The sequence below is a fragment of the Rhinoderma darwinii genome, chromosome 10, assembly GCF_050947455.1.
Source record: "Rhinoderma darwinii isolate aRhiDar2 chromosome 10, aRhiDar2.hap1, whole genome shotgun sequence".
NCBI classification, from domain to species: domain Eukaryota; kingdom Metazoa; phylum Chordata; class Amphibia; order Anura; family Rhinodermatidae; genus Rhinoderma; species Rhinoderma darwinii.
The window spans coordinates 51,319,603-51,391,691 of NC_134696.1; the positions used below are offsets into that span (position 1 = coordinate 51,319,603).

Below are 72,089 nucleotides of genomic sequence, written 5' to 3' on the forward strand. Positions count from 1 at the left end.
TTTTGCCCCGAATTACGCCCGAAAATAGCGCCTCAATAGCGCTGACAAACATCTGCCCATTGAAAGCAATGGGCAGACGTTTGTCTGTTCACACGAGGCGTATATTTACGCGCCGCTGTCAAATGACGGCGCGTAAATAGACGCCCGCGTCAAAGAAGTGACCTGTCACTTCTTTGGCCGTAATTGGAGCCGTTATTCATTGACTCCAATGAATAGCAGCGCCAATTACGGCCGTAATGGACGCGGCGTTCAAGCGCCTGCACATGCCGTTACGGCTGAAATTACGGGGATGTTTTCAGGCTGAAACATCCCCGTAATTTCAGCCGTAACGGACGCCCTCCTGTGAACATACCCTTATTGGCGCTACATGACAGAAAGGCCAATAAACAGAATCTTAGGCTCTCCTCAAATCTGCGTCATGGTTTCTGTTATAAACGGAAATCACAACGCACGGCCAGATCTATTGCGCAACAGACAAAGCTGAACCCGACGGTCCCCATTGACTAATAATGGGGTCTGTCAGGTTGCATCGTGGTGTCCGTTATTAGGGACTCCTAGCGTTGTACATAACGATGATGCTAGGAGCCCGGCTCCCTGCAGTGTGTTCGGTCCGGGACTTGCGGCCGAAATACGTTCCGTCCATTACGGACGTAATGTGCTCGTGTGAATCCAGCCTAAGACAAGATGTGACCTCCTAGACAGGATGGTCACTGATTATCACAATTATTTCTTCCAAAGCAGATCAGGTATAGGCTGGGATTCATTCCAGAAATGGTTCTACCTTTCATTCAAGAGCAATTTTGCTTTACAGTATAGAGGATATAAGAGGGCGCGAACATTGGTCACACAAAATGGGTACAAGACAGGGGTGGAGATCATGCTTGTATAGCAGGTGAAACTGCACAGAGGCCCTAAGGCCGGAATCCCACAGTGCAGATTTGCTGCATATTTTTCCTGCATTTTTTTTAGCCAAAACCAGAATTGAATCCAGGAGAGGAGCAAAATCTGCACTGTGGGAACCCAACCTTAGGGTATGTATACACTATGTATACATGGCGGCTGTCAGTCATGTATACTTCAATGGGACAATGCTGCAATACTGTGAATCACCACTACATCTGTGTCGACAATTCACAGTGAGCAAGTAGAATTGAAGGGGAAACAGCGCTCATACGAGCGCTGCACCACCTTCAAAACAGCTGATCGGCGGGGGTCCCAGGAACCGGACTCCGACCCATCAATATTTAGGGACTGGAAAACCCATTAAAGTTTACTGTGAATTAAGCCCGTCAGCATATATAAGTCCCTCAATGCCATGTATAGCAACCTGTAGTCTGCCGTTTTTGCAGAGCAATTGCATGGATTATAAATTCTTTATTGCCCTTCACCTGTGTTATCAGATCACTCCTGTTTATTAAGGGAATTTTTCCCGATATTAAGAATATACTGGGATTATACAACAGGGTTAAAAAGTAAAACTATAATTAGCTAACTTTATACATAACAGAACCAATATTACGCCCCATAAAAATAATAAAAATGTAGGGGTTCTAACAAGTAAATACCTAAATTGTCCAGCATGTTATAGTGTCACCATAAAATTCAACTCGCACTTCAGCTGCAAAAATATTGCTAAAAACCTCAGCATTTGACTAAATCCCAAAAGAACTCTAGATCGTGATTTTTGGTTGTAACAGGATGGAAGTAAACAGAGAAAGTAATAAAACGTGATTTATTCCACCTATGATCAATAAGACCAATCAGCATTTCTGTCTATTGGGGCATCTCTGGGCAGGAGCGAACCAGGCAGCATACAGTTTATTATCCCTCAGCCAGATGTGCGGAAGTAGTAAACAGGGTTTAGCTCAATTCTATTCACACTATGAGCCCAGAACTGTGTGGTTTTAAAAGGGCTATAGGATATTTGATAAAAGGATTTTTTATTTATTTCTTGAAACAGTGCCACTCTTGTTTATGGGCTGTGTCTGGTACTGCAGCTTAGCCCCATTTAATCCGGGTGAACTGCATGATTAAACACAGCCTATGGACAAGAGTGGCGCTGTTTCTGCAAAATTAGCCGACCCTTAGGCCGGATTCACACGAGCGTTGCGCATCTCGGATGTGAAAAACGGCAGTCCAACGTCCAAGGTGCATCAGTGCTCTGCGCTGCGGGATGCGATATCACGCATCCCCCATAGACTCTATGGAGGGATTAAAACCACAGAAAAAGGCCATACTCACAGATTAGGTGGTGGGTAAAATACCCGTTCCAAACAGGACGCAACCAGGTCAGAGAATGCTGTTGATGGGAAGTGCCCAGGTGTGTTTAAATAATGATAGCCACTCCCACTGACCTGGTTGCGTCCTGTTTGGAACGGGTATTTTACCCACCACCTAATCTGTGAGTATGGCCTTTTTCTGTGGTTTTAATTATATTCTATGTCCCATTTTTTTGTATATCTTAGATTTTGGAACGAAAAGTTCCAGGTAGGGACTCGCAAGTGTGGGGATCCGTGACGTGGATTGCGAGCTTGCGTTTTTTTGGCCAAAACAACAACTAATACCCCATGTTTTCTCATGGTTACTTACATTGTATATACTTTTTTTCAGGACGCGCCCAGGTCAGGGGCGTAACTAGGAAAGACTGGGCCCCATAGCAAACTTTTGACTGGGGCCCCCCCCTCTGCTGGGTATCACACAACCCCCCCCCCTTGTAGATAGTGCCTCCCTATAGATTCCACCACACAGCGCCCCCCTATAGATAGCACCATACACAGCCCCTGCAGATAACGCCATACAGCCCCCCTGTAGATAACGCCATACAGACTCCCTCTGTAGATAACGCCATACAGCCCCCCTGTAGATAACGCCATACAGCCCCCCTGTAGATAACGCCATACAGCCCCCCCTGTAGATAACGCTATATAGCCCCCCCCCCCCCAAAAAAAAACGTCCTATAGTTTGTCCTACAAAAGACATGCATCCCCTATCCACAGGATAGGGGATACATGTGTGATCACTGGCAGCGATAAGGAGAACGGGGGACCGAAAGTCCCCCGAAGTTCTCCATGACTAACCTCGGACTTCCGGCGTCTGCGCAGTTCAATAAAAATGAAAGGAGCGCTGGTCACGCATGCGCACAAGCGCGACCGGCGCTCCATTCATTTCTACGGAGCTGCCGACACAGACCCCGGAAGTCCGAGGTTTGTCATGGAGAACTTAGGGGGGACTTTCGGTCCCCCGTTCTCCTCATCGCTGCCAGCGATCACACATGTATCCCCTATCCTGTGGATAGGGGATACATGTCTTATGTAGGAACAACCCCTTCAGTGGCGTCGCGCTGTAGCAGCCATAGCGGCTGCTAGCGGAGCCTGCGGCCATGGGAGGGGGCCGTGCCGGCGGGTGGCACGGGCCCCCTCATGCTGCAGGCCCTGTAGAAGTCGCTACGGCTGCTATAGCGGTAGTTACGCCACTGCGTATAAGTTTGTACGGCGTAAAACTACAGCTCCCAGCATGGCCGGAACAATGGTAAGGATATGCTGGGAGATGCGGTTTCACAAAAAAAATCCTATCACCATCATCTCGCTGCAGATCATACAGTGACTACAATACTGATTAGAGGCAGAATAAACATTTACATTAAGTGACTCACCGGTGACGTCTCAGATTCTAGTTCTTTTCTTCTCCCTCCGGTTCAGACATCTATGATGGATTTCTCCCGGCCATGACCCATTTCTGCAGTTTTCCGTTTAGATGTCTTCAGCTTCTCACTTTTAAAACATTTCTGCACCTATAAAACGAAGTTAAAATTCTCAACACATCTAAATATAACTGTCACAAACACACAACATGTCCCCTGTAGATAGTGACCTACATAGAAGCCCCTGTAGATAGTGCCCACATATGGACTCCAGAGCTGCAAGGCAATAGTGCTAACCACTGAGCCACCGTGCTGCCCTACATATAGCTTCCCCTATAGTTAGTGCTCCACGTATAGCCCACCTCTGTATATAGTGTCTCACATATAGCTCCCCCTGTATATAGTGTCCCACATATAGCCCACCCCTGTAGACTGTGCACTACATATAGCCACCCTGTTGCTAGTGCCCCACAGGTAACCCACCCCTGTATATAGTGTCCCACATATAGACCCCCCTGTATATAGTGGCCCACATATAGACCCCCCTGTATATAGTGGCCCACATATGGACCCCCCCTGTATATAGTGGCCCACATATAGAGCCCCCTGTATATAATGGCCCACATATAGAGCCCCCTGTATATAGTGGCCCACACCCCCACATATAGACCCCCCTGTATATAATGGCCCACATATAGAGCCCCCTGTATATAATGGCCCACACCCCCACATATAGACCCCCCCTGTAGCTACTGCCCCACATATAGACCCCCTATATATAATAGCCCACATAAAGATGACCCCCCCCCCCCCCATAGATAATGCCATTCACATTTTTATGAGGGGAAAAAAACCAAAAACTTGACATACTCACATTCTCCGGTTCCCACGCTGTTCACTGGCGATGCAGACATGCTCTCTTCTGAGCATGTCTGCAGGAGTTGAACGAGCGTCCTCCAATGACGCTGATTGGCGGGGCAGAATGACTTGCCCCGCCAATCAGCACCTTCCAAGCATGGAAGCGGCGCGATGATGTCATCGCGCCGCTAGCCAATCAGTGTCATTGTAAGGCACTGGATGGTCAGGCACGGAACATGCCTGGCCATTCATGTATTTGGCTGCCGCTAGCGGCGTCGCGGGCCCCACAGTAGCGACGCTACCGCTGTAGTAGCCATAACGGCTGCTAGCGGCGCCACCGGGCCCCCTCAAGCCCCGGGCCCCGTAGCAGCCGCTACTGCTGCTACCGCGGTAGTTACGCCACTGGCCCAGGTCTTATGATGCTGGGATAGCCTGGTGTGCGGATGTTTGGCACTGCATGCAGGGCAGCCCGCTCTCTTACAATATGGGCGTTATAAATAGGCTGCTATTCGGCGATATATGCTGTGCCTCACTATCCAAACACTATGCCTCCATGTTTACACACTACACTCACGTTTTTGTTTCACTCACAGCCCTGATCTCTACACACTACACTTAGTCATGTCCCCTATACCTCACATGTGCACTATACACAGTACTTTATTATTTATTATTACTACACATTTACTTCCATGCCCAACACACCACTCCCCTCAAGGTTAGTGGGAGTGGCTATCATTATTTAAACACACCTGGGCACTTCCCATCAACAGCATTCTCTGACCTGGTTGCGTCCTGTTTGGAACGGGTATTTTACCCACCACCTAATCTGTGAGTATGGCCTTTTTCTGTGGTTTTAATTATATTCTATGTCCCATTTTTTTGTATATCTTAGATTTTGGAACGAAAAGTTCCAGGTAGGGACTCGCAAGTGTGGGGATCCGTGACGTGGATTGCGAGCTTGCGTTTTTTTGGCCAAAACAACAACTAATACCCCATGTTTTCTCATGGTTACTTACATTGTATATACTTTTTTTCAGGACGCGCCCAGGTCTTATGATGCTGGGATAGCCTGGTGTGCGGATGTTTGGCACTGCATGCAGGGCAGCCCGCTCTCTTACAATATGGGCGTTATAAATAGGCTGCTATTCGGCGATATATGCTGTGCCTCACTATCCAAACACTATGCCTCCATGTTTACACACTACACTCACGTTTTTGTTTCACTCACAGCCCTGATCTCTACACACTACACTTAGTCATGTCCCCTATACCTCACATGTGCACTATACACAGTACTTTATTATTTATTATTACTACACATTTACTTCCATGCCCAACACACCACTCCCCTCAAGGTTAGTGGGAGTGGCTATCATTATTTAAACACACCTGGGCACTTCCCATCAACAGCATTCTCTGACCTGGTTGCGTCCTGTTTGGAATGGGTATTTTACCCACCACCTAATCTGTGAGTATGGCCTTTTTCTGTGGTTTTAATTATATTCTATGTCCCATTTTTTTGTATATCTTAGATTTTGGAACGAAAAGTTCCAGGTAGGGACTCGCAAGTGTGGGGATCCGTGACGTGGATTGCGAGCTTGCGTTTTTTTGGCAAAAACAACAACTAATACCCCATGTTTTCTCATGGTTACTTACATTGTATATACTTTTTTTCAGGACGCGCCCAGGTCTTATGATTCTGGGATAGCCTGGTGTGCGGATGTTTGGCACTGCATGCAGGGCAGCCCGCTCTCTTACAATATGGGCGTTATAAATAGGCTGCTATTCGGCGATATATGCTGTGCCTCACTATCCAAACACTATGCCTCCATGTTTACACACTACACTCACGTTTTTGTTTCACTCACAGCCCTGATCTCTACACACTACACTTAGTCATGTCCCCTATACCTCACATGTGCACTATACACAGTACTTTATTATTTATTATTACTACACATTTACTTCCATGCCCAACACACCACTCCCCTCAAGGTTAGTGGGAGTGGCTATCATTATTTAAACACCTGGGCACTTCCCATCAACAGCATTCTCTGACCTGGTTGCGTCCTGTTTGGAACGGGTATTTTACCCACCACCTAATCTGTGAGTATGGCCTTTTTCTGTGGTTTTAATTATATTCTATGTCCCATTTTTTTGTATATCTATGGAGGGATGTATGAGGTGCGAAAAAATAGGACATGTCCTATTTTCTCTCGGACCTTTCACGCGGTCCATTGAAACAACGGCCGTGTGAACGGCCACAATGAATTATATAGGTCCGTATGACGGCCGTTGTTTTGTGTGAATAAGGCCTTAATCTGAAAAACCCCTTAAAATTTACAAATTTTCATCCTCTGGAATTAGACAATGAAGGTTCTCATTCAATACCCTAAAGCAGAGATCTTAAAAACTATATAACATATATAAAAAAATGGCACAACTATATACAATAAATACGTTTTAATAAAAACAGAGAAAAAACCCTTAGGTAAGGACTACACAATGACTTATGGTCATCTGAAAGTCGCGGTAACATCCGGCTGGGTCAGACTTCTTGCAATAATTGGTAGGTCGCACCACGTTGAGGTTGCATTGCAGTCCCAGTAATGCCGTGATTTTAAATGCTGTTGTGTCGCCCTAGTCATAATCTGGTAACTGCACCTCCCAGTAAAAAATGCAATTGGCGACGGAAGACGCAGCGCTAGACAGGGTGATCCAGTTGCTGATATGTTTGGATTTGCAGTTTTTTTTACTCTTGTGAAAAAAAAATGAAATATAAATATAACTCCCCCCCCCCCCCCTCCTCAAGAACAGCAGATCTGAATGAACCTGGAACTGATGACTGATGATCCACCTAAATGGACAGCGTCTGTTGACAGATCCCTTCTTTTACGTTGCTCAGTGCTACAGTATATTGTGCATGTATTGTGAATACTCGAAGTGCTCCACATGTCCTAACAAATAACATAATGCAACTGTTTTCTACTGTGTACAAAATGATTACTCGTCTAGTCACTAGGTGGCATCCTTATACAAACTATGCTCAGTACTAGTCTCTGTTAGTATTTTGCCCCTCGTTTTCCCATTTGTCAAGGCAGGCAAAGATCTCCGCTACATAATGAATGATCAGATATTTTTTTTCAATATCAGATCACTCAACTAATTCCAACAACCATTCAAAGATAAATGTGTTATATTGACAAAAATCCTAAAAATGTTCATTGTTTTAACTCCACGTGGGACATTCTCGTTTGATTTACTATAAACATGATCATTGCATTATTATACGTCTTAAGAATAATTTTTTGGCCCAGTTCTCACACAATTTTTTGGCGCAGATTTTGACGTGGAAACCCCAGCGGAATCAGCATCAAAAACGGCTTTTAGCTGCTCACAGGGAAAAAAAAGCGGTACGTTATTTCTTGCCGCGGTTGCGCCTCTGACCTCCAATGGGGGGGCAGAAAAAGTTTTTTTCCGCCGCGGGCAAAAAGATGATGCAAGAAAAGCTGCGGCAAAAACGTGCAGGAAGGTCAAAATCAGCCTTAGGCTATGTTCACACGGAGTATTTTGGGGAGGAATATCTGCCTCAAAATTCCGTTTGGAACTTTGAGGCAGATTTTCCTCTCCCTGCACGCCGATTTTCGCGCCGTTTTTCGCCCGCGGCCATTGAGCGCCACGGGCATAAAACAGCGCGAAATACGCTTTCTCTGCCTCCCATTGAAATCAATGGGAGGTCAGAGGCGGAAGCTTCCAAAGATAGGGCATGTCGCTTCTTTTTCCCGCAAGGCAGTTTTACTGGGAGGCGTTCTCGGGCCGTTTTTGCCGAGTTTTGCGACACGGTTTCCGGCAAAATACTCCGTGTGAACATAGCCTTAAAATTCCTGAATGAATTTTGAGGCAGATTTTTTCTGCCTGCAAAATACTCTGTGTGAACTAGGCCTTAACCTCTACCAAAACTTTGCTCTACAATTGCAATGATAGTGCTGGGCGCATCACAGTGCCGCGGGCCCGTAGAGGTTGCTACGGTGCCCACGTAATGCGGGCGCCCCCTAGCCCAGTACATAACGTTTATGTGCCGGATGGCCCGGTGGCGTCGATAGCGCGGGGTGGGGCCCAGTGCGAGCGACTGCCACATTCACTTGTATCTGCATCCTCAGGACGCAGATACAATTGAATAGTATAGGGTACAGGCCACGTTAGGCCTGCAGCCTATAAGGCATTGGGACAGTCCCTGCGCAGGCCAGCGTGATGACATCATTGCATCACGTTGGTCTGCGCATGTGTCCTGACTGGAGGCCGTCGAGCGCTCCGTCCGTCGCGGGAACAGGGCTGGGAAAGTAGAATCTTTTTTTTAGGGGGTGGGCTGTGAATCTAAAACAGGGGAGATTGCTGTGTGGCACTATCTACAAGGGAAGGCTGTGTATCTAAAACAGGGGTGGGGGGAATTGTTGTGGCACTATCTACAAGGGGGGCTGTGTATCTAAAACAGGAGTGGGGGAATTGTTGTGTGGCACTATCTACAAGGGGGCTGTGTATCTAAAACAGGGGTGGGGGGAATTGCTGTGTGGCACTATCTACAAGGGGGGTTGTGTATCTAAAATGGGGGGATTGTTGTGTGGCACTATCTACAAGGGGGGGCTGTGTATCTAAAATGGGGGGATTGTTGTGTGCCACTATCTACAAGGGGGGGGCTGTGTGGCACTATCTACAAGAGGGCTGTGTGACATTATCTACAAGGGAGTGTGTGGCACTATCTACTAGGGGAGGGCTGTGTGGCACTATCTACTAGGGGAGGGCTGTGTGGCACTATCTACTTGGGGAGGGCTGTGTGGCACTATACAGGGGGAGGGCTGTGTGGCACTATACAGGGGGAGGGCTGTGTGGCACTATCTAGGGGGGCTGTATGGCTCTATCTACAAGGAGGGGGGTGTGGCACTATCTACAAGAGGGGGGCTGTGTGTGTGGCGCTATCTACAGGGGACGCAGTGGCACTATCGACAGGGCACAAAGGAGGCATTATTACTGTGTGGGAGCACAAAGGGGGTCACGGCTACTGAGGGGGCACTTTTATTGTGATCACTGAGGAATCATTATTACTGTCTGTGGCACTGTGGATTACGAGTTTGTTTAGATGATGGTATAGGTGTGGAGGATGCTGGAAAAGCGAGAAACCAAAATGTCCGTTTGTCAAATTCGAGTTGTGGCTGAAAGAAGTCGTCGGATGGAGAAAAAGGGAAAGTGAACGACTCTAATCAGAGAAAACATCACCTGTGAGTCACTAGATATTAATGTGTTGTAATCACTTATATCATCTGCAGAGCTCCTGTGTATAACTGCCATCTACCACTATATGGTCACTATATGGTGGTGACATTATGTGGTCTGCAGAGCTCATTTGTATAACTGACATCTACCACTATATGGTGGTAATATTGGTCTTTTGTTTAGTGTTTTTTATTCAGTAACAGTATGGTGGTAGTATTCAGTCACTATGGGGTTATCGTGTGGTGGTGGTATTATTCAGTCACTATGTGGTTATGGTGTGGCGGTATTATTCAGCAACAGTATGGGGGTATTATTCAGTCACTATGTGGTTATGGTGTGGCAGTATTATTCAGTAACAGTATGGGGTTATTATTCAGTCACTATGTGGTTATGGTGTGGTGGTATTATTCAGTATCAGTATGGGGGCATTATTTAGTTACGATGTGGTCATGGTGTGGTGGTATTTTTCAGTAAAAGTATGGTGGTATTATTCAGTCACTATGTGGTTATGGTGTGGCAGTTTTATTCAGTAATAGTATGGGGATATTATTCCTTCACTGTGGTTATGGTGTGGTGGTATTATTCAGTCACTGTGTGTTTATGGTGTGGCGGTTTTATTCAGTAACAGTATGGGGGTATTATTCCTTCACTGTGGTTATGGTGTGCAGGTATTATTCAGTAATAGTATGGGGGTATTATTCCTTCACTGTGGTTATGGTGTGCAGGTATTATTCAGTAACAGTATGGGGGTATTATTCAGTCACTATGGGGCTATGGCGTGGCAGTATTATTCAGTAACAGTATGGGGGTATTATTCAGTCACTATGTGGTTATGGTGTGGTGGTATTATTCAATAACAGTATGTGGGACTTTATTCAGTCACTATGTGGTTATGATGTGGTGGTATTATTCAGTAACAGTATAAATATTTTTTTGTGTGAGAGGGAGACATATGCTTTGGGGATTGCAACACTCCTAGATGAGCTATAAATCAGTGATGCAGTTCTCTGCACACCGCCTTCTGAATTGATTGCATTATTGATACAATAATTCAGCATTTGGGGCCCCATTTTTAACTTTGCACAAGGCCACACTTTGTCTAAAACCGGCCCTGGCTCCCAGCGACTCTACGGATTCCCTCCGCCTAGGGCGGTTCTTCTCTGCTATAGTGCTAGCGCTGCACTGAAACAGACAAGTGACGTGTCATGTGACATTACAAAGCAATGTATGCCAGACTCGGAAGCGGAAGCAGAGAAGGAGAGCCCAGTGGTGAGTGAAAACCAACCAACATTCACATCCCGAACCTCCAAGGCATTATTCATACTTTGTGGGGACACTTGAGGGACATTATACTATGTTGGGGGCATTAAAGGGGCATAATACGGTGTGTGGGACAATATACTGTGTGGGGGCATTATACTCTTTTATGGGGCTTTTTTTTTTATGATGGGGGGGGGGCGCCAAAAGAAAATTTCGCACAGGTCACCATCTATCCTAAGGCCGGCCCTTGTAGAGAAATACACCCAAGTAAGGCTATGTTCACCTCTGCGTCAGGCCTCCATTCTGACATTCCGTCTTAGCTTTTCGTCAGAACGGAGCCCTGACTGACACAAATGGAAACCATAGGTTTCCGTTTTCATCACCATTGATTTCAATGGTGACGGATCCGGTGCGAATGGTTTCCGCTTGTCTCCGTTGTGCAAGGGTTCCGTCGTTTTGACAGAATCAATAGCGTAGTCGACTTTAAATTAAGTTGTCGTTTTTACCGCACGGTGAAAGCCGTAAAAATTAAACCCAAAAAACAATGGAGGAATTGCAGTTTTTTCCAATTCCATCCCACAAAATAAAGAAAACGAAAAATGGCTTGGTCTTTAAAGAGTTAATGTATAGCAGGTCAAAATGATCAGAGCCATCAAATCCAAACATAATTTGTTCTGCTATGACACACGTACAGTATGGGCCCGTAGTAGACTATGGGCACTATAAAATGGTAATGTTTTCAATAATCATGTTTTCAGTACGGATAGTACTCCCGCGGGGAGGCAGGGAGTCCTAGCATCATAGATAACAAGGAATCTATGAGCCCGGCGTCTGACACACGGTCCGTATATCAAAGACCGAACACGACTGTCTGAATGCGGCCTAAGTAATCTTATGCTGGATTCACATGGGACAGAACTGTTACAGATTTTCCATGCAGAATTTCCATGCAGAAAATCTGCAGCGAATTACCGTACCAGCCATGTGGATGAGATTTTAATTGACTGTGGAAAAGTATACACTCGTAGCCATAAGTGTGCAGTTATATAGCCATATTGGTCACCTGAATATTGTTGGTCAAAAACAGGAAAATCCCTTCGCTTTGTAAAAGGTTTTCCTGCGTCCGTCTCTCTGCTGGAATCACTCTTTATTTTAAGCTAGAAATAGGTGGATGGAACATTGACTAAAAACACGACTGGCGCCAACTGAAGCAAGAAATGCAGTTCACTATAGACATTTGTCTAGGTGATGACAAGAATTAGGGTATGTTCACACGGCCTATTTACGGACGTAAATCGGGCGTTTTTGCCCCGAATTACGCCCGAAAATAGCGCCTCAATAGCGCTGACAAACATCTGCCCATTGAAAGCAATGGGCAGACGTTTGTCTGTTCACACGAGGCGTATATTTACGTGCCGCTGTCAAATGACGGCGCGTAAATAGACGCCCGCGTAGAAGAAGTGACCTGTCACTTCTTTGGCCGTAATTGGAGCCGCTATTCATTGACTCCAATGAATAGCAGCGCTAATTACGGCCGTAATGGACGCGGCGTTCAAGCGCCTGCACATGCCGGTACGGCTGAAATTACGGGGATGTTTTCAGGCTGAAACATCCCCGTAATTTCAGCCGTTACGGACCCCCGCCGTGTGAACATACCCTAAGTTCCACATGATACAAACAAAACGATAATCATTGCATTTGCAAACCAGCCATGTATGGACAATTACAACTACATGGAAATTTATCAGAGAACTTTGAGGCATTTACTAGTCATAGATTTTAGGATGTGATCAAACGTACAAGAAAACGCAGCAAAAATCATTAAGTCTATGGCCAAAAAAGGAAGAATTTCACACTTGCTGCCTCTATTCTCTTAAATGCCCAATGTTTCACTTCATAGACACTGGTAGCTCATGACAAGTGTAACATACCTCTACGGAGCGGAGGTCCGGGATGATGTTCTTAGCCACTCGCAGCCTTTTCAGGAAAGAAGCAGACCAGACTGTATATGTGAGAGTTATAAGTGGCGGAGGACTAACCTACTCCCATGTAAGGTATAGCACAGGGGCCGGGACTCAACACTCGTCACCTCTATCTTGTAGGTCCCCTTATCACAATTCATCATACCAGACATTCCTCTTCTAAATACTGTGTACAGAACGCATCGCATTTGGTGGCATTTAAAATAATTATGCTGCTTTACCGAATAGATTCCTACAGTGAAATACAGAAGTCTAAAATGTAACATTTCATGTAGGTGATGTGAATATTTAAAGAAAAACTTTGGTAAGCAGCAAAAGTTCCTATTAAACTCCAGCAAAATAACCAGTTATTTAACCCTTGTGTACTTTCTACTAAAGACCATATTTGAACATTATTAAAAACTTTGATCACTTCAAGTGCTCATTGTATTAACACTTTTTTTGTTAATAGGGAAATGTCCCTTTAAGAAGAATTGTTACCTGCAAAGGACTGGGGTGAATGAAATCTTATATCTACTACACATACTGGGCTCTGTGCGATCGAGACGACGGATACATCCAAGTTAAGAATAGTAATAAGAAAGTGTCACTTACTCTACATGCAGTCATGGATAAATTCTATGGGGGAGATTTATTAGAATTGGTGTAAAGGAAATTGGAGTTTTTGCATGTAGCAACCAATCAGATTTCTTCTTTCATTTTCAAAAGAGCCTCTGAAGTGCCTGTACGTGATTGGTTGCTATGAGCAACCACGCCACTTTTCATTTGCACCAGTTTTGATAAATTTCCCAGTATGTTTTTTTTATTAATCAGGTCCTAAATAACAATTGTGTGGTCCTCAACAATGTCTATAAACAAACAAAAAACACAACCGATTTTAATATGTAGTAATTTTTCCCCCCAAAATAAAACATTCAGGGGAAAAAAAATAGTAATCTCCCTTTGAGGGTAGGAACACACACACAGCGTATTCAGGGCGGATACAGCTGCACACCGCAGGGAATGCTGTCCGAGATCCCGCACCAAGCTGTGGTGCGTTTTTTCAGGCGTAAATTTCACTGCGAAAATTATTGCACTTGCAGGCCATGTGACGCTGCAGCCTGTGATTGGCTGCAGCGGTCTTATGGCCTGCAACGTCATCCAGGGAGGCCGGACTAGAGAAGAAGCAGGGAAATCTGGGTAAGTATAACTTTTTTTTTTTTTTTTTCTTACTTGCGATTTCTGTGGGTTTAAGCACCCTATTGAATTCAATGGGAATACCCACAACGGAAGAGCTGCGAATACGCAGCATTAATGGACATGCTGCGGTTGAAGAAACCGCACCGCAAGTCAATTTATGATCAGTATTTTCGGCGGCAGTTTTCCGCAGTGTGGGGACAAGATTGGTTGAAATCTCACCCGCACTGCTGCTACTGTAAAACGCTGCAGATTTTCCGCAATTAATCCGTTGCGGAAAATCTGCAGTGGTTACGCTGTGTCTGTTCGTACCCGGATTGTGAAAGTAGCAACTAGCAGCCCAGTATACTGATAATATGGATAATATTAGCTAATCATCAAGAAGTGAGACCACCTCTTTAACCCCTTAGGCTGGATTCACACGAGCATGTTCGGTCTGTAAAGGACGGAACGTATTTCGGCCGCAAGTCTCGGACCGAACACACTGCAGGGAGCCGGGCTCCTAGCATCATAGTTATGTACGACGCTGGGAGTCCCTGCCTCTCCGTGGAACTACTGTCCCGTACTGAAAACATGATTACAGTACATGACAGTTGTCCTGCAGAGGCAGGGACTCCTAGCATCGTACATAACTATGATGCTAGGAGCCCGGCTCCCTGCAGTGTGTTCAGTCCGGGACTTGCGGCCGAAATACGTTCCGTCCATTACGGACGTAACATGCTCGTGTGAACCCAGCCTTAAGGAATGAGACATTTTTGATTTTTCACTCCCCACCTTCCAAGAGCCAAAAACTATGTTTTTCTATCAATAGAACGGTGTGAGGGCTTATTTTTTGCCCGAGGAGTTGTAGTTTGTAATGGCACAATTTAAAATACTTTATAATGTACTGGGAAACTGAAGAAAAATTATTTGCGGTCTAAAATTGGAAAAAAATGCGATTTCTACATTGTTTTTTGGTTTTAATTTTTATGACTTTCACCGTCTGATAAAAATGACAACTTTATTCTGCGGCTCAATACAATTATGGTGATACTAAATTTATATAGTTTTTTTTGTATATTTTACTATAAAAAAAAACAAAAACTTTTTTTTATACAACAAAAATTGTTTTGCTTCACTACTTTGAGAGCCATAACTTTTTTCTTTTTCCGTGGATTGAGCGGTATGAGGTCTTATTTTTTGTGGGATGAGCTGTAGTTTTTATTACCATTTTTTGGTACATATGGCTTTTTGATCACTTTTTATTAAAAAAAAACTTTTTTTTAGCGCCAAGGTGACCAAAAAACAGCAATTTTGGCAGTTTCAATTTTTCTTTTTTTACGGCCTTAACCGTGTGAGTTAAATAATGGTATATTGTAATATTTCCGACTTTTACGGACGCAGTGATACCAATTTTATTTTTTACAGTACTTTAGAGAAAAAATGGGAGAAGTATATATATTTATGTATATTTTTTTTTTCACCACTAATAACTTTATTAAACTTTTTTTGACACATTTTATTAGCCCCCCCCCTAGGGGACTTGAACTAGCGACCATTAGATCGCTGGTAAAATACACTGCAATACTAATGTATTGCAGAATATTGTCATTTGTACATGCTTCTGTTATGCCGGGCCAGAGGCAGTCCTTTGAGCCTTCAGTAGACCCCTGGGCTGCCATGACAACCATCGTCACCCATTAAGACCGTTGTGGGGGCGCCGATACGTTGGAGGGGCCGTCCCCTCTTTTCAACGCCTCAGCTGCTGCAGTCACGATTGATCACAGAATTTGAGGGGTTAAACGAATGCTGTTCCAGCCCGTTAGCTGACACCCGCTGAGTATGGAGCGCACTCAGCCCGTTGGCATGCACCATACTTCCCTATGACGCTTATCACGTGCATGTACAGGGTTAAAGAAGCCTGTACACAATTGGCACGTATCCAGGAACCAAATCCATTGTGAGTAAATCGCATGCATCGTGTACGGACACTCTGAGGCCACATGCACATTACATGCAGATTAAAAATTCAGATTTTCCCGTCAACTCCGCAGCGTAATACAGTACCAGCAAAGTAAATAACAAATGTTAAGAAAAAAAACATGACAACAGCACTCTGCAAACGCTAGGACTACCTAATAAACTATATATAAATAAATAAGCATTACTGCTACGTCTACTTACAATAGTGAGGTACTTAGTGCGCGTTTTGATTAAATTGTGTGATCCCACCTGCCACGACAAGGCAACGTCTTCTTATGTAGGTAGACGTAGCAGTAATGCAAATTTATATATAGTCTATTAGGTAGTCCTAGCGTTTGCATGTGTTGTTTGCAGTCACCGCGTACGGGCACCTGCACATTTTTCATTTTGTTAGAATTTGCTGACCAACCTCTTTTGAGCAAAGCAAATAAGATTTCAAGTAATCTTATTTAAACGTTACAGAATTTTTCCACACATAAATTGACCTGCGGTGTGTATTTTAAAATCTACATTATGTCGATGTATCTGACAAGTTCATACAAAAAATCTTACCAAAATCTGCAGCATAATAACTGCACCTATTTCCGCATTAAAAACATATTAAAAAAACACAGTATGGCCATGTTCACAGGACAGATACGCTGCGTAAAAGTACACAGCATATCCATCCTGGAACCCGCAAAGAATTCTAGCTGATAAACCACACCAAATTGTGGTGCCATTTTTCACGTTGAATTTACACTGCGGGGAAAATAAAAAAGTTTATACAATGGTCTTCGTTGTGATAGCGAAGCTTTCTTGTGTTCTTGTCCTGGCCGGCCTCCTAGGATAACGCTACAGCCCATGTGACCGCTGCAGCAGCAGTTGCATGGGATGAAACGTCATACCAGGAGCCCGGCCTAGACAGGGAACAGAAACTTTCTATGCCAGTTATCTGGCTTAGGGAAGTCGCAAAAGCGACTTTTGGGCATTTTACTCCACCCTCACGATTTATGCAAAAAAGGAGCGTAACCTAACAAAAGGGGGCAGGGCCACCCACAGCCACACTGATTTACTATAAAAATAAATATATTAAAAAGTAGAATTACAGTGCCTGACTTAATAAATCACAACTATTTTTCCCTAGCATCATGTTTAGGCTGAGTTCACACGGGACGGATACGCGGTGTAAAAGCACGCAGCTTATCCTTCCTGTGCACCAGGAATGTCCACTGCAGAAAACCACAGCACGAGCCGGTCTGCTAGCAGGTCGGCCTTCTGGGATAACGTTTCAATCCCGGAGACCGCCGCAGACTGTGATTGGCTGCAGCGGTCACATGGGATGAAACATCAACCCAGGAGGCCACGATGGAAGAAGGAACCCAGACTTCATTACTTCAGCGCGTGAATAAGTATCTATTCCATTCATCAGTACAAGTGTACAAACGAGACATTAAGAATACGCTGAACAAATGTGATATATGTGTAAGATTGACAAGACATTTTCATCGCAGCATACGTGCGCAATATGAAGTTTGTTTAATAATGAGTCGGGAAAATAAATCCTTCTTGAAGAATAATTTAGACAGTAGATAATAGTCAGGAGGACAGAGAGAGTTCATCAGGTTCAAAGTCTGTTTCTCCAGAACTAATGAACCTTAGTGACTAATCAAAGTCCAACGCCAGCATTACCATTCATCAACCTAGTGGGAGGCAGAACGGAGTCTCTGATCGTACTGTAAACCTTTACAAAACGAGGCCCCATCCAACTGCTGCATCGAGAAGTCATGCAAATATCAATCATTAGAAAGTGATGGGTGCCACTTATTGACTTTATACAGATTTTCTCCTCTGGTGTCCCTTTAGGCTGGGTTCACACGACCTATTTTCAGGCGTAAACGAGGCGTATTATGCCTCGATTTACGCCTGAAAATACGGCTCCAATACGTCGGCAAACATCTGCCCATTCATTTCAATGGGTTTGCCGACGTACTGTGCCGACGACCTGTCATTTACGCGTCGTCGTTTGACAGCTGTCAAAAGACGACGCGTAAAATTACAGCCTCGTCAAAAGAAGTGCAGGACACTTCTTGGGACGTTTTTGGAGCAGTTTTCTCATAACTATTGAAAACCGCTCCAAAAACGGCCGCGAAAACGGCCCGAAAAACGTGAGTTGCTCAAAAAACGTCTGAAAATCAGGTGCGGTTTTCCCTTGAAAACAGCTCCGTATTTTCAGACGTTTTTGGCTCAGCGTGTGAACATACCCTTAACCGGTTCCCGACTGCTGGCTGAGTATTTACAGCCGGCGGTCAGGGTCCTTAAAACCCGCGCCATAGACCATTTACGGCGCAGGTTCACATTTTTTACGTGTGCAAAACTGACACGTTCGTGTGAATAAGGCCTAAGAGGGCTGATTTCCCCAATTACGGTGGAAAAACATGGTGTAAAACAAGTAATAAAAAATAAAGTCCCCAAAGGTCTTTTCTGACCTCTGAGGGACTGACCATAGTAATAAAAAAATAAAAGTAAAGTGCAATTTTTTTTTAATAATAAATACACATAAAATACCCACCCCAAAAAAAAATGTTCCCCCCGGCAATCATTGTCAGAACGCTAGCCCTGACCCAATTACTCTAAAATAGGCATATAAATATATTAAAATTTACGGTAGACAAGGACGATCACAAATTGAAGTTTGTTATGTTATTATTAGTAAAAAAGCTTATTTTTTTACTATTATTTTCAAACTTTAAGCCTAAAAATTCTAAAATAGCAAAAAGGATGTGTATAAAAATGGTAAAAAAATAAAAAAAAAATAAACCTGCATTGTCTACGAAAAAACATCGCAAAAATCACGTCGCTAGCCCAACAAATAAAAAAGTTACAGCCGTTTAACTAACGCGTGCTAAAAAGGTGTCTGGTCCTGAAGGCTCAAAATTAACCAGTCCTGAACCAGTTAATCTATCTAATTTAGGACTAAAAAGCAATTCCATTTAGACCTCAGAAAACAATCATATTCCCTGTTCACATCCAAGGTATTTGTCTATTGTCGCCAGGACAGCTACACCTGAGATGTGCACGTCCCTCACCTGTTGGGACAGGAAACAGAAGTTTAACCCCTTCCAGCTCTGCGCAGTACTATTACGTCGCATTGGGGGAAGAAAGTTGCAAATATCACTCTGCACCACCTGCTGCGCGTCTCCTTTAACACAATACCTGTGGTGTCAAAATGCTCACTACACCTCTAGATGAATGCCTTAACGGGTGTAGTTTTTAAAATGGGGTCACTTCTCTGGGGGGGGGGGGGGCGCAACTGTACCGATATGCGAAATTGCATCCGAAAACCAACCCAGCAAAATCTGGACATCGAAGAACAAATAGCACTCTTTCTCTGCTGAGACCAGACAGTAGTTTATTACCACAAATGGGGTATTGCCGACCGCAGGGTACGGCTGGGTTCACACACCCTATTTACGGACGTAATTCGGGCGTTTTAGCCTCGAATTACGTCCGAAAATAAGTCTCAAAAGCGTCGGCAAACATCTGCCCATTCATTTGAATGGGTTTTACGATGTTCTGTGCCGACGGTCATTTTTTTTTTTTACACGCCGCTGTCAAAAGACGGCGCGTAAAAAAGACGCCCGCGTCAAAGAAATGCATGTCTCTTCTTGAGACTTAATTGGAGCCGTTCTCCATTGACACCATAGAAAAACAGCTCCAATTACGTCCGTAATGGACGCAGCGAAAAGCGCCTGCAACATGCCATTACGTCTGAAATTCCGGAGCTGCTTTCTCCTGAAACCAGCACCGTAATTTCAGCCGTAACGGAGGCTGCCATGTGAACATACCCTAAATTGCACAACAAAATGGAGTATTTTACACCTTGTGGAAATAATAAATTTTGAGCAAAAACAACTTATTATTGGAGAAAAAAAATATATATTTTTTTTTTTAAATTTCACAGCCCAATTCAAATAAGTTCTGTGAAAGAACTGGGGTCACAACACCCCTAGATGGATTGAGGGTGTAGGTTCCAAAATGGGGTATTTTTGGGGTTTTCGTCTATGTTTTAGCACCTCAAGACCTTTTCAAACCTAACATGGTGCATAAAATATATTAGAATAATAAAAAAAAAAAAACAGGGCCCAAATTCTGCTCCTTTGCTTTCGAGGCTTGGGGTTCAGTACATTAGCACCACATGTGGGATATTTCCAAAAACTGCAAAGAAAAAATAAAATCTTGGCAATAAATATTGAGTTGTGTTTCTCTGGTAAAACCTTCTGTGTTATAGAAAAAAATAAAAATGGATTAAAATGGAGTTTCTTCAAGGAAAAACTTAAAATTTGTACATTTCACCTCCACTTTGCTTTAATTCAATACCTAAAGGGTTAAGAAACTTTCTAAATGCTGTTTTGAATACTTTGAGGGGTCCAGTTTTAAAAATGTAGTGTTTTATGTTTTGTTTTTTAATATATAGGCCACTGACCACCACTTCAGAATCAAACTGATCCCTAAAAAAAAAAAATTTACATTTTCTTGAAAACGTGAGAAACTGCTGCTACAGTTAAGCCTTGTAACATTCTAGAAAAATAAAAGAATGTTAAAAAAAAACCTGATGCTAACATAAAAGTAAACTTATGGGAAATGTGAACTATAAACTATTGTGTGTGGTATAAGGGTCTTACAAGCAGATACATTTAAATTCAGAAAATTGCACGAATAAACACTGACTGTATCGACCAAATTTTACCACTAACAAAGTAAAATGTGTCACGAGAAAAGCTCAGAATCGCTTGGATTAAACATCTCAGTTATTACCACATAAAGGGACACGTCAGATTTGAAAAATTATTAAAGCCCCTCCCCATTCTCAGCGTCTTTCTGGCCCTTTCAGGGATGAGATGCAGAGAAGCCTCAAATAAGTGAGACCCAGAAGAACTTTTGTATATCTACCTATTAAATCTTTAGAAACCTTTGACATGAAAAGATATACATGTTAACTGGTTCCCGACCGCTGGCTGTATATTTACGGCCTGCGGTCAGGGTCCTTAAAACCCGAGCCATAGACTTTTTACGGCTCGGGTTTTAACTTGCTGCCCGCGCGATCGGGCAGCTGAATGTCGGGTCTCCGGCTGTCAGTGACTGCCGGGGACGCTGAGGAGAGGATAAAAGCAGCTTTCGCTGCTTCTGTCTTCTCCGATGTCTTTTTACACAGCGCTCAATGAACGCTGTGTATAGGAATAGAGACAGCAGCGGCGCTGTCTCTATTCCTCCCGGTGATCATGTGACAGGTCACATGATCGCCGGGTGCCGTTAGTGGCAGACTGTTGCTGGGTCTTACAAGACCCAGCACAGCCCTATTAGTGACAATCGTCACTACAAGAGGGCTGATTTCCCCTGTAACTGGGGCTGCTGTGCAGCTCCAGTTACAGTGGAAAAACATGGTGTAAAACAAAGAAAAAATATATATAAAGTTCCCCAAAGGTCGTCTTTGACCTTTGGGGGACAGACCATAGTAATAAAAAAAATAATAAAGTAAAGTGCAAAAGTAAATTAAATAATAAATACACATAAAATACCCACCCCCAAAAAAAACGTTCCCCCCGCCAATCATTGTTGTAACGCTAGCGCTGACCCAATTACCCTAATATAGACATGTAATATATTAAAATTTACGGTAGACAATGACGATCACAAATAAAAGGTCTATTTTAGGGTAAAACTATGTTATTACCCAAAAGAAAATAGCTGAAACGTAAAAAAGCTTATTTTTATACTATTTTCAAACTTTATGAATAAAAATTCTAAAATAGCAAAAAAAGGTGTGTATAAAAACGATAAAAAATTAAACCTGCATTGTCTACGGAAAAAACGTCGCAAAAATCACGTTGTTAGGCCTCATGCACACGACCGTAAAAACACCCGTTATTGCGGGTCGTTATTACGACCCGCAATAACGGGCTCATAGGCTTCTGTTAGCCACGGGTACCTTCCCGTTTGCTCACGGGAAGGTACCCGTGCCGTTAAAAAAGATAGAACATGCCCTATTTCATGCCGTAATAACGGCACGGGCATCCCATAGAAGTCTATGGGGCTCCCGTAATCATGGGTGGCTGCGTGTGTTCACCCGTGATTACGGGAGCGTTGCGAGGTGAGGCGAGGTCAGGGGACTACCCGGTCTGCAGGCCACAGCCCAGTGGCGTAACTACCGCCGGGACTACAATGAAAACTATGGCAGAGCGGGGAGGTATCTCCCCGCTCTGCCATAAACAAAAGACATGTATCCCCTATCCTGTAAAAAATAAAAGACGTTCATACTTACCGACAACTTCCTGCTTCCTCCAGTCCGGTCTCCCGCCCGTTGCCTTGGTGACGCGTCCCTCTCGACATCCGGGCCGACGTCCTGGATGACGTTTCAGGCCATGTGACCGCTGCAGCCAATCACAGGTCAATCACAGGCTGCAGCGGTCACATGGACTGCCGCGTCATCCAGGGATGTCGGGCTGGATGTGAAGAGAGGGACGCGTCACCAAGACAACGGCCGGGTAAGTATGAATTTCTTTAACTTTTATTACAGAAAAGGCTGTCCCTTCTCTCTATCCTGCACTGATAGAGAGAAGGGGCTGCCGATTAGTGCAGTGCTATTTTGCTGCCAAAAACGTGCTCGTAAATACGGGTGGAATACGTGTGACACCGGACCCATATTTACGAGCACGGGTTCGTAAATACTGGTGCAAAACGGGTGGAATACGTGTGACACCGGACCCGTATTTACGCCAGTATTTACGGGTGTGAAAAAATACGGTCGTGTGCATGAGGCCTTAGCCCAACAAATAAAAACGTTATAGCCATTTAACTAACACGTGCTAAAAATGGCTAAACGGTGTCTGGTCCTGAAGGCGCAAAATAGCCCGGTCCTGAACTGGTTAAACCTGGAGTAAAAAAAAAAAAGTTGCATTAAATTTGTCTGCAATTCCTTCATTCATTTCCACGACAAGTCTCATACTTCTGCGTTTCTCGCGCATCACGCACCCATTGAAGTCAATGGGTGCGTGAAAATCACACGCACCACGCGGAAGCACTTCCGTGGGACGCCCCTGATTCGCGCAACAGCAGTCAAGAGTATTATTGAAAACAGAAGAGCACCACGTGCTTTTGTTTTCAATCATACAGAGTGGCATAATGATGGCGGTTGCGCGAAAATCACGCAGCCGCACATCATATGGTGATGACACAAAGAGCTGTTAAGTGCGTTTTGCGCGCGCAAAACGCACACGCTCGTGTAAATCTGCCCTCACAGTAATGATGGACGTGAGTTGTGTATCCAGCATGCAACAGCCTTCACTAGCTCTCTGCACAGCTTTTGCTCTACACTAAAAGACTCCATGATGCTCTCTGCTCTCCTCCCTATCTACACTTATCTACTCTCCCTGAACGGGGATGCTTTTCCCTCCAATTTCTGATCTGCCATGTACAACCTTCTCCCTGCTATCTCGAACACTGAAAGAAGGGAGGGGAGAGCAGATTACATCAGCCTGCCAGAAGTGGACTGATGGATTTGAGTTCGGGCATATTCACACGGCCTATTTTTGGACGTTTTTCAGGCTGTAAACGTCAGACAAATCAGAAAGCCTCCAAACATCTGCCCATTGATTTCAATGGGGAAAAAACGATTGGCAGTTTTTTTTACGTGGCTGTTTTGAAAAACTGCCGCGAAAAAGAAGTGCAGGTCACTTCTTAGGACGTTTTGGGAGCAGTTTTTCATAGACTATAGAAAACCGCTCCAAAAATGGCAGTGAGAAATCACGAGTGGCTTAAAAAACGTCTGAAAATACAGAGCTGTTTTCAAGGGAAAACAGCTCTTGATTTTCACACATTTTTGACTCAGCGTGTGAACATACCCTTAGAAGCATCAGCACAGCTAGCTATCTACAGGAGCTACAATGACTACAGCAGCAAAATAGTAGAAAGTAGTAGTAGTTGTCCAAGAATCGACATTTATTACCTATCCACAGATTAGGGGCCCCAACAACTGCAAAAACAGCTGTCCCGAGCAATGGTCTAAACAGCCACGCAATCAGTAGGAGTCCCAGTGGTGGGGCCCCCAGCAGTCAGACAATTATCGACTATCCTGTGTGTGTTTGGGGGGGGGGGGGGGAGAGAGAAGGAGAAAGAGAGCGAGAGAAAGAGAGCGAGCGAGACATAGATATAGACAGAGAAGATGGATATATATCCATTTATGGCACGGTGGGGAACCACTTTCTGCCTGTGCCAAAAACATATGACATGGTGTGACAAGAAACTAAGAGGGTACATATGGGTTTGTAGGATTTTTTTGCCATTCCCCCTTTGAAGTTTGCCTGCTTAATTTAGTCAATATATTGGAAGAGTCTACTACCCCTCCGAGTTTTTTAAATAATTCTCACTTTTTTTTTTGCCCTACCCAATTATCTGGTATTTCTCATGTGTTGCGGTCAAGGAGACGATCGGGGAAATGGATTTACTGGTAATTCTATTTCCTGGTCTCCATGACAGCACTGCTAATTCCCTCAGGTGGAAGAGATTCCTTGGAAGTAACTGAAGGTGGGAGGATGGAGAGGGGCTTAAATTTCTCTGTCCCAACAGATGACGGTATGCACATCTCAGGTGTTGCCGTCATGGTGTTGCCTCCAGGAAATAAAATTACCGGCAAGTTGAAATACCACGGACTCAATGCGGTACAAATCAATGTTAGTCAATAGAGCAGCAGTCAACTTGGGAAAGTTCTTGGGAGGGGGGGGGGGGCATGATTTAATGAGTGCCTTGGAAAGCATGTCTTATGGCTGGGGGGGCCCAAGTCCTCAATTCGGATGAGTAAAACGTAGTAGATAAGAACACATTAAATGAAGGGTTTGCATTAAATACCTTTTATTACATAAAACTTCAAGAAACCAATTCCACAAAATAATAAATAGCAAGATAAATAAGGTCACAGTTAGTACAAAGCTTAGTGAGAGTCCACTCCACTCCTGCTGTGGATTCTAGTGGCTGGTCATTTATACTAACATTACTATACAATGTAACATATTCAACAGACTCAAAACCTGACTATTCATGTGTCATTGCAGTCCCCTCTCCCTAATGTCACACCGTCCAGGAAGCTGAGATATGGGGGGTTGTTTGGTGGAATCCTCACACTGGAGCACATTCAGCTGTGGATACCCGTGACATTATGGTCACCACTGATTTTCTTTCCCAGACTAAAAAGAAAAATCTTTTTTACATTGTTATTAGTCAGAGTAAGAAAATCAGTGGTGACCGCAGTGTTTCTCCCATGTCACACGCAGGCATCTCCGCTTCCTGGGGCACGGGGGACAGTGGCACAGGAGGAGTTAGATATTGGGGCAATTCAGTCATACCTCGGTTTTTAGAAAGGCAATAACTGTACAATGAACTTTTAATTATGATTTTAGTCACTTTTTACTCTGGAGCATTTCCAGCGTTCAATACAAATAGGGCTGAATTTTAACAGACTAGTTTATAGCCTAAGTTTTGATATCTGGGACCACACTATGTACATATGAACATACACACATCCATAGGGTTATATATACAGATCCAGTCCAGATAGACAAACGTATTAAATTAAACAGTGACTCTCCCCCCATTCCGCAGACAAAACCCGATGATCAGAGATGAAGGGTGAATAACTATTTGCCTTGTAAGATTATGGATATTTATCTATTAGTATAAAACCCCCTTTATCTGGAGTTTATACACTGGCCCCCTCTACCACTCGGAAAACGATAACATTTTACACCAAAGCCCTTCCTTTGATGGAGTAAAACTTTGCCTTTTTGCAATATATTTTCATTACTGCCGTGGCAGTGATTTTTTTAAGTTAATTTTTAGTCTGTTCATATTGAAACAAGATATTGCTGCTAGTAGGAAACAATCAACAAGCTGCTGTTGGCGGAACTGCTTTCCCTATTATATATCCATTTGTTAAGTTTTTTTAGTTCATAATGGTGTCCCGCTGTGACTGGGCCATGGAACTAGTGGGCTCAAAGGATTTTACATTGATAGACTATCATTGATATGTGAACAGTGGGACCCCTAAATGGTCAACAGAACAATGGAGCAGAAGCATTCACCAGAGCGCAACAGCCCCTTCACTGCAGTACCTGACACAGCGTCACCCTAAAGGATAAACAGTTAATGGAAAATCCCTTTAAAAGCGTGGCACACTGTTAGAAAAACATGGCTCCTTCCAAAAACAGTGCCACACCTGTCAACAGGTTGTGTATGGTATTGCAGCTCAGCACTATCCCCTTCAACAGAGCTGTGCTGCAATACCAGACAAAACCCATGGACAGGCGTGGCACTTTCTTGAAGAAAGTTGTCAAGTTTTCCTAATCCTTTACAACCACTATTATATTATATACCCGATTTACTGTGACGGCCAATATGTATATCTATATGATTGAACAGATCATCTATCTTCTTTCAATTTTAGGTGGTCGTCTGAAAGAGATTTCACTGTAACCGCAAAAAAAAAAAAAAAAAAAGTTAAAGATATATTGCAGAAAGCTTATATTTTCTGTCTATAGAGTCAATGCTGATTGAAGGTGGAGCTCCACAATACAAAACACTTCATCTACAGACAATGTAGAACATTTCCCTTATTGTCTTTAGTAATATTGGTTAATACTACAAGTCATTTTTCTAGGTGTTGGGGGAAGAATGGAAAAATGTTTAGAGACTTTCTGGTACTTCTCAAAGAATCGAAAATGGTCTCTTATCTGAATATATAAATCACAAAGAAAGAACTCAAACCTGCAATCCATTATAAGTGAAAGCAATTTGTATGGTTTGCCAAACAAAAAAAAAAAAAAACGGGACCTTCTATGTAAGGACTTCTGTCCCCAGTGGCACCAAAATAATTAAGAGCATAACAGGTAAAAGGATTTTTTTTTTCTGCTTCATCTATCAGGTTGCAAACATTTAACTCACATTCCTTATTTGAATTGTAATCCTAGTTGGGCACGTTCTACACTCAGAACAGTACGATCCAGTAAGGTGGGCAGAAACCGCTGTGTAAAGTATGTTTTACTGTTTATTATTGCCCCTTTCTGCCAACATAGCCATAATTGGATCTTTAAAAAGGGGTTTTCCAAGAATCAAATAATTGTCCGATTGCTGGGGACCACCACCACTCGTGAGAACGGGGGTCCCACACCCTGGTTTCTCCTTACTGCTTTAGCACAGTGAGGAGAAGATTGAAGCATGCGCGCTGCCGCTCCATTCAAAGTGTAAGGGAAAACGCGGAAACAGCAGAGCAGTGCTCGGCTATTTCTAGCATTCTCAGACATTGAATTTAGCGGCGGGCGCATGCTTGATCTCCACTTTATTCAAGCTCTTCCTCACTGAGCGATACAGCGAGGAGGATCTGGGGGCTCAGGACCCCTATTCTTGCAATCGGTGGGGGTCCCAGCAAGCACTCAATCACCTAACCTGTAGATAATTTATGGGTTTAATGTGACAGGATTTCTTGAATCTCTAAGCTAGGAATCTTCTGAAAAATGGGTCTGTATTTAAAAGAACTAGATCATAGAAAACAGACAGTTAAGTTCTACTGCAAAAAGATGGCCAGCAAATATCTTTGGTTATTGCAATATAGCATTGTAGTCTGTTCTGCTAGTTTAGAAAATCGTGCAGGTGAGCTGGAATAGATGGATGGGAATTAATACGATTTCAGTTTAAATGTCAGTATGGAACTCTTCTACAATCCCTTCTGGTCTTCACTGTCGTCCAGACGTTCAAACGTGGCAATGTGATCTCTCTGCCAATCTAGGTTTTCAGTGGCCGCAAATCCGGCTTCCTTTGCAACTTTGGTCACTATGGTTACATAGCTTTTTACCTTGTCCACGTGGAGATCCACCATAAACCTAGAAACAAAATACAAGCTCAAAAACAAGTTCCACACTTAAAGGCCATGCAGTTCATTGCTTTTTATGGGGAATACACATGTTTTTGCCATCAACTGCTGTGAGGACCAAAAACGACTAGGAAGCTCATCATAAAAAATAAAAAAAAAACAGAAAGCGTGCAACAACTCAAAAAAGAAAGAAAACTCTGGCACCATTAATTATATTGGCAATTATAGTTATTGGTAGGTTTTGGAAGGTGGGAGGACAATACAAGCTCCAAGCGGATGTTGTGTTGCTTGGATTTGAGCTCAGGACCCCAGTGTTACTAGGAGAGTGCCGACCACCGAGCCACCATGTATTTCAACCATGCCCCCGCCAATACCATGAATGTGACCAATCACCACGATAAATACCAAGTAACTAGACAAGAGTCCCATGACAAGCAAAGGAAGCTTACTTTGTTAATTCTACAATAAGAGTTGCTTTCCTGGCCGTGATCAGCTTGTAGTCGGATGTTAAATGATGAACCATACTGAAACAAAAGAAATATATACATTTAATAAAGAGGAGCCCAACATTTGTAGCTACTTAAATCTGTACGCTAATAAAATAATGAGGGTAAAAAGGAAAGTTTTTAAAAAAAAAGCCCACAAGGGTAGCTCCACTTATACTGACATTGTATACAAAAACGATGAGAACGCAGGACTGGGCCCAATAATAGTTTTCTAAATAACCTGTATTAGCGATTCTGCTATTTGCAGCAGCACGGACTGTCTAGAATTTGTGGTGCCGGCGGCTCATAGCTCTGCAATAGGAGGGAGAGCGTCTGGCTCGTCTCCATGGCTCCCGCATCCAGAACAGCCGCCAGCGCTGTAGAATGTAATGTGACCCTACACTGCTGGCAGCCATTTTGCATACGGGAGCCATGGAGACTAGCATGACGCTCTATGAGCCGCAGGCAGCACGGGCTATAGACTATCCGTGTTGTATTTGAAAATAGAATCGCTAATACAAGTTATTTAGAAAAATTATTATATCTGGACTAGTTTTTTGTTATAGACGGTCAGTATAATTGGAGGTACTCTAACCATTTTAAACTAATATATCTTCCGCTTTAAAGAGGACCAGTCAGCTCTCTTGACATGTATAATTTAGTAAGTATTAGTATTCCCCATTAAATATTTCTGTAGAATAATTTTTTTTACATTGTGTCGTTCCTATTATTTCTCATGGAAATATAAGGCCAAATTTATAGGATTCCGCTCTACATAATTGACACTGGCCAATCCGTGCTGAGAGCGTCAGACTGTACAAACACACCCTATTGAAAAGAGAAATGTAACAGTTTTGAATTTATTCATACATTTTCAGCAGGAATAACAGAGGAACGGCACAATGCAAAGTTGTAACAAAAGCCATTTTACAATAAACACAAGAATTTACTAATACAGATACATGTCAGGAGAGTCAGCCGGTCCTTTATTAAATGTGTCTGACATTATAGATGCTCTGCAAACATAGCATCAATGATCATGAAATGTCAGCTCGGCTTATTACCTGCAGGAGAAATAGACAATGTTGAATAGATTAAGGAACTTGCTTCTGCGATGAAGATCATCCACCCAGCTAAGTGGTAGAAGATGTATTACCACGTTGTCGATCTTTAAATAACCTAGAAAATGAGAGAGAAAGGAGAGAGAGAGAGAATATGAGAGCGAGCGCGAGAATGAGCGAGCGAGAACGAGCGAGAGTGAGTGAGAAAGAGAGAGAGTGAGAAAGAGAGAGAGAGTGAGAAAGAGAGAGAGAGTGAGAAAGAGAGAGAGACTCAGTAACTATAGAGATGTGTTATGTTCTGATTCTTGAATAAACTTCTCTGAATTACTTGGAGCGTCACCACATTTATGATTGGCATCTCCATTAGTTTGTTCTTTGGATTCCTCCTCTTCTTGGGTAGTGGATAGGCCAGGAGAACTATTGGGTGGAAAGTTAGACGCTCTTCCCTCTTCACTCCCATTTGTATCTGGTGTAGGCAGAGTGTATTTCTGTCCCGTCACCAGCTCGTGAAGCATTGATGTGATGTTATATTGAGACAGATCTTGAGCAGTCTGGGGAAAAATATAATATATGGGCAAAATCAGTGCAGGGTTCAAAGAGTTTTTTTTTTTAGGAAGACCAATGAAATAACATACAGGTTCATTTAGTATAGGGTTGATAGTTTTTTAATATACTCAAAATGATCCTTTATATAGCAAAGTGGAGAGAATAGCCTTAAAAGGGGATAATCCACCTCTCAGAAAAATGTAAAACCCCGATTTTATAATATAACTTGTTCCTGAATGAGTAAAATTGACTCAGCGTTTTTTGTAAAAAAAAATAAAAAAATTACTTATTTCCTGCTGCTTCCAGCCACCGCTTCCTCGAATAAGACTGTCACTTATTGCAGTGCTTACAATACCCACGAGCCCCTGCTCTCTCCCTCCTTGACTCATCCACCTCCATACGAATCTTATTGCTTCCATTTACTCCCCCAGTGACGTTATGATCAGAGGGAGTTTGCTTAGAGCGAAGAAGTCACATTTTCTGTGACCTTTCATTATGTTGGAGCTTGAACCAGTGAACGAAAGGTCACATGATCTGACGTTTTGTTGTGTATGCTGCTTAAAAAGAACCAAAAGTCACATGTCATGTGACATTTCATGGGGGGGGGGGTGACGGCAAAATAAAGTAAAGACAATGTCACATGATCAGAGACCATTAGTTTCATAGACGCTTGAGAGATCACGCTGTGACGTCACTCACTTCCTGCCCCAGGTCCTGCATCGTGTTGGCCACATCGGCACCAGAGGCTACAGTCGATTCTGCAGCAGCATCAGCGTTTGCAGGTAAGTAGCTACATCGACTTACCTGCAAACGCCGATGCTGCTGCAGAATCAACTGTAGCCTCTGGTGCCGATGTGTCCTCGCTCGTCCGACACGATGCAGGACCTGTGAGTGACGACACAGCGTGATCTCTCGAGAACACGGCTGTGTCTGCACTGCCAGAAGCTGGGCGTTCTGAAGAGAAGTGGATGATACTTCTCGTCAGAACGCCCAGCTAGTAAAAGTAGTAAAAACGCCCCGATGTACGCACATAATACACGCCCACTTGGACTTTTGCAAGCCTCATTTGCATAAATAAAAAAAATGGTCGTAACTTGGCCGGAAATGCTCGTTTTTAAAAAATAAAAACGTTACTGTAATCTACATTGCAGCGCCGATCTGCTGCAATAGCAGATAGGGGTTGCAAAATCTGGTGACAGAGCCTCTTTAAGTGTGATAGATTTGGCCTAACTATAATAATTTCTTAAAACCGGATAACCCCTTTAACCGCCAAAAAAAATACACACAGCACTGGTAATACATTTAAGCCATGGCCTACCTTTGTATACACACCATTAGTAGTTTTCAACAAACTCTTTTCTTCGGTTTCAATTCCATACGCTATGTAAGGACTAGTGGTAATATCTCCCCAGTATCCTCGAGCCCGTACCTTCCCACATTTCTAGAAACCAAGAAAGAAAGAGCTCAGTCGATTACAAACCTATCGTGTAGAGGTAACTTCTACTGCTTGAAGGGAGACTGGATTAACACGCTACGATACCACATCTAGTGATAACCGATACATGTAAATGGACCATAAGCTCATCTTAAATTATATGGAGTTGACATGTTATATACAGTACAATTCCGACCAGATTATAGGACAGTCAGCCAGTGCTCCATGTGTAAAATCAGTATGGGAAAGACGGACTATTCTTCACAGAATTGTAGCATGTACACTACTGTTCAAAAGTTTAGGGTCACTTTGAAAAAAACTGCTTTTCTTTCAAAAATAAGGAAATTTCTATGAAGAGAACATTAAATTAAATCAGAAATATACTCTATACATAGTTAATGTGCTAAATGTCTATTCTAGCTGCAAACGTCTGGTTTTTAATGCAATATCTACATAGGTGTATAGAGGCCCATTTCCAGCAACCATCACTCCAGTGTTCTAATGGTACATTGTGTTTGCTAACTGTGTTAGAAGGCTAATGGATGATTAGAAAACACTTGAAAACCCTTGTGCAATTATGTTAGCACCGCTGTAAACAGTTTTGCTGTTTAGAGGAGCTATGACCTTCCTTTGAGCTAGTTGAGAATCTGGAGCATTACATTTGTGGGTTCGATTAAACTCTCAAAATGGCTAGAAAAAGAGAGCTTTCATGTGGAACTCGACAGTCTATTCTTGTTCTTAGAAATGAAGGCTATTCCATGCGAGAAATTGCAAAGAAACTGAAGATTTCCTACAACGGTGTGTACTACTCCCTTCAGAGGACAGCACAAACAGGCTCTAACCAGAGTAGAAAGAGAAGTGGGAGGCCCCGCTGCACAACTGAGCATCAAGACAAGTACATTAGAGTCTCTAGTTTGAGAAATAGACGCCTCACAGGTCCTGAACTGGCAGCTTCATTAAATAGTACCCGCAAATCGCCAGCGTCAACGTCTACAGTGAAGAGGCGACTCCATGAGGCTGGCCTTCAGGGCAGAGTGGCAAAGAAAAAGCCATATCAGACTGGCTAATAAAAGGAAAAGATTAATATGGGCAAAAGCACACAGACATTGGACAGAGGAAGATTGGAAAAAAGTGTTATGGACAGACGAATTGAAGTTTGAGGTGTTTGGATCACACAGAAGAACATTTGTGAGACGCAGAACAACTGAAAAGATGCTGGAAGAGTGCCTGACGCCATCTGTCAAGCATGGTGGAGGTAATGTGATGGTCTGGGGTTGCTTTGGTGCTGGTAAATTGGGGGATTTGTACAAGGTAAAAGGGATTTTGAATGAGGAAGGCCATCACTCCATTTTGCAACGCCATGCCATACCCTGTGGACAGCGCTTGATTGGAGCCAATTTCATCCTACAACAGGACAATGACCCAAAGCACAACTCCAAATTATGCAAGAACTATTTAGGGAAGAAGCAGGCAGCTGGTATTCTATCTGTAATGGAGTGGCCAGCGCAGTCACCAGATCTCAACCCCATAGAGCTGTTGTGGGAGCAGCTTGACCGTATGGTATGCAAGAAGTGCCCATCAAGCCAATCCAACTTGTGGGAGGGGCTTCTGGAAGCATGGGGTGAAATTTTTCCCGATTACCTCAGCAAATTAACAGCTAGAATGCCAAAGGTCTGCAATGCTGTAATTGCTGCAAATGGAGCATTCTTTGACGAAAGCAAAGTTTGAAGGAGAAAATTATTATTTCAAATAAAAATCATTATTTCTAACCTTGTCAATGTCTTGACTATATTTTCTAGTCATTTTGCAACTCATTTGATAAATATAAGTGTGAGTTTTCATGGAAAACACAAAATGGTCTGGGTGACCCCAAACTTTTGAACGGTAGTATAAATCCAGCCCAAAGTCACACCTGAGAGCCTTGGAATTAATACAAGAATCACTTGGTTACAGTCCTACCAAATAGCCACATAGGTTTTCGTTCATGCTCAAAGGATAATGTGAGGAACAGTGTCATCACAAATAATTTTTTTATATGTTAAAGATGTTAGTGCTTTAATAAAAACGTTTATTTTCATTTGTGTGTTTGTGTTTTACTGTTTCTTATTTTTACACTTTTTTCTTCCCTATGGGGGCTGCCATTTTTTGTTCCATTTCTGTGTGTGTCGATTAACGACACACACAGACATGGAACACGGCAGCCACAGTCCCATAGGGACTGCGAACGGCTCCCGTCCCATTGACTGCCGTGTACGGCGTCTGTGTGGGAACTGCGCATGCGCCGCTCCCACACAGTCCTATTCGAAATTGGCGCCGTCCGGCGCCATTTTCCTGTGGACCGGAAGTCGCGGCCGGACAGTAATATTACTACTTCCGGTCGCGGCTTCCGGACTTGTGCACATGGAACAGCGGCAGCAAAGGGAGCGGACGGGCCGGAGGGAGCCGCGGCGGCAGGAGCAGGTAAGAGATTTCAATGTATGTTAGTGTTTGTGTGTGTTTACTACTGTATGTAAACCTACTACACTGTGGGTTACCTCAAAAAATGGCGACACACAGTGTAGGAGGTTAAACCTTTCAAACCCCTCGTTTATCCCGGCACTAGCCAGGATAAAGGAGGGGGGGATGCTGAGAGCTCACTAGAGCGAGGGCTTTTAACCCAATGTTGCAATGCTGCAATTTTGGGAACTAGCTCCATCTAGTGACCAAAAATGGGTAGTATTATAAATTAGAATTAATTTATAATATTTCCTGACTATTTCCTGACTCGTGAAAAAAATAAAAAAAATTTGAACCATGTTTAATCACCCACACACTAAATGTTTAATTTTTAAAAAAAAAAACATGTTTTTCTGGCAACACATTCCCTTTAAAGTAGATCCAATAAATCTTTAACCACCTCTCATTCTCAATGTAGTCTAGTTTTTTTAACCCCTTCCCGACCACCCCACGTGGATTAAAAGGCTGCAGCAATGGTCCTCCTAACAGAGCACACAGGTATTGCCCGCAGTCCGTCATATCCCAGTACAGGCTGCCACTAGCAGCCTTAGTACTGGGGGAAAACATTGGGTCGGATCACAGCGGTGATCCCCGCCGATTAACGCCTTAAATGTGAAAGTCAATAGCGACCACCAGATTTAAGTTATGACATCGGCACCCCGCGGCACGATTGTTGCTATGGAAACCGGAGGCCTAACAAAGGCATACGGTCTGCCATCTACGGAAGGCGATTAGGTCCTGCCTCAGGACCCAAGGCTGGATTCACACGAGGTCATTACGTCCGTAATTGACGGACGTATTTTGGCTGCAAGTCCCAGACCGAACACAGTGCAGGGAGCCAGGCTCCTAGCATCATAGTTATGTACGATGCTAGGAGTCCCTGCCTCGCTGCCGGACAACTGTCCCGTACTGTAATCATGTTTTCAGTACAGGACAGTTGTCCGGCAGCGAGGCAGGGACTCCTAGCATCGTACATAAGTATGATGCTAGGAGCCCGGCTCCCTGCACTGTGTTCGGTCCGGGACTTGCGGCCGAAATACGTCCGTCAATTACGGACGTAATGACCTCGTGTGAATCCAGCCTAATATGCCCCCTGTCAGTGTAAACTAACAGGTATAATACCCTGCAATACAGAAGTATTGCAGGGTGTTATAACAACGATCCAACGGTTAGATCTTCAAGTCCTTAGTGGGACTATAAAAAAAAAAGTTAAAGTTCAAAGTAATAAAAAAAAACAAAAAAAAACGCCCTTTTTCTCTTATAAAGTCCTCACACAGCTTTTTTGATGGAAAAGTACAAAAGTTATGGCTCTTAGGATATGGAGACAAAAAAAAGGAAATATTTTTTTTTAAAACCATGATTTTATTGTGCCAACACTGTAAAACATAAAAAACCTATATACATATGGTATTGCCGTAATCGCATCGACCCGCAGAATAAATTAAATATGTCATTTATAATGCACGGTGAACGCCGTAAAAAAATAAAAAAATAGAAGTTGCTCACTATACCCCTAGGCTGTAGTTTCCCAAATGGGGGGTGTACACTCTTTTGGTCCCTCAGGGGCTTTGCAAAAGTGACATGGCACCCAAAAACCAATCCAGCAAACTTGAGCTCTGAAAGCCAAATAGCGCTCCTTCCCTTCTGAGCCCTGCCGTGTGCCCAAACAGCAGTTTATTACCACATATGGGGTATTGCCGTAATCACGAGAAATTGCTCTAAAAATCTTGGGGACCTTTTTCTTTATGCCTTGTAAAAATTTATAATTTATAAGTTTTTTTGGAAAAAAACTTAATGTTAATTTTTACGGACGAATTCCACTAAATTCAGCAAAAAAAAACCTGTGGGGTTAAAATGCTCCTTATACCACTCTATAAACTCCTTGAGGGGTGTAGTTTGCCAAATGGTGTCAAGACCTTCAAACCGGACATGGTGCCTAAAATATATTCTAATAAAAAGGAGGCCCTAAAATCCTCTAGGTGCTCCTTTGCGTCTAAAGCCGGTGCTTCAGTCCATTAGCACACCAGGGCCACATGTGGGATATTTCTAAAACTGCAGAACCTGGGCAATAAATATTGAGTTGCTGCGTTTCTGTGGTAAAACCTTCTGTGACAGGAAAAAATTGATTTTCTGACAAAAAAGAGACATTTGTAAATGTCACCTCTTTGCTTTAATTCCTGTAACAACTAAAGGGTTAAAAAAAATTAAAAAAAAAATCGAAATGCCGTTTTGAAAACGGAGGGCTAGAGTTTTTAAAATTGGGTGACATATGGGGGTTTCTAATATATAAGGCCCTCAAAGTCACTTCAGAACTGAACTGGTACCTATAAAAATAGAACTTTAGCAGCAATTTCTCACATCTTCAAGAAAATGTCCAAAACCTAAGCCTTGTAACGCCCTAGAAAAATAAAAGGATGTTCAAAAAAATGATGCCAACATAAAGTAGACCTATGGGAAATGCTAATTGGTAACTAGTTTGTGTGGTATTGCTATAGGTTTTACAAGTAGATACATTTAAATTTAGAAAAATGCTAATTTTCTCTAAAATTTGGTGTTTTTCACAAACAAATACTGAATTTATTGATCAAATTTTTCCACTAACATAAAGTACAGTATGTCATGAGAAGACAATCTCAGAATTACTTGGATAGGTAAAAGCATTCCCAAGATATTACCACAGTCACGCCAGAATTTATAAAAAAATAAAATAAAAATCGGCTGTGTCCACAAGGCCAAAACAGACTCGAATCCTGAAGGGGTTAACACGACAAGTTATTTTCTACGTTAAAAAGAATACAATTACAATTTTTGCTGCTCTCGAAAAAGGGTTGTGTCATGACAACCCCGGTCCATTTTCCCTATTAAGACATATGGACAACAGAGGGGGTCACAGTCAGAATGGAGAGCAGCTCTATAAAACTACCAACTATCCAAAATCTATCAACTATAGCTCTGGTGGAGCCCGCACATCCATGCATTACATGGATGCCCATTCATTAGGATGGCTGGCAGGCAATGATACAAATATATAGCCAGACGCAGCTTCCCTTGGCGAGAACACCTGATCGCTGGAGGTTAGTAAAGCCGTACCGGTGGCCATAGGCCAATTACCACACAGGATTTTACTTTTCTACACAAGACAATACCTTTAATTTCAAATGAAGAACTGATCTAATAAAAGCACCTTAGCACGCACAAAGTTAACATATCCCAAGTCTAATCAGCAGGAAATCTTTAAATCCTTTAAGGTTGTTCTGGATTTTTTTTCCCAAAAATCGTGCAACATCCATCCACGGGCTGTGACTGGTATTGCGGTTTGCCCTGATTTAAAGGGTTGTACAGTTTTTATTATTATTTATAGAAAATCAGTTCTTATATACATGTATTAGAAATTCTGCTCACATACATTTCTTATAGTGCATGAGGCCCCTGTCACAGCGGAATGGTATAGTCCACAGATTAGTCCTGTGTAATTTATCCACAGGCTAACTGAATAGGACTAGACATGGTGTCAGTCATGTGACCCCCCCCCCCCATACACACACCATGTGACCTCTAGCATTCAGGTAGTAACAGGGTTATGGGGCCCACAGTCCTATTCATATGGCCCATGGATGTGTCCTCTAATGGTGGAGTAATAACGAACAACTACTTCACTATAACTGTATTCACGGTCTCTAGATTATAAAAATGGCTGCCTGTCTCTAGGGGATGTCGTCAGGTTGTTAAGGAGTTACAACAACATTGACACCCCGCAACGCGATTGCAGGGTGCCGATGGTTGCTATAAGGCCTAACAAAGGCCTCCGGGTCTGCCATGTACAGAATGCAATTAGGTCCTACCAGAGGAAGGAACTAATACGCTGCCTGTCAGTGTGAAGCGGACAGGTATAATACCCTGCAATACAGAAGTATTGCAGGGTATTATAACAACGATCCAACAGTTCCAAAAACGCCCTTTGTCCCCTTATAAAGTACTTTGTTATTAGATAAAAAGAAATAAACTATGCATAATTGGCATCGCCGCGTCCGTAACGGCCTGAACTATAAAAAAATAATAATGTTATTTATCCCGAAGGGTGAACGCCATAAAATAAATACCAGAATAGCTATTTTTAGTCACTTCAGCTCCCAAAAAACAAATAGGAATCAAAAAGTTGCATGTACCCAAAAACTAGTTTGTTCCGCCAAAAAAAAAAAAAAAGCCCTCACACAGCTTTCTTGGTGGAAAAATAGTTAAGGCTCTTAAAATCAGGATTTAAAAAAAAATAAAAAAACTTTGTCTCACCATATTCTATCATGCAAACACTGTAAAACATTTAAAAAAAAAATTCTATATACTTACGGTATCGCATCGACCCACAGAATAAATTAAATATGTAATTTATAGTGCACGGTAAAAGCCATAAAACATAAAAACAAAATAGTAGTTTTCACGGCCTAATTGCACTAAATTCAGCAAAAAACCTGTGGGATCAAAATGCTCACTATACTCCTAGATAAATTCTTTTAGGGCTGTAGTTTCCCAAATGGGGGTCACTTTTGGGGGGGGGGGGTTTATACGGTTTTGGTCCCTAAGGGACTTTGCAAATGCGAGATGGCACCCAAGAACCAATCCAGCAAGTTTGAGCTCCAAAAGCAAAAATTACGCTCCATCCTTTGAGCCCTGCCGTGTGTCCAAACACCAGTTTATTACGACATATGGGGTATTTCCAGAATCGAGAGAGATTGGGCTTCAAATGTTGGGGTGCTTTTCCTTTAGGTCTTGTAAAAATTTAGAATTTCAACGTTTTATTGGGGGAAAAAAAAAATTTTGATTTTCATTTTCACGGCCTAATTCCACTAAGTTCAGCAAAGAACCTGTGAGGTCAAAATGCTCACTATACCCCTAGATAAATTCCTTGAGGGGTGTAGTTTGCCAAATGGTGTCTTTTCGGTGAGGTTTTGCCTCCACAAGACCTCTTCAAACCTGACATGGTGCCCAAGATATATTTTAATAAAAAGAAGGCCCCAAAATCCACTAGGTACTCCTTTTGCTTCTGAGGCCTGTGTTTGTCCATTATCACACTAGGGCCACATGTGGGATATTTCTAAAAACTGCAGGATCTGGGCAATAAATATTGAGTTGCGTTTCTCTGGTAAATCCTTCAGTGTTACAGAAAAAAATGGATTTTTAAAAAAAAATAAAAAAATAAATAAAAGCAATGTGGAGGTGAAATGTATAAATTTCATATTTGTTTTTAAATTCCGGTGAAAAACCTAAAGGGTTAAGGAACGTTCTAAATGCGGTTTTTAAAACTTTGAGGGGTCCCGTTTTTAAAATGGGGTGACTTATGGGTGTTTCTAATATATAAGTCCCTTAAAGCCAATTTAAAAAAAACTGAACTGGTCCACAAAATATAGGTTTAGGAAATTTTCTTGAAAAAGTGAGAAATTGCTGCTATAGTTTGAAGCCTTGTAAAAATAAAAGGACGTTCAAAAAAATTATGCCAACATATAGTAGACATATGGGAAATGTTAGTCACTATTTTGTGTGGCATTACTACCTGTTTTACAAGCCGATATGCTTAAAATTGAGAAAAATTGTAATTTTTGCACATTTTCTCTACATTGGTGGTTTTTTTCACAAATAATGAATTTGCCAACCAAATTTTTCCACTAACATAAAGTACAATATGTCACGAGAAAACAATATCAGAATCGCTTGGATAGGTAAAAGCATTCCCAAGTTATTACCACATAAAGTGAGATATGTCAGATTTGAAAAAAAAATGGGTTGAGCACAAAAAAAACAAAAACAAAACAGGCTGTTTCCTGAAGGGGTTAAACTAGTAGGTCTTAAAACATAGGTAAAAATGACATAATAAAAAGCTACACTGCAGCCACTATTACAGGCGAGTCTTCTTTTTTTTATTATTTATGCATCATTTATTTTAAGTATCAATAAGGAGTCTCCTTCTTAGCTGGAAGCAAGTCAGTTCATATTCAAGGGAGCACACTGGAGGATCTGGCAGTCTGTATCCCGCCTCACTGACATCCAGTAATCATTCAAATGAATGCAAAGTAGAATATATTTAGCTCAGTAGATAAACAAGCGGCAATGTCTTAATGTGCCCCTGTAGAGTCACTGAAGTGTCCCGATAATCAGCCTCATTTTCCCAGTAAATGAAGATAATTTTGTCTCTGGAAAGAACCAGGTCTCCTAGAAATGGCATCTAATCACTAAACTGATTAGGACTCCAGAAATACAAGAGGATAGGGGCTAGAGAGGCTTTAAGAAACAAGGCTACACAAGTCACCTTATTTTCTTGAATAAAAAAAAAATAAAAAATTTATGAGGACAACCATCTTGCCCGAACTGCTGCTCTGAGCTGTTGGCATTACCAGTGATTTGCTTTATAGCAGACACCTAAACATAGGAAACCTTCGTGAGATAATGAGCTGTTGCCTTATGTCACAGAGCATGCCCACAATCAATAATCAGAGAAAACCAATCAGCAGAGAAGCAGCACCATGTCTCAACAGCGGAGCTGACAGCAGAGAATAGGGGAAAAAAAACATTTAATTGCAACTATAGATGGAATTCAATAACTTCTGTTTAAAGTGTCTCATGGCACCATACGTAGCATCCACGAAGCCCAAGACCCCAGCCACATTGGGTGTGATGTGAAGTGCATGCTGTGGATATTGTGCACTTGTGTGAATTGTGGCTCGTCAGTTGTATGACGATAATTTAAAGGGTAACTAAACGTTCAAACTTCTGACATGTCATAGCGACGTCAGATGTTCTAATTGGTGGGGGTCCGAGCACTGAGACCCCCACCAATCGCTAAAACGAAGCGGCAGAAGTGCTCGTGTGAGCGCTGGGCAGCTTAGTTTCTAAACAGATATATTTTTGCCATATGGATGCCGTCCTCAATTTTGTATACTAGTTACCCATCTGGATGAGATTTCTGGACTTGGAATTTGGATCTCTTTCTCTAAATTGAAGTGGAGTAAACTGGAGTGCTGTGGAATACTCTTTACAGAGTGAACGTGGAATAGAACATGTGCTTTAGTGTAAAATAAACAACATTATCCCTGCCACAGCTCGCGTGGCACATCCTGCTTCAGGATGGCACTAGAGACCTTCACCATAGAGATTGGCAGTGACAGGGTTCTACAAGAAACCAGCAATGGCATCTTTTATACACCGCAGTGGGGAGAGGTAACAATATTTAAATACTCACATGTGCCACGCTCATATGTGAAGCCAAAGATTTATTAGGGACATCATAGATTCCTTCACGTATCATAAATGCCACGCCTTTTTCTCTCCATTGATTGTAATCAATGGCACCAATCATGGTCGCCTGCAAGACATCGCAAGAAAAAAAAAAAAGTCAAATCTGAAAGTGCAAATAACGTGACCACCACCTTCCATTGTAAAAAGATCAATGTAACTAAATCGGGAAAGAAGATGAAGTGTATTAGACCAGGATCAGACGCGCAGTCTTGGCCAAACACAAAAGTGGACACAAAAGAAAGGAGATGCAGCAGTCTTTTCTTTATACCTTTACTTCCTTTGGGATCCACTACTACACCAAAATTGCTTGTGAGATCCCGGCCTAATAAAACAGAACACTCACCCCTCGGTCATGCAGTTTCATATTTAAATCCCAGTCATAAGCTCCTTTCCTGGAGTCATAGCGTTTACCCAAAAACTGACGGTTCTTCACTTCCCAATACCTCTCAATAGGGAAGAGTTTAGGTTCGGGTGTTCCCCAGAACTTAAAGATGTTTTCCAACTCATCTCTTTCTTTAAACTGAAAAAAAGAAAAAAAGAAAATTAGAGAAGCAGGACAGAACTCTATACATTTTAAGAAGTGTTAAAATCCAATTAAGAAGCCCCCAAGACACAGGATACAGTCCTCTTAGTTGAGGAGAACTACTTTCCATAAAGACACGGGGGACTTTTATGGAAACTTAGTCGAGAGTCACTACCGCTTTAATTTCTATTGTTGCAATTAACGTATCTTCGTGGGTAGCCATAGCCAAACGATTGTTCCCGAAAGATATTGGAAAGTATGGTGCAAATAAGAAAAAAAAAATTATATATATATATATCATACAAATACATACAGAGCAGAGCAGTGTAACAGCACAATTGTGTAATTACAACAGGGACACGTACTGGCGGCAACTACAAGTCTAAAACGGTTCTAACCATGCCAATGGTTTATATCGCCATATGGTCAACGAAGCAAAGGCGCAAGGAGCGTAGACCAGCGGAGGCGGCAGGAGCAGATCATTTATGTTAGTGTATGTGATGTGTGTATTATGTTCGTGTGATACTGTCTGCTGAGCACTGTATCTAATCCTCCTACACTGTGCAGTCGCTTAGAAAACGGCGGCACACAGTGTAGGAGGTTTGATGATTCAAACCCCTCCTTCTCCTGGCACTAGCCAGAATAAGGGAGGGGGGGATTGTGTGAGGACACTAGAGGAGAGTGTGTCCACCTCAAATTTGCAGCATAAATCAATGAGGTTGCTTTACCACAATGACCATGCTGCAATTTTGGGAATTGCTCCCTCTAGTGACCAGCACATGGAAATGGTTTAAATTAGAATCTAATTTAGAATATTTCCTGGACTTGGGGGGGAAAAAAAAATAAAAAATTAAATTACAGTGTGTAATCACTCAAATACGAATTGTTGAACTGAAAAAAAATATATAATAATTCTAGCGACACATTCCCTTTAATATCTAGCTCGAGATGAGGCCATCCGGCACAGCACATACGGATTTCACAATAAATTAGGCTATATTCAGACTGACATCAATGTCCATTCTGTCAGGTTTCCGCTGTTCTCCAATTTCCAGTAGATATAAAAATAAAATAAAAATAAATAAATGGCAAGACCGATTATTGGACAATGGGATCTGTTACACAACACATCACTCCTATCTTATTAAAGGGAATCAATACTGCAGACAGAGCGATATAGAGAGGGAGGCAAATTTAAAAATACCTTTTGGTTTTGGAAATGCAAGTTGAATGACTTGGAAAACAATTACTAATTCCTCCGGCATGGTGGTCGCAAATGCCATGGGGGCTGGCACTTGATGTAGAAATGCTCCTGGCTGCAGGTAGTTAGCCCCGCCCCTCTGCTCTAATATACCGCTCTAGTGGTCTCTTGACTGGCCGCCGCGCCAGGGGACATCAAACATCGGTTTCTCGGTCATACAACTTGCCTGACCAAGATGAGGTATGACTAGAATGCCCTCAACATGTCATGAGAGGTGACGGGTCTTTACTACTAAAAAAGGGGTCGAGATAGAACAGCGGCAAAACTCAGAAAATCAGTAGACTTTTTTTCTGCTATGGATTTAGATAATGGTTCTATAGAGGGGAATCATTGATACAAATAGCACGATCAATCTAGGAATTTATTATTCAAATAGGTGTTAGATGACCACGACAAAAAAAAATAAAAAATGATTTAAAAAAAATCCTCAGAATTGAATGGTTTCCAACTTTTCGAAATCACACTTTATATGAAGCAGACAATATCCGTTTGCCATGGAGGTGTGACCAGTTTCTCTAGCAACTTGTGTTCTTGGACATTTACTTCTAATATCCAAATGTCATATGTATAGGGGAGGTACAACGAAGAAGGAGTAAGGCGCTGCTGCAAACATGAAGAATTCGTATTCCTGGCAGAGATCTACAGCAATATTTCCATAGACACTGATAAGACCACTAATGAGAAATAGAAATAATCAAGACGTCAATGGATATGTATTCTGCAAGTCTAACATCAATTGTAGGATTTCAAAAGGGGGTTTCCGGAGAAAAACAAACATTGAGGGTCGCAAAATTGGCGGTGGGGGGGGGGGGGGTCCAACACCAACCATCAGCAAAATGAAGCGGCACACAGTTGTGGAGCTGCAACACCAGGCGCTGCCATATGTGCGGAAAAATGAACTATGCCAGGATAAACATTAAAAGGGGCTGTGGTGGTTTGTGGCATACCACAACACTATCGGTCTGCTTATCAGTGGGGGTCCCAGAGGTCAGACTTCCACCAATCACACATTCCTTGGAAGCCCCCTTTAAAACTGAGGACTACCTGATGTTCTATCGGGGTATATAAAAAAATGTAAGACATGAATTCTAAGAAGTGGTCTTTAGACAAGCCCTATCCATATGCTTCAGGCACTGCTCCTATGATAACACTTCCTGTTCTCTAGCAAAATAAGTGGAAGAAAGATTGGCACTGCCCTGTATCTGTAGCACAGCAAATCCCATATGAACCTCCTGAAGCATTTACACGGATCAGCCTTTTGCAGTGACATAGTGGTGCTCGGTGGGAACAGCAGCAAGGTTCAACAGAGTTATTAGAATAAAATTAATCCCGACACTCGCCAAAACGTCACAAAATTTATATTTTATTCCAAATTACCGGTCACAAGATACAGATGAAGACACAACCTACAACCTTTTCACGTGTGATCACGCTTAGTCAAGGATAGATACACACACACACAAAGTCAATTAAGAAGTGAACCTGGATGTGGATGGTGATGGGAGAAAAAAATAAATAAAAATAAAAAAAATCACACAAAGCTCCAAAAACAACACTGAAAACATAACAAAAATAATAATTATCATGGGGATAGAGGAAACTTAGTACGGATAACGCGACAAAGTGCAGTACTAAAGTATTCTGACATTTTTCATACAGGTAAAGGCCTTATAATGTAAGTTACTTCTGTTAGTCCATTAGCAGCAATGAGGATAATGCTGTACGTTATATACAACACTCTTATTAAGATGGTCTTAAGAATATTACACCAACACATGAAAAGAATATAGATTACACTTCCCATCATTGTACAGCCATTCAATAACTACTGTAATGATGGAGTACTAGACTTTAACCATTTTGCCTCGAATTTCCATGAAAAAGGCTTTTAGGATAGAACTGCTGAACCATTTTGATACGCTAGGAAATAAATAATGTCCCATTTGTCATTGATGAAAGCCTCTTCAAGCCATTCTTATGAGAAGATGAAAGCAGAGTCTTCAATAATAAAGCTAAGCTGGAGTGGCATATATTAATCAGCAAGTGTGAAGCCATCATAATAGTAAAAAGGAGAGGCGCTGGTGTTTTTGGAACACTGAAGGCAATCAATAAATGCAAAGTAATGGAAACATTCACAAAACTTCAAAACGTTAACTTCTCATTTTTTTGCTAAATTTAATATTGCACTTCAATGAAATATAAAATATATACGGTGTTCTCTCAACAAGATACCCCTGTCCAGATACCGGATCAGATGATCATCAGCGTGGCTTCGGTTTATAAAGGAGTTGTGATGATGAGTCAAGGCTTTTAAAAAAGGCAAAAAAAAAAAAAAGCTGCTTTTCTGCGGAGGTTGAAGTGGGTGCCAAGAGTCATTCAAAGGCGAAATGGCACTTGTAGGGGGGGGGGGGGGGGGATGTTGTGGGCAGCTCCGCTCTATTGAACAGGAGAACAAACACTTCTTAAAAAGGATAGAATACAGGTTGTGGAGAAGTTCTATAAAAGAATCCGCAAGATGTAATTACCTAGTCACATGGAGACCATGATTCATTCAGCAAGGTATCAAATTATAACAGTTTCTAGCCAGGGCTGAACCACTCATTCCTATATGGGGGGGTGGGGGAGTTACAAGTGCAATGAAGTTACTGCACTAGTTCTTGAACCAAGGGAGGTAGCACTATAGATGAGAAACTGCAGAGTGGGTTCCTATATTACTGCATGATCCAGGGATCAGCTGTAGCGGTTAGCCCTAATGCGAGCCTAACTTTTTAGGCAACGTAAAATAATTAGCTGTCATGTGTGAACATAAGGAATAACACTATTTCTGGCCAATATAGGACTTGTATTATGCATTTTTTAGCAGTTTTCCCCCTCTGCAGGCTCGAACTCTCAATTTTCTCTGTGCTAGTGGGCGGAGTGTAACTGCTATCATGTCTTCTATACACTGCACAAATAGAAGAGGCGAATCCTGCCCTCCTAACACACATATATATTATACATATATACTGCAGTAGCATGGAGAACATTACATAGCAGTAATGAGCAGTGTAGCTGTGAATCCAATACTGGGGTGACAGAAGTCAAAGGCCTCATGCACACAGACATGCTTTTGCGGCCGCAATTTAGCCGAAAATCCACGGGAGAATTGCGGCCCCATTGATTTCTATGGGGCTATGCACACGACTGTGGTTTTCACGGTCCGTGCATGGCCCAGGAGCCCACACCACAGAAAGAACGGGCAAGCCTTATTACGGCCGTGTTCTGCGGTCCGGGCTCATTGAAAATAATGTGCACAGCCCGCGATCTGCAGGCAGCTCGCGGCTTTTAACTCTGTGGCCGGCCGACCCAAAAATCATGCCCGTATACATGGCTACGGTCGTGTGCATGAGGCCTTGCCAAGAAGCTATAGCTGGAGTGTGTGTCACTCTGCTCCCCCCCCCCCCATAGCCCTTTATCGGCAGCATATCTGCGTCTACGCCTCTGCTCCGCCTCCCCTCCATGGAATTCTAAGGGCAGCTTGTCTGTCTCCTTTCTTTGCTCCTGTTCCTTCCTACTTCTTCCCCCTCCATAGACTTGTATAGGCAGGCAGTGAAAAGACCCCCCCGCCCACACTTTCTGCTGTAAATCTGGACAGCAGATTACAGGTTGGGAGACACTTCGCAGCAGTAACTTCACACAGAATTTGCATGGATAAAACAACTAAATTCTAACAGTAAGTAAATTACAACGTTTACCTACATCGGGTATACTATTCGATTAGCATAAGTAGCTAGTGTCCATTTAAAGTGAATCTTTTTTCATCATGTCGTTTTAGGTTCAAAATGCGGTGTCTATTAATTTCTTAAAACATCTTTATAGCCGTCGTAACTCTAAATACCCAATACAGAACTAAATTTAACACATAACATGCTGCCTGCCTGCAGCTGCCACTAGCATAAGTTCAGGAGCTTACTGCATACCATTTTATTGAGCGCAACGTAGAACAGTATACAAGTATGCTACTGAACACACTCTAGTGACGGCTATAGAAAGCCAGTTTTAGGTTTTGATTCCTTCCCACGTTAGCCAGTTATTGTTCCAAGAGTCAACCTTTTCTTCTGTCGAAAAACCGTACAAAAGCTTGTTTTAGTTTATCATGATGTGGGGGGAGTTGGGGGCGATGGGGTGACAGAGGGAGCCCGTCATCTTTCACCACTTAGATGCTGAAGTTGCTATTGACCGCTGCTTCTACAGGGTTAAAAAGCTGGGATCAGAGTTATCCCTTTGTCCATTCATTTTCTGAATTGGCAGGGCTTCCAGAGATTGAACCCCACCAATCTTAATTTGTAATTTTTTCAAGAACACCTGTACCCTTCTAACTTTGGAAAACTTACAGAAACATGCCCCAATAAGTTGCTATGTGGTTTTCTTCTATCCTTTCTGCCTCTGGTTTCTTAGTTCATCTTGCTGTATTCAGAGTAAAGTGGACAGCCCGGCTGAGCAAGGACACATTACTGCCGTTTGCTTGTGGGAAATTACTTTTCCCATAAGTGCCTTGCGTTTTCTCTTGGCTCTCCGTGCACTAAGCCAAGGAACTGCATCTATAGGACAAACGCCGGGGTGTACACTAAGCAGGCTCGCCCTGTGCAGTGGGAATGGAGGAGGCACACGTGCGGTATCACTGCACAGATCGAGGAAGAGATCCGCTATAGAAAAGTAGTGGACAGACTAGGGATGCACGATGCATCGAAACTTCAATACTGTTTCGATACTCTGCATCCCCAAACGGTTCGATACCGTTATTTCAGGTGTTTCGATACTTAGCTGGGCAGCCGCACAGCTCAGTGTTGTAACACATGAATCTATGAGAGCGGGGCTGCAGCGTGAGATAGTCATTGCCGTGCTCCTTAGTCCTGACAAGTGCGCGGGGTCAGGATGATGCGATGCTGCACTAATGAGCGGCGGCACTGAAGACAGAACATGGCGGGCGCACTACGAAACACTCCCATGTTCTGTCCTCAGTGCCTGAACAGCCACTCATTAGTGCAGCGCCAGCCACATCTCCTCATGCTGACCGCGCGGCACTTCCTGTCAGGAGCGGGGCAGTGGCTGTATTACACAGCCGCAGCCCCGCTCTATAACCGCGGAGATCAGAGAAACCTCATCTCCGCCGCTACTCTTCTGAATGCTGCGATCACAGCGGACTGCAGCATTCAGGGGAAAATGAGAAGGGGGATGCCCCTTGGATCTCGTCACAGGGAATTCGTTTAACGCGATTGAGGGGAGGACAGCCCAGGGTCCGTTGTCTGACCATATTTCCAGTTGTTAAGGCATACTTAGGTCTGTCCTAACAACTGCCTGTGTATTATCAGTACACAGGCTAATGTACTGTAATATAGATATATGCCAGTACATTAAAGTTTAAAAAATAAAGTAAAAACAAAGTAATGTTAAATAAAAATAAAATACACATTCACCTTTTTTTACAATAAACATTAAAATAAGACTCAATACATAAAATATTCACACATTCAGTATTGGCGCGGCCGTAATAACCTTTTTGCATCATTTATGATGTGTACAATGTAAAAAAAACAACAAAAAAATGGTAAATGTTTGGAGGTGCATCAAGTGGAACATAATACCTTACTGAAGTGGAACACCTTAAAGGCTTATCTGAGGGGGTGCCTTAGGTTCACAATATCAGTTATCAAAAAGGAAACACAGGAAAGAGGGAGAATTGACTGCTCTTTTTAAGTCCTTAGAAGCTCCATTCTTAGCTGACCCAACGGAGGACAGAAGGAAGACGTGGTTGCAGCCAGGTAGGGCATATCTGCTTCGACCTCCAGGAGAAGAGCGATAGGAAATTGTATTTCCCTTAAAGAAAATGGTTTTGAGCTTGGGAACCAATTTAGTAGATTATTGGCTCATGGTACGTAGTAATCAGCCTTCACCAGCCATTCTCAGTATTGCCTCTGAAAACAGGGAAGATCTCAGTAGGGCTAATCAGATAGAGTTTATGCCGAACTGTAGACCTCCCAGAACAGATATATTGTAGAGTAGCCTTGAACGAGTATCTAGAGGACATATCATTTTCACAGATGTCCCTGGAAGATAGGGCTCACTTAGACAGCGAACTCACCTTGGAGGAGATGTTGGAGGCACTAGGGGAGAGGTCTGTTGGGAAATCGCCTGGACCGGACGGCATACCGCTAGAGGTGTATACTAAATATATTGAAGTCATCGGGCCCAAATTATTGAAGATTTATCAGGCAGCTTTCACTGTGGGCAGACTACCCACTTCTCTATATGAGGCCACTATTGTAGTTCTGTTAAAGCCAGATAAATGCGGTTCCTATAGGCCTATTTCTCTGCTTAATATGGAATACAAGCTACTAGCCAAAATATTGGCTTAGGAGGCTTAATACTGCTATCTTCTCCCTAAGCGCATGGTGATCAGATGGGATTTATACCAAGCAAATCCATCTCTGAAAATATCCGCAGAGTCCAGGCGATTTCTCAGGTGGGAGTTCATGGCGGGGAAATGTGGGCCTTGGCCTCACTCGACACGGCCAAAGCCTTTGACTGTAGAATGGATGTACCTGCATACAATCAAATCCCGTTTTGGGTCAGGGTTTTCTAGGTGGGTGTCCATCCTATATCATAGTCCAAGAGCTAACAAATTCGTGAATGGCATGGGGTCCTCCTTTTTTGAGCTGGGCAGAGGGACCTGTCAGGACTGTCCTCTGTCCCCACTATTATTCGCGCTGGCTATTGAACCACTGGCCCTGCGGATTCGTCAAAATCTTATATAAAATCGAGGAGCATGGGGCATAGGGAAAGCAGAATAGGTCTATATGCAAATGACCTGGTGATTTTAAAGTCAGAAGGGGATATCACATTGCCCAGGGCTATTGACATAGTGAACCACTTTGGTTCTTCCTCCGGGCTCTTGATTAACTGGATAAAATCTGTCATGATGCCTTTGTGGGAAGTGGATTGGCTAGAGATATATTACAATCTACCAGTGGTAACGGCGTTCAAATATCTGGGGATATATATTACCAAGGACCCTAATATTTCCCACAATAAAAATACCTATCCCCTAGAGGAGCTTTTTGTTCACAAATTTAAAGTCAGTGGCAGGTAGTGAACTTGATTAAAATGATCCTCTTACCTAAGGGACTATATATGTTGGAAGATGCCAGTAGCCCCATACCTAGATTATTTTTGGGCAAATTACAATCTTTGATGTCCACTTTCATCTGGGGTAATTCTCTGAAAAAGCTGTCCCTTGCCCCTTTACAATGCCCTAAGACGCGAGGAGGTTTGGCACTGCCAGACTTCTATCTATACTTTTTGGCTGGCCAGCTGCGTTACTCGTCATAATTATGGCTGTCATTGACACAGGAGCCATACTCTATTTGTTGGGGCAGTTGTGGAAGGCGGCTAAGACTCTGGAGTGCCATAGAGGTCATAAACTGAATGCAAACTTTTTGGAAAGGCCTCTTTAGTAGTTCTTTTTGGGAAGAGGTCACCTGTTTTTACCAGAATCATTTCACAGCCTGTGCCGGTTACATCTGCACTCGGTCTCTTGGGCCTGCTGCAGGAGGAGCATTGGTCCCATCATATGCACATGTTTCTTGGAGAAACATTTCTGGATGGCGGATAGGCCCCCCTCATTATCACAGTGGAGGTCCCTGGTAAACAAAACCATTCCATACGAGAAAGCTGTATATAGGAATAGGAAATGTCCATTGAAATTTGATAAATTTGCCTGAGGGTGTTATTCGATCCTCCCTTACTAGAATATTAAGTAACTAACATGCTTGGAGGGGGTCACTGTTTAAGATTAGGGAAAGTATTCTTGATGTTGAACAAATTGTCCTCTTGACGAATAATGTACTTTATTACTGAATATGAATATGTACAGTGAATATATGGCACATTATTGAAATAGACAATAGAAGACCTCTATACAGGTTGTAACGTCCAGCGCCACCATGTAACGTCCAGTCTAGGCATCATGAATCTAAGTAGACCGTGCAACATTTGGATGGGTGGTATTGTCCGGGTGGTATTCTGTCCACTCCATCCTTCACAGTATGACCAGTGTGAGTATATGGTTTTGTTCTTGGGGTTAAATTAACTTAATAGTCAACATGGACCTACCTTAATAGAAGCCATATTCAGCAAAGGGAGGACTCTCTGCTGGTACTCCGGATCTGTGACACATTTGATAAACAGTGCACACTTGTCTTGTAGGTATGCAGCAGTCTTACTACGGACCATGCTGTTCCCAAAAAGTTCAAGAAACATTTCACACTTCTCTAAAAAAAAAAAAAAAAAATAAAGATAGTTAAACATTTCCTTTTTATAAAACGGTTCAAGAAAACGAATCTAGCTTAGTAAGGCCCTGTTCACAAGGCAGAATTTTTGCGGTGGAACCAGCCGCGGATTCCGCCTCCCATTCATTTCAATGTGAGTCGGACACTTCTTTTTCCCAGCGTCCTGCTTGATCTTCGGGCGGATTCCCCCCAAACCGCCCATTGAAGTCAATGGGAGGAGGAATCTTCCGGCAGACAGCAGGAATAATTCCACTGCGGATTTTACAGCGGGACCAGACACTCAAAAGATGCCTGTGAGCTGACCCATAGTGTTCAACACTTTTCTTAAAATGCATTTGTTACTGTTGCAAAGCGGTTTTATACCTTTAATAACCCAACACATATAGCAGAGCTACATTTTACATAGTCAAACTCAGTTCTGCTACATCTGTTTGTGATGGTCATCACATGGCTTGAGTGCTGAAGTGTTCGAACAGCCTAGCATCTATAAACTACTATACTCAGTTGGCCATATTAGTTTGTTTGCCAAATAGGATGTTGTCATTACGGGAAATGAAACACTGGACGGCAAGTAAATGCTACCAGATACCTACAAAGTTGCATGCACCAGCCTTGTAATTAAATATAAAACAAGCCGTAACCAGCCATAAACTGGCCAAACATACTGAAAAGGACAAATTTGGCATTGTACTGTATATGTCTGGATACTTGTTCCTAGTAAACAGCCATACTGTATATGTCCGACACTGAAGACAATGTGTGACCCGATCACACAAATATACCACGAGTATAAACACTAGTGTACTAAAAAAGTCAGATTACAGGACACATGTGGGAACCTGGAATTCTTATGTTATAGTATAATATTGTATGGCTTTGCCTGTATTGTGAACTAGTACCATCTACTATCATAAAGGACAACAATCATAAGATAAGCGTGTAAAGAAAGCATTTCTACTTTGGTCTGTATGCTTAAGTGCAAAGTAGGTGACCTACGCCCCGACGAGCATTTTGCCTCATCTTCATGTGGGGTTCGCTGGTAATTGATGCATTCTGTGATTCATGTAGCTATAAAACCACTAGGAGTTGAAGTAAACACCCGTAATGAGTTAAGAACGACCCCTCTATTGGAGATGTCCTAACATAAGTATGAGGCATCTGCGGCTGAACAGCGTCAGGAAACACCGACCACGCAAGAAATCACGCACAGTGAGCATGTGTGAGCTTAGCCTAAGTAGAGAGCGGCCCCCTATGGAAGGTGCAGAGACAAAAATTAGACCTAGACATTGACAGAACAAGTACATAGTAATTTTACCTTGTAGACCCATTTGTTCTTGATTTTCCAGCGCCAAAGTCAAAAACAACATTTGTCGAGCGAGAAGCTCCAAGTCACTCTCTATGATGAAGAACTTAAAAAGGAGAAAACACAGAAGATGTTATATTTCCATTCAGAAAAAGTAGCTCAGTGGTTTCCGCTGTCCTTGCGGCACTGGGGTCCTGGACTTGAAACCAATCACGGACACAACATGCAGAGATTGTATGTTTTCCCTGTATTTATGGGTTTCCCACCACTCCAGAAACATGCAGATCGGTCAATTGGCTTTCCATGCTGATGAAATTGGCCTTCGTGTGTTGGGTTTGAAGGGCTCTTGCGGTCCCAAAACAGTGGAAATCCCCGAAAAGTGACCCCATTTGGGAAACTGCCCCTAGATAATTTCCTTGAGGGGTGTATAGTGAGCATTTTGACCCCAAAAGGTTTATTGCAGAAATTATCAGAGTACCATGTGACATTTTGGCAATTTACAAAGTATTGGCTCACTATTGAAGAGGCTGATGTGAATAAAAGAAACCCCATTTTGGAAACAGCACCCCTCAAGGCATTTATTAAGCATTTTCACCCCACAGGTCTTTTCCATAAAAGATTGTGCTGCGGATGGTGCAAGGTAAACATTTAAATTTTTCCCTAGATGTGACATTTTAGTGGCAAATATGTCGCCGTTGGAGGCATACGCCACAGAAATTGTTAAAATGGTTCTCCCGGGTATGGTGATGCCATATATGTGGAAGTAAACAGCTGTTTGGGCACGCAGTAGGGTTCAGAAGGGAGGGAGCACCAGTATCATACAGCTGACATCCAAAGCCTGCGTCATCCATTTGTCGTATGGATACGGCAAAATGCAGGAAGCACTAGCTTTCCATGACGTATCCATACGTCAAACGTCGGAAAAGGGTTAAATGTCAAAAAGGTTGTATTGGTGGGGAACAGGGCACGGAGACCCTCATCGATTGCTAGAACAAGTGTGCAATTCAAAAGCGACTACCAATATGGCTGCACTTCCTGTAGACAACATTGCAAAAATGGCAATACAATAGAAAGTTATCAATATCTCGACAATTACTAAACTCTGGCGAGTGTTCAAACTTGCGATTTACGTATATATGCCCAATTTAACATTTTGGGTAGACTGTCTGGTTATCTGTCTCTAACGGAAGCATTTTTTTACAGATCCGAAAAAGTTCACAGGGCACCGCTTTCACATGGGCGATACAAGGTTTCGGACAACTCTAATAATTCCGTTTTTTTTCGTCTAATATTAAATTTTATTTAGAGATCAGAAGCCACTCGTGTGACAAATAAGCATGAATAGGAGGCAGCTGACGGCTTCGCAGAACTGTACTTTTCTACAACACTTACATTAAGCCTTCTCTGTGGCCAGCGACGTGCCTGACAGATCGTTTTGAGGAGATGTCTTCCATCGCCACAACCCACCAGCAGAATATTCAGCTCCGGTATATCCTCACAGATTGATAAATGTTGAAGGGTGTTCTGAAGACCTAAAGGAAAAAAAAACAGAAACCTTGTATCCTAAGCTGCACAGATGAGCAACCGACCATTTTCTGACCACTTGGTGGATCCATTTGAGCCAGCGATCATGCTAGCAAGCATTTCTTTAGATAGCATTACTCATGTATTTGTAGCTACAGACACTACGTACAGTACATAATATGCGTAATTCAGTAAGAGTGCAAGAAAGCAGGAGTATCTCAAAGATTCTACACCATGTATAAATAATTAGGGGCCATGTCCTACATCCAAAGTCACAGATGATGACTAGAACACATTTCAGCAAAGCGTTAAAGGGTTTGTCCAGTTTGGGAGATGTTTTTATACGGATGACCTATCTACAGGATAGGGCATCAGCATAAGATCGTGGGGGTCCAACACTCAGATCTGGCGCAAATCAGCTGTTCCGGCTGACTCGCCAGAAGCTTTGCAGGTGTCTGTCCCGGAAGCAGAGGGCTCCGAACACTGTATAGTGGCCGTGCGGAGTTAAAGGGGTTTTCCACTACCGGACAACTGATGACCCATCCACCGGATATGTCATCAGTACATGATCTGTGGGGGTCCGACCCCCAGACCGTTAAGTCTTTCAGGCTGCCTCCGGGCACCGGACGTACATGGCAGAAGCAGTTGGCTCCGGCCATGGAATAGCAGCCAAGCTGCAGTACGGTCGCTATGCTATGTACAGCATCGCTATGCTCCATACATCGCATAATGGGCAAGAATGTCCGATGCCCACAGGTCACCAGAGCAGCTGATCTGTGCGTGGTTGGTGCGGGGTCCGGGTGTTGGACCCGCACCGATGACCTTTTCGGTGGATAGGTCATCAGTTGTCCGGTAGTGGACAAACCCTTTGACTACAGCTCTGCTCCTATTCACTTGAATAAGATTAGAGCTGCAGCATGGCTGCTATACAGTGGTCAGAGCCTTTTGTTTCCGGCACCGGCAAACTGGACAACCCTTTTAAATTCCAGGCTACGAGAACCCCCATCCAGTGTCCCGGACTACACATTTTAGCCCCCCAAGGCCAATACTGTAACCCATACTGGTTGGATTAAACAGCCCATATTTGATGATCAGTGAAGACTCACAAGGTACATAAGGAGATCCAGAGGGTGGACTTCCATATTGCACGATTTGGACTCAGCATGATCCTTTTTTCAGCCTCATGCAAATGGACATATTACGGCTCCATACAACCTCCGAGTGTTACAAAGTCATAACCGGGCACCCAAAAAAAAGAGCGTACGGGGCCCTACAGTACCTAGAACTTCTTATGGAGGCAAAAGGAGTTTATTCTGTTAGAAAATTCTCCATTGGTTGCTGTATTACAGAGGTATTCATCCAGACGTGCGTCTAGGGGAGAATATCTCCATTACAACAGTATTACACAGGGAACCATCCGGTCTGGGGAGCTCCTGTATACACCGTCAAGCCAGAACATTAAAACCACCTGCCTAGTATTATGAAGGTCCCTTTCGTGCTGCCAAAACAGCTCTGACCCGTCCAAGCGCGGACTCCAGACCTCTGAAAGTGTTCTGTGGGGTCCGGCACCAAGGTGGTCGCAGTACATCCTTTAAAGGGAACCTGTAGCGCTAAAAACGCAGCTTATTGTGCAGGTCGCATGTTATAGAGGGAAAGCGGAGAATATTAAAAAATTTTGTAGCTAAGGAATCATAACTCGTAATTTATTCATTTAACCCTCTGCTCATTCCAGGCTCAGGAGTCCCGAACCCTGGAGCGCGGTGAGTAACGTGAAGGTACGTTTTTGCATTAAGCAATGTATGGAGGTCATTACACTTTTTTTTTTATCTTATGGTCTCCAGATCACCCCTTTAACATGGAGGCCTGCGTATACCACGGTATGGCTCCACAGTGGCGTACGGCATAGGTGCAGCGTATTCACCGCCTTGTCGTTTTTCCCGTTTTGCTATATTAAAACAAAAAGGTAAATTAAAAAGTTGCAGAACTACTGGCGGGCGCACACATCAATACAGGTGCACTTCACGGATGTGCAAATGGCGCGTGCTCGGTTATAAAACGGGTGCCACGGTAGCTGTAATCAGAACACAGATTGGTGATAGAATCCCCCAAAAAACAGGACATAAACGAGGCAGACACGTGCGTGTAGTAATAAACAAATGGCACAATCATAGATCAGACACATGGCGATTATAGAGAAAACATACGCTGTGCCTCCAGCGTGCGGAGGATTTCTTATAATACACGTGGCTGGAGAAGTCGCACTTACACTGCATCTGAAGATCTAATGCAGGACTGAATCCCCACAAGGTCGGATACACCTCTCCACTACCTGCAGCAGCCATGGACACTGAAAACGAACACAAACACATCACACATGGACGGAAACTCCAGACTGGGATCTTCAGCGTGTACAGTGCCCACAGCAGCAGATACTTACACCGGCACCGATATAACGCGATAACGCTGCATAAACGGAGAGCGACGAAACTATCACAACTTCAAACCGCCGTTTAAATTAATAAATTAACCCCGCTACAACTACATCAAACCTCCCTGTCAGAGCAGCGACTGCCCAATAGAAGGCTAGAACTGCATGATGGACGCTAAAAGAGACCAATAAACAGCCTTAGACTTGCAAGGGGCGTGTTAGTAGCGTCTAAAAAGCTTATCAAGCTAGGTTGTCCTGCCAGCGAAGCTTTGCAGTTGCCACGGTGATGGAAGGCTGCAGAATGTTTTGCACCTGTTGTTGTTTCTATAGCGCCGAGTATGGAGGACATTGACGCTGTGCTGCTGCTGTGTGCCCTGTGTTACTATACTATACTATACTATACTATACTATACTATACTATACTATACTATACTATACTATACTATAGTGCCCTGTGTTATTATACTATAGTGCCCTGTGTTATTATACTATACTATAGTGCCCTGTGTTATTATACTATACTATAGTGCCCTGTGTTATTATACTATAGTGCCCTGTGTTATTATACTATACTATAGTGCCCTGTGTTATTATACTATACTATAGTGCCCTGTGTTATTATACTATAGTGCCCTGTGTTATTATACTATACTATAGTGCCCTGTGTTATTATACTATACTATAGTGCCCTGTGTTATTATACTATACTATAGTGCCCTGTGTTATTATTCTATACTATAGTGCCCTGTGTTATTATGCTATACTATAGTGCCCTGTGTTATTATACTATACTATAGTGCCCTGTGTTATTATACTATAGTGCCCTGTGTTATTATACTATAGTGCCCTGTGTTATTATACTATACTATAGTGCCCTGTGTTATTATACTATAGTGCCCTGTGTTATTATACTATACTATAGTGCCCTGTGTTATTATACTATAGTGCCCTGTGTTATTATACTATACTATAGTGCCCTGTGTTATTATACTATACTATAGTGCCCTGTGTTATTATACTATACTATAGTGCCCTGTGTTATTATTCTATACTATAGTGCCCTGTGTTATTATGCTATACTATAGTGCCCTGTGTTATTATGCTATACTATAGTGCCCTGTGTTATTATGCTATACTATAGTGCCCTGTGTTATTATGCTATACTATAGTGCCCTGTGTTATTATGCTATACTATAGTGCCCTGTGTTATTATACTATACTATAGTGCCCTGTGTTATTATACTATACTATAGTGTCATGTGTTATTATACTATACTATAGTGCCCTGTGTTATTATGCTATACTATAGTGCCCTGTGTTATTATACTATAGTGCCCTGTGTTATTATACTATACTATAGTGCCCTGTGTTATTATACTATACTATAGTGCCCTGTGTTATTATACTATAGTGCCCTGTGTTATTATACTATACTATAGTGCCCTGTGTTATTATACTATAGTGCCCTGTGTTATTATACTATAGTGCCCTGTGTTATTATACTATAGTGCCCTGTGTTATTATACTATACTATAGTGCCCTGTGTTATTATACTATAGTGCCCTGTGTTATTATACTATACTATAGTGCCCTGTGTTATTATACTATAGTGCCCTGTGTTATTATACTATACTATAGTGCCCTGTGTTATTATACTATACTATAGTGCCCTGTGTTATTATTCTATACTATAGTGCCCTGTGTTATTATACTATACTATAGTGCCCTGTGTTATTATGCTATACTATAGTGCCCTGTGTTATTATGCTATACTATAGTGCCCTGTGTTATTATACTATACTATAGTGCCCTGTGTTATTATACTATAGTGCCCTGTGTTATTATACTATACTATAGTACCCTGTGTTATTATACTATACTATAGTGCCCTGTGTTATTATACTATAGTGCCCTGTGTTATTATACTATAGTGCCCTGTGTTATTATACTATACTATAGTGCCCTGTGTTATTATGCTATACTATAGTGCCCTGTGTTATTATGCTATACTATAGTGCCCTGTGTTATTATTCTATACTATAGTGCCCTGTGTTATTATGCTATACTATAGTGCCCTGTGTTATTATACTATACTATAGTGCCCTGTGTTATTATTCTATACTATAGTGCCCTGTGTTATTATGCTATACTATAGTGCCCTGTGTTATTATACTATAGTGCCCTGTGTTATTATACTATAGTGCCCTGTGTTATTATACTATACTATACTATAGTGCCCTGTGTTATTATGCTATACTATAGTGCCCTGTGTTATTATTCTATACTATAGTGCCCTGTGTTATTATTCTATACTATAGTGCCCTGTGTTATTATGCTATACTATAGTGCCCTGTGTTATTATACTATACTATAGTGCCCTGTGTTATTATGCTATACTATAGTGCCCTGTGTTATTATGCTATACTATAGTGCCCTGTGTTATTATACTATACTATAGTGCCCTGTGTTATTATACTATAGTGCCCTGTGTTATTATACTATACTATAGTGCCCTGTGTTATTATGCTATACTATAGTGCCCTGTGTTATTATGCTATACTATAGTGCCCTGTGTTATTATTCTATACTATAGTGCCCTGTGTTATTATGCTATACTATAGTGCCCTGTGTTATTATTCTATACTATAGTGCCCTGTGTTATTATACTATACTATAGTACCCTGTGTTATTATACTATACTATAGTGCCCTGTGTTATTATACTATAGTGCCCTGTGTTATTATACTATAGTGCCCTGTGTTATTATACTATACTATAGTGCCCTGTGTTATTATGCTATACTATAGTGCCCTGTGTTATTATGCTATACTATAGTGCCCTGTGTTATTATTCTATACTATAGTGCCCTGTGTTATTATTCTATACTATAGTGCCCTGTGTTATTATGCTATACTATAGTGCCCTGTGTTATACTATACTATAGTGCCCTGTGTTATTATGCTATACTATAGTGCCCTGTGTTATTATGCTATACTATAGTGCCCTGTGTTATTATACTATACTATAGTGCCCTGTGTTATTATACTATAGTGCCCTGTGTTATTATACTATAGTGCCCTGTGTTATTATACTATAGTGCCCTGTGTTATTATGCTATACTATAGTGCCCTGTGTTATTATGCTATACTATAGTGCCCTGTGTTATTATGCTATACTATAGTGCCCTGTGTTATTATACTATAGTGCCCTGTGTTATTATACTATACTATAGTGCCCTGTGTTATTATACTATACTATAGTGCCCTGTGTTATTATGCTTTACTATAGTGCCCTGTGTTATTATACTATAGTGCCCTGTGTTATTATGCTATACTATAGTGCCCTGTGTTATTATGCTATACTATAGTGCCCTGTGTTATTATACTATACTATAGTGCCCTGTGTTATTATACTATACTATAGTGCCCTGTGTTATTATACTATACTATAGTGCCCTGTGTTATTATACTATACTATAGTGCCCTGTGTTATTATACTATACTATAGTGCCCTGTGTTATTATACTATACTATAGTGCCCTGTGTTATTATTCTATACTATAGTGCCCTGTGTTATTATGCTATACTATAGTGCCCTGTGTTATTATACTATAGTGCCCTGTGTTATTATACTATAGTGCCCTGTGTTATTATACTATACTATAGTGCCCTGTGTTATTATGCTATACTATAGTGCCCTGTGTTATTATTCTATACTATAGTGCCCTGTGTTATTATTCTATACTATAGTGCCCTGTGTTATTATGCTATACTATAGTGCCCTGTGTTATTATACTATACTATAGTGCCCTGTGTTATTATGCTATACTATAGTGCCCTGTGTTATTATGCTATACTATAGTGCCCTGTGTTATTATACTATACTATAGTGCCCTGTGTTATTATACTATAGTGCCCTGTGTTATTATACTATACTATAGTGCCCTGTGTTATTATACTATACTATAGTGCCCTGTGTTATTATGCTATACTATAGTGCCCTGTGTTATTATTCTATACTATAGTGCCCTGTGTTATTATGCTATACTATAGTGCCCTGTGTTATTATTCTATACTATAGTGCCCTGTGTTATTATACTATACTATAGTACCCTGTGTTATTATACTATACTATAGTGCCCTGTGTTATTATACTATAGTGCCCTGTGTTATTATACTATAGTGCCCTGTGTTATTATACTATACTATAGTGCCCTGTGTTATTATGCTATACTATAGTGCCCTGTGTTATTATGCTATACTATAGTGCCCTGTGTTATTATTCTATACTATAGTGCCCTGTGTTATTATTCTATACTATAGTGCCCTGTGTTATTATTCTATACTATAGTGCCCTGTGTTATTATGCTATACTATAGTGCCCTGTGTTATTATACTATACTATAGTGCCCTGTGTTATTATGCTATACTATAGTGCCCTGTGTTATTATGCTATACTATAGTGCCCTGTGTTATTATACTATACTATAGTGCCCTGTGTTATTATACTATAGTGCCCTGTGTTATTATACTATACTATAGTGCCCTGTGTTATTATGCTATACTATAGTGCCCTGTGTTATTATGCTATACTATAGTGCCCTGTGTTATTATACTATAGTGCCCTGTGTTATTATACTATACTATAGTGCCCTGTGTTATACTATAGTGCCCTGTGTTATTATACTATACTATAGTGCCCTGTGTTATTATGCTATACTATAGTGCCCTGTGTTATTATGCTATACTATAGTGCCCTGTGTTATTATACTATAGTGCCCTGTGTTATTATACTATAGTGCCCTGTGTTATTATGCTATACTATAGTGCCCTGTGTTATTATGCTATACTATAGTGCCCTGTGTTATTATGCTATACTATAGTGCCCTGTGTTATTATTCTATACTATAGTGCCCTGTGTTATTATGCTATACTATAGTGCCCTGTGTTATTATACTATACTATAGTGCCCTGTGTTATTATGCTATACTATAGTGCCCTGTGTTATTATACTATAGTGCCCTGTGTTATTATACTATACTATAGTGCCCTGTGTTATTATACTATAGTGCCCTGTGTTATTATACTATACTATAGTGCCCTGTGTTATTATACTATAGTGCCCTGTGTTATTATACTATAGTGCCCTGTGTTATTATACTATAGTGCCCTGTGTTATTATACTATAGTGCCCTGTGTTATTATACTATAGTGCCCTGTGTTATTATACTATACTATAGTGCCCTGTGTTATTATACTATAGTGCCCTGTGTTATTATACTATACTATAGTGCCCTGTGTTATTATACTATACTATAGTGCCCTGTGTTATTATTCTATACTATAGTGCCCTGTGTTATTATACTATACTATAGTGCCCTGTGTTATTATGCTATACTATAGTGCCCTGTGTTATTATGCTATACTATAGTGCCCTGTGTTATTATACTATACTATAGTGCCCTGTGTTATTATACTATAGTGCCCTGTGTTATTATACTATACTATAGTACCCTGTGTTATTATACTATACTATAGTGCCCTGTGTTATTATACTATAGTGCCCTGTGTTATTATACTATAGTGCCCTGTGTTATTATACTATACTATAGTGCCCTGTGTTATTATGCTATACTATAGTGCCCTGTGTTATTATGCTATACTATAGTGCCCTGTGTTATTATTCTATACTATAGTGCCCTGTGTTATTATGCTATACTATAGTGCCCTGTGTTATTATACTATACTATAGTGCCCTGTGTTATTATTCTATACTATAGTGCCCTGTGTTATTATGCTATACTATAGTGCCCTGTGTTATTATACTATAGTGCCCTGTGTTATTATACTATAGTGCCCTGTGTTATTATACTATACTATAGTGCCCTGTGTTATTATGCTATACTATAGTGCCCTGTGTTATTATTCTATACTATAGTGCCCTGTGTTATTATTCTATACTATAGTGCCCTGTGTTATTATGCTATACTATAGTGCCCTGTGTTATTATACTATACTATAGTGCCCTGTGTTATTATGCTATACTATAGTGCCCTGTGTTATTATGCTATACTATAGTGCCCTGTGTTATTATACTATACTATAGTGCCCTGTGTTATTATACTATAGTGCCCTGTGTTATTATACTATACTATAGTGCCCTGTGTTATTATGCTATACTATAGTGCCCTGTGTTATTATGCTATACTATAGTGCCCTGTGTTATTATTCTATACTATAGTGCCCTGTGTTATTATGCTATACTATAGTGCCCTGTGTTATTATTCTATACTATAGTGCCCTGTGTTATTATACTATACTATAGTACCCTGTGTTATTATACTATACTATAGTGCCCTGTGTTATTATACTATAGTGCCCTGTGTTATTATACTATAGTGCCCTGTGTTATTATACTATACTATAGTGCCCTGTGTTATTATGCTATACTATAGTGCCCTGTGTTATTATGCTATACTATAGTGCCCTGTGTTATTATTCTATACTATAGTGCCCTGTGTTATTATTCTATACTATAGTGCCCTGTGTTATTATGCTATACTATAGTGCCCTGTGTTATTATACTATACTATAGTGCCCTGTGTTATTATGCTATACTATAGTGCCCTGTGTTATTATGCTATACTATAGTGCCCTGTGTTATTATACTATACTATAGTGCCCTGTGTTATTATACTATAGTGCCCTGTGTTATTATACTATAGTGCCCTGTGTTATTATGCTATACTATAGTGCCCTGTGTTATTATGCTATACTATAGTGCCCTGTGTTATTATGCTATACTATAGTGCCCTGTGTTATTATACTATAGTGCCCTGTGTTATTATACTATACTATAGTGCCCTGTGTTATTATACTATACTATAGTGCCCTGTGTTATTATGCTTTACTATAGTGCCCTGTGTTATTATACTATAGTGCCCTGTGTTATTATGCTATACTATAGTGCCCTGTGTTATTATGCTATACTATAGTGCCCTGTGTTATTATACTATACTATAGTGCCCTGTGTTATTATACTATACTATAGTGCCCTGTGTTATTATACTATACTATAGTGCCCTGTGTTATTATACTATACTATAGTGCCCTGTGTTATTATACTATACTATAGTGCCCTGTGTTATTATACTATACTATAGTGCCCTGTGTTATTATTCTATACTATAGTGCCCTGTGTTATTATACTATACTATAGTGCCCTGTGTTATTATTCTATACTATAGTGCCCTGTGTTATTATACTATAGTGCCCTGTGTTATTATACTATACTATAGTGCCCTGTGTTATTATTCTATACTATAGTGCCCTGTGTTATTATACTATAGTGCCCTGTGTTATTATACTATAGTGCCCTGTGTTATTATACTATACTATAGTGCCCTGTGTTATTATGCTATACTATAGTGCCCTGTGTTATTATTCTATACTATAGTGCCCTGTGTTATTATTCTATACTATAGTGCCCTGTGTTATTATGCTATACTATAGTGCCCTGTGTTATTATACTATACTATAGTGCCCTGTGTTATTATGCTATACTATAGTGCCCTGTGTTATTATGCTATACTATAGTGCCCTGTGTTATTCTACTATACTATAGTGCCCTGTGTTATTATACTATAGTGCCCTGTGTTATTATACTATACTATAGTGCCCTGTGTTATTATACTATACTATAGTGCCCTGTGTTATTATGCTATACTATAGTGCCCTGTGTTATTATTCTATACTATAGTGCCCTGTGTTATTATGCTATACTATAGTACCCTGTGTTATTATTCTATACTATAGTGCCCTGTGTTATTATACTATACTATAGTACCCTGTGTTATTATACTATACTATAGTGCCCTGTGTTATTATACTATAGTGCCCTGTGTTATTATACTATAGTGCCCTGTGTTATTATACTATACTATAGTGCCCTGTGTTATTATGCTATACTATAGTGCCCTGTGTTATTATACTATACTATAGTGCCCTGTGTTATTATGCTATACTATAGTGCCCTGTGTTATTATTCTATACTATAGTGCCCTGTGTTATTATGCTATACTATAGTGCCCTGTGTTATTATACTATACTATAGTGCCCTGTGTTATTATGCTATACTATAGTGCCCTGTGTTATTATACTATAGTGCCCTGTGTTATTATACTATACTATAGTGCCCTGTGTTATTATACTATAGTGCCCTGTGTTATTATACTATACTATAGTGCCCTGTGTTATTATACTATAGTGCCCTGTGTTATTATACTATAGTGCCCTGTGTTATTATACTATAGTGCCCTGTGTTATTATACTATAGTGCCCTGTGTTATTATACTATAGTGCCCTGTGTTATTATACTATAGTGCCCTGTGTTATTATACTATACTATAGTGCCCTGTGTTATTATACTATAGTGCCCTGTGTTATTATACTATACTATAGTGCCCTGTGTTATTATACTATACTATAGTGCCCTGTGTTATTATTCTATACTATAGTGCCCTGTGTTATTATACTATACTATAGTGCCCTGTGTTATTATGCTATACTATAGTGCCCTGTGTTATTATGCTATACTATAGTGCCCTGTGTTATTATACTATACTATAGTGCCCTGTGTTATTATACTATAGTGCCCTGTGTTATTATACTATACTATAGTACCCTGTGTTATTATACTATACTATAGTGCCCTGTGTTATTATACTATAGTGCCCTGTGTTATTATACTATAGTGCCCTGTGTTATTATACTATACTATAGTGCCCTGTGTTATTATGCTATACTATAGTGCCCTGTGTTATTATGCTATACTATAGTGCCCTGTGTTATTATTCTATACTATAGTGCCCTGTGTTATTATGCTATACTATAGTGCCCTGTGTTATTATACTATACTATAGTGCCCTGTGTTATTATTCTATACTATAGTGCCCTGTGTTATTATGCTATACTATAGTGCCCTGTGTTATTATACTATAGTGCCCTGTGTTATTATACTATAGTGCCCTGTGTTATTATACTATACTATAGTGCCCTGTGTTATTATGCTATACTATAGTGCCCTGTGTTATTATTCTATACTATAGTGCCCTGTGTTATTATTCTATACTATAGTGCCCTGTGTTATTATGCTATACTATAGTGCCCTGTGTTATTATACTATACTATAGTGCCCTGTGTTATTATGCTATACTATAGTGCCCTGTGTTATTATGCTATACTATAGTGCCCTGTGTTATTATACTATACTATAGTGCCCTGTGTTATTATACTATAGTGCCCTGTGTTATTATACTATACTATAGTGCCCTGTGTTATTATGCTATACTATAGTGCCCTGTGTTATTATGCTATACTATAGTGCCCTGTGTTATTATTCTATACTATAGTGCCCTGTGTTATTATGCTATACTATAGTGCCCTGTGTTATTATTCTATACTATAGTGCCCTGTGTTATTATACTATACTATAGTACCCTGTGTTATTATACTATACTATAGTGCCCTGTGTTATTATACTATAGTGCCCTGTGTTATTATACTATAGTGCCCTGTGTTATTATACTATACTATAGTGCCCTGTGTTATTATGCTATACTATAGTGCCCTGTGTTATTATGCTATACTATAGTGCCCTGTGTTATTATTCTATACTATAGTGCCCTGTGTTATTATTCTATACTATAGTGCCCTGTGTTATTATGCTATACTATAGTGCCCTGTGTTATTATACTATACTATAGTGCCCTGTGTTATTATGCTATACTATAGTGCCCTGTGTTATTATGCTATACTATAGTGCCCTGTGTTATTATACTATACTATAGTGCCCTGTGTTATTATACTATAGTGCCCTGTGTTATTATACTATAGTGCCCTGTGTTATTATGCTATACTATAGTGCCCTGTGTTATTATGCTATACTATAGTGCCCTGTGTTATTATGCTATACTATAGTGCCCTGTGTTATTATACTATAGTGCCCTGTGTTATTATACTATACTATAGTGCCCTGTGTTATTATACTATACTATAGTGCCCTGTGTTATTATGCTTTACTATAGTGCCCTGTGTTATTATACTATAGTGCCCTGTGTTATTATGCTATACTATAGTGCCCTGTGTTATTATGCTATACTATAGTGCCCTGTGTTATTATACTATACTATAGTGCCCTGTGTTATTATACTATACTATAGTGCCCTGTGTTATTATACTATACTATAGTGCCCTGTGTTATTATACTATACTATAGTGCCCTGTGTTATTATACTATACTATAGTGCCCTGTGTTATTATACTATACTATAGTGCCCTGTGTTATTATTCTATACTATAGTGCCCTGTGTTATTATACTATACTATAGTGCCCTGTGTTATTATTCTATACTATAGTGCCCTGTGTTATTATACTATAGTGCCCTGTGTTATTATACTATACTATAGTGCCCTGTGTTATTATTCTATACTATAGTGCCCTGTGTTATTATACTATAGTGCCCTGTGTTATTATACTATAGTGCCCTGTGTTATTATACTATACTATAGTGCCCTGTGTTATTATGCTATACTATAGTGCCCTGTGTTATTATTCTATACTATAGTGCCCTGTGTTATTATTCTATACTATAGTGCCCTGTGTTATTATGCTATACTATAGTGCCCTGTGTTATTATACTATACTATAGTGCCCTGTGTTATTATGCTATACTATAGTGCCCTGTGTTATTATGCTATACTATAGTGCCCTGTGTTATTCTACTATACTATAGTGCCCTGTGTTATTATACTATAGTGCCCTGTGTTATTATACTATACTATAGTGCCCTGTGTTATTATACTATACTATAGTGCCCTGTGTTATTATGCTATACTATAGTGCCCTGTGTTATTATTCTATACTATAGTGCCCTGTGTTATTATGCTATACTATAGTACCCTGTGTTATTATTCTATACTATAGTGCCCTGTGTTATTATACTATACTATAGTACCCTGTGTTATTATACTATACTATAGTGCCCTGTGTTATTATACTATAGTGCCCTGTGTTATTATACTATAGTGCCCTGTGTTATTATACTATACTATAGTGCCCTGTGTTATTATGCTATACTATAGTGCCCTGTGTTATTATGCTATACTATAGTGCCCTGTGTTATTATTCTATACTATAGTGCCCTGTGTTATTATTCTATACTATAGTGCCCTGTGTTATTATGCTATACTATAGTGCCCTGTGTTATTATACTATACTATAGTGCCCTGTGTTATTATGCTATACTATAGTGCCCTGTGTTATTATGCTATACTATAGTGCCCTGTGTTATTATACTATACTATAGTGCCCTGTGTTATTATACTATAGTGCCCTGTGTTATTATACTATACTATAGTGCCCTGTGTTATTATGCTATACTATAGTGCCCTGTGTTATTATGCTATACTATAGTGCCCTGTGTTATTATACTATAGTGCCCTGTGTTATTATACTATACTATAGTGCCCTGTGTTATTATACTATAGTGCCCTGTGTTATTATACTATACTATAGTGCCCTGTGTTATTATGCTATACTATAGTGCCCTGTGTTATTATGCTATACTATAGTGCCCTGTGTTATTATACTATAGTGCCCTGTGTTATTATACTATACTATAGTGCCCTGTGTTATTATACTATACTATAGTGCCCTGTGTTATTATGCTTTACTATAGTGCCCTGTGTTATTATACTATAGTGCCCTGTGTTATTATGCTATACTATAGTGCCCTGTGTTATTATGCTATACTATAGTGCCCTGTGTTATTATACTATACTATAGTGCCCTGTGTTATTATACTATACTATAGTGCCCTGTGTTATTATACTATACTATAGTGCCCTGTGTTATTATACTATACTATAGTGCCCTGTGTTATTATACTATACTATAGTGCCCTGTGTTATTATGCTATACTATAGTGCCCTGTGTTATTATACTATACTATAGTGCCCTGTGTTATTATACTATAGTGCCCTGTGTTATTATACTATACTATAATGCCCTGTGTTATTATGCTATACTATAGTGCCCTGTGTTATTATACTATACTATAGTGCCCTGTGTTATTATACTATACTATAGTGCCCTGTGTTATTATACTATACTATATTGTCCTGTGTTATTATACTATACTATAGTGCCCTGTGTTATTATACTATAGTGCCCTGTGTTATTATGCTATAGTGCCCTGTGTTATTATGCTATACTATAGTGCCCTGTGTTATTATACTATACTATAGTACCCTGTGTTATTATACTATACTATAGTGCCCTGTGTTATTATACTATAGTGCCCTGTGTTATTATGCTATACTATAGTGCCCTGTGTTATTATACTATAGTGCCCTGTGTTATTATGCTATAGTGCCCTGTGTTATTATACTATACTACCCTGTGTTATTATACTATACTATAGTGCCCTGTGTTATTATACTATAGTGCCATGTGTTATTATGCTATACTATAGTGCCCTGTGTTATTATGCTATACTATAGTGCCCTGTGTTATTATGCTATACTATAGTGCCCTGTGTTATTATACTATAGTGCCCTGTGTTATTATACTATACTATAGTGCCCTGTGTTATTATACTATACTATAGTGCCCTGTGTTATTATGCTTTACTATAGTGCCCTGTGTTATTATACTATAGTGCCCTGTGTTATTATACTATAGTGCCCTGTGTTATTATACTATAGTGCCCTGTGTTATTATGCTATACTATAGTGCCCTGTGTTATTATGCTATACTATAGTGCCCTGTGTTATTATACTATACTATAGTACCCTGTGTTATTATACTATACTATACTATACTATACTATACTATAGTGCCCTGTGTTATTATACTATACTATACTATAGTGCCCTGTGTTATTATACTATATTATACTATAGTGCCCTGTGTTATTGTACTATATTATACTATAGTGCCCTGTGTTATTATACTATAGTGCCCTGTGTTATACTATAATATAGTGCCCTGTGTTATTATGCTATAGTGCCCTGTGTTATTATGCTATACTATAGTGCCCTGTGTTATTATACTATACTATAGTGCCCTGTGTTATTATACTATACTATAGTGCCCTGTGTTATTATACTATAGTGCCCTGTGTTATTATACTATAGTGCCCTGTGTTATTATGCTATACTTTAGTGCCCTGTGTTATTATACTATACTATAGTGCCCTGTGTTATTATACTATAGTGCCCTGTGTTATTATACTATAGTGCCCTGTGTTATTATACTATAGTGCCCTGTGTTATTATACTATACTATAGTGCCCTGTGTTATTATACTATAGTGCCCTGTGTTATTATACTATACTATAGTGCCCTGTGTTATTATACTATACTATAGTGCCCTGTGTTATTATACTATAGTGCCCTGTGTTATTATATTATACTATAGTGCCCTGTGTTATTATGCTATACTATAGTGCCCTGTGTTATTATGCTATACTATAGTGCCCTGTGTTATTATTCTATACTATAGTGACCTGTGTTATTATGCTATACTATAGTGCCCTGTGTTATTATACTATACTATAGTGCCCTGTGTTATTATGCTATACTATAGTGCCCTGTGTTATTATGCTATACTATAGTGCCCTGTGTTATTATGCTATACTATAGTGCCCTGTGTTATTATACTATACTATAGTGCCCTGTGTTATTATACTATACTATAGTGCCCTGTGTTATTATGCTATACTATAGTGCCCTGTGTTATTATGCTATACTATAGTGCCCTGTGTTATTATGCTATACTATAGTGCCCTGTGTTATTATACTATAGTGCCCTGTGTTATTATACTATAGTGCCCTGTGTTATTATACTATAGTGCCCTGTGTTATTATACTATACTATAGTGCCCTGTGTTATTATACTATACTATAGTGCCCTGTGTTATTATGCTATACTATAGTGCCCTGTGTTATTATACTATAGTGCCCTGTGTTATTATACTATACTATAGTGCCCTGTGTTATTATACTATACTATAGTGCCCTGTGTTATTATAATATACTATAGTGCCCTGTGTTATTATACTATACTATAGTGCCCTGTGTTATTATACTATACTATAGTGCCCTGTGTTATTATACTATAGTGCCCTGTGTTATTATGCTATACTATAGTGCCCTGTGTTATTATACTATACTATAGTGCCCTGTGTTATTATACTATAGTGCCCTGTGTTATTATACTATACTATAGTGCCCTGTGTTATTATGCTATACTATAGTGCCCTGTGTTATTATACTATACTATAGTGCCCTGTGTTATTATACTATACTATATTGTCCTGTGTTATTATACTATAGTATATTGCCCTGTGTTATTATACTATACTATAGTGCCCTGTGTTATTATGCTATACTATAGTGCCCTGTGTTATTATACTATAATATAGTGCCCTGTGTTATTATACTATAGTACCCTGTGTTATTATGCTATACTATAGTGCCCTGTGTTATTATACTATACTATAGTGCCCTGTGTTATTATACTATACTATAGTGCCCTGTGTTATTATGCTATACTATAGTGCCCTGTGTTATTATACTATACTATAGTGCCCTGTGGTGTTATACTATAGTGCCCTGTGTTATTATGCTATACTATAGTGCCCTGTGTTATTATACTATAATATAGTGCCCTGTGTTATTATACTATAGTACCCTGTGTTATTATGCTATACTATAGTGCCCTGTGTTATTATGCTATACTATAGTGCCCTGTGTTATTATACTATACTATAGTGCCCTGTGTTATTATACTATACTATAGTGCCCTGTGTTATTATGCTGTACTATAGTGCCCTGTGTTATTATACTGTACTATAGTGCCCTGTGTTATTATACTATACTATAGTGTACTGTGTTATTATACTATAGTATAGTGCCCTGTGTTATTATGCTATACTATAGTGCCCTGTGTTATTATACTATACTATAGTGCCCTGTGTTATTATGCTATACTATAGTGCCCTGTGTTATTATACTATAATATAGTGCCCTGTGTTATTATACTATACTATAGTGCCCTGTGTTATTATACTATACTATAGTGCCCTGTGTTATTATACTATACTATAGTGCCCTGTGTTATTATACTATACTATAGTGTCCTGTTATTATGCTATAGTACCCTGTGTTATTATACTATACTATAGTGCCCTGTGTTATTATACTATACTATAGTGCCCTGTGTTATTATACTATACTATAGTGCCCTGTGTTATTATACTATACTATAGTGCCCTGTGTTATTATACTATAGTGCCCTGTGTTATTATA

General features: G+C 41.0%; 1 protein-coding gene across 2 annotated transcripts; it reads right to left on the minus strand.

Annotated features, from left to right (window-relative positions):
• Positions 1–25,018: 25,018 nt before the first annotated feature.
• Positions 25,019–56,948, minus strand: DNAAF3 (dynein axonemal assembly factor 3). Of its 2 annotated transcripts, XM_075839918.1 has the most exons (13): positions 56,728–56,948; positions 56,557–56,637; positions 54,159–54,298; positions 52,779–52,872; positions 51,288–51,445; positions 41,696–41,872; positions 41,297–41,419; positions 31,456–31,578; positions 29,920–30,142; positions 29,595–29,709; positions 28,495–28,569; positions 28,028–28,055; positions 25,019–26,646 (listed from the first exon to the last, which is right to left on the minus strand). In XM_075839918.1, the coding sequence occupies exons 2-13, from the start codon at positions 56,630–56,632 to the stop codon at positions 26,644–26,646; spliced, it is 1,335 nt and encodes a 444-aa protein (XP_075696033.1). In that variant the 5' UTR covers positions 56,633–56,637; positions 56,728–56,948; the 3' UTR covers positions 25,019–26,643. The 2 variants fall into 2 exon arrangements, with proteins under 2 accessions (XP_075696033.1, XP_075696031.1); XM_075839916.1 differs by having other exon boundaries at positions 25,019–28,055; positions 56,728–56,947.
• Between the last annotated feature and the right edge of the window lie 15,141 nt (positions 56,949–72,089).

Bases quoted from the DNA above. Each gene is read 5' to 3' on its own strand.
- DNAAF3 (XM_075839916.1), bottom strand. From the start codon at position 56,632: ATGGCTGCTGCAGGTAGTGGAGAGGTGTATCCGACCTTGTGGGGATTC. The intron at 54,299-56,556 runs GTAAGTGCGACT...TTTTTCCTTTAG, and splicing joins ATTAGATCTTCAGATGCAGT to GTCTTCAGAACACCCTTCAA. The intron at 28,570-29,594 runs GTAATAAGCCGA...CTTTTGTTTCAG, and splicing joins ATTGTCTATTTCTCCTGCAG to TATGGTTCATCATTTAACAT.